Here is a 72,089-nt window from a genome sequence, read left to right as displayed (position 1 = left end):
TCTTATTCTAGCCTCTCTCTTTCTTTCTTTTTTTTTTTTTTTAATTTATTTATGATAGTCACACAGAGAGAGAGAGAGAGGCAGAGACATAGGCAGAGGGAGAAGCAGGCTCCATGCACCGGGAGCTCGACATGGGATTCGATCCCGGGTCTCCAGGATCGTGCCCTGGGCCAAAGACAGGTGCTAAACCGCTGTGCCACCCAGGGATCCCCTCCAGCCTCTCTTGATTTCTTTCTTTCTTTCTTTTTTGGTATTCCCCGATGAATTACAACCCCCTCACTCCTCACTCCCAAATAGGATTATCTCTCATTTAGAGATGTCAAAAGAGGAACAAGACAAACCACTACATGGGAAAAAATATTTTCAAAACCATGGGTGCCCAACAGGAAGGGCACAGAGTGGCTTCTGGAGACGGTAATATTCTATTTCTTGGCCTGGGGAGTGGGCATATGAGTGTTTATTTTATTATTGCTTTTTAAATTGTACTAGTGTTTTGTATACATACTTGTATATAAGATAGACTTTATAATTTTAACAGAAGGCACCTCTTGGGTAGGGCAGTAATTTCCCTCATATTTTAAGTCAGTTTAACTTGATCTTGATGCCATTAATTTGCTCTTTATGTTTCAGACCCTCCTTTTCCACTCTGCCAGCTCCAGGTTTATGCTCTTTTAGCATTTTGTATTCCACTGTCTCCTTGACTCCCTACTACTTTGCTGTCAATGCACCAGCCAGTGAACCTTGCCTAGTAATGTCCCTCCTTGGTCCTGGCGAGCAGTAAAATGCTATACTCCTTTTTTTTTTTTTAAGATTTTATTTATTTATTTGACAGAGAAAGAGCACAAGCAGGAGGAGCAACAGAAGAAGGAGGGAGAAGCAGATTCCTCGCTGAGCAGGGAGCCCAATGTGGGCCTGGATCCCAGGACCCCGGGATCATAGCCTGAGCCAAGGGCAGTCACCCAACCAACTGAGCCACCCAGGTGCCCCAGTAAAACACTATATTCTATGAACAAAGAAATGGTTCATACCTAGGCAAGAATGGAATTATAAATTAATTAATTACCTAAACTCACCTTTATTAAAGACCTGCTGTATGCCAAGCTGCCTGCTAAGTTTTGGGATAGTAGGGAACCTGCTGCCTAGTGCAGTCTGAGCAACAGACGGTGGAGGCCGCCGGCAGGGCTACGTGGGAGAGATTTCTCTGCGTTAGGGGAAGAGGTGGAATTGGTGTAATTAAAAGGTGAAAATGACAAGTGTGTCTTCTACAAATGCTATCTGAATATATCAACATGTATATGTGTGTTAAAAATAAAATACATTAACATCACATAAAAAAGAGAAATTTTGCTCTCCTGTGAGCTTCTCTGGTGTCCATTCCTACTTATTTGGCATTAGGCCTGAACTTCCCCCTTTTGTCTTTGGGGTCTATTTCGTCTGTTCAACTCAACTATTAGCTCTGTAAGGAACAGAGAACTGGCATCTATATCCGCATGGAAATGAACAGATACTCTTGCATCTTATACAGCTAAATAAGTATTGACTGATTTGCCTAACATGGTTTTGGCACCAGGACTGAACCAAATATTTGGTACTATTTAGATAAAACCACTCATAGTGATCCAAATTTACCTTGGGAGTTTATTTCTCTGAGGGGAGTGGCTTATATTTTTGAAAAGGAAACAGCCTCAGACCTTGAAATTGTAATTTGTAAACTAAGGATAAATTTAATAGCGTGAGTGAGACAAGAAATGCTTCTTATCTGAATTGCTTCTTCTTCTTTTTTTTTTTTTTAAAGCCTTTTTTAAAAATTCAAAATAATGTAACATTGTACATTGTGCAATGTGCATTGTACAAAAAGAAAAACATTCTTTTTATAGCATCCCACCTACGTAGTATAATTTAAGAGAAGTGTTTTATAGCATATTCCAAATACAGGCTGTCATCGTAAGTATATATCTTGCATTTTGTTGGAGAAGCTGTTAGGTGTTTGTGTGCTATAAAACAAACATCATAATAATATCCCTCTTCTGTTTCTATTCTATTTCATACATTCCTTTGGATGGTAGTATGTAAACAGGTGTTGATAAGAACCTGCCTTAGAGAAAGCATTTCAGTTTAACATAATTATTTTCTTTAATAAGTAGCATAATTACTTCAGGCAATGTTTCTGATATTTGACAGAAGATTAGGATGTCGGGAAAGCCATGCATTTTGAAATCAAAAAGGAAATGACAACCTGTAAATAAAACTATGTATTTAGAAACCTGAGCTATTGATAACTTTAACCAAAGGAAACGATGAGTTTTTTCTGTGTTTTAAAACTAAATTTGAGTATAAAAAAGCTGAGTTTATTAAGTACTGGTCTCATTCGGTACATATGTTCTATGGTTTCAGGTCTGTCTGGATTGTTCTCATGCTTTCGGAAAACTTTCCCCACTTGTTGGTTGATACTACAAGCGTCTACAACAGTGGACAGTCCATTCATTGTACTTTTGGATTTAAGGTTTAAAGTGAAGTTGCCATGGGGGAATATGACATGATGATTTAAATTCAAACTAAGGCCTCTGATACTGGTACCAGGTCCTTAATTAAGGATTAAGTTTGGTAGATGGATGAGGAAAGAGACTGTAGGAAAGATCATAGCTGGCATAAGAAATCCAAACCGAAAATGAAGTTGCATATTGTGATTTTTTTTTTCATAAAATTTAAGTGGCAGTTACTTCTCCTTTAAAATGTCAATGTTGTAAGTAAAATTTTTAGTGTGTGTGTGTGTGTGTGTGTGTGTGTGTGTGTGTAATGTATCATAGCTAAAGTATTTAGGAAAAGCAACTTTGTTCCTGATATTGGCTGTGTATCCAAGATTGGAGATGTGAATACAGGGAGTCACCACTTACCTGAGCAGAGTCATGAGTGGATACCAGGGCAGGACCCAAAGCTGGAGAAGGAAAACCAGAAGTGTAACAGGAATTGCTGGGGGTTCAGTGTAGACAAGTCTAGGAGGGAAAAACTCCAGGGGGCCTAGTCGTAGGGGGCCTCCACAATATTATGAGATTTATCTCCAGGAGCTTGACTAGTCTCCCACAGCAAATAGCAGAGGAAAATCTCCTAGTATTTCTACCCGGAAGAGGGGAAAGATGCCATTTTTTAAAAAAGGTTTTATTTATTTATTCATGAGAGACACACACAGACAGAGAGGCAGAGATACAGGCAGAGGGAGAAGCAGGCTCCCTGTGGGCAGCCCGATGCGGGCCTCCATCTCGGGACCCGGCAATCACACCCTGAGCCAAAGGCAGAGGCCCAGCCATTGAGCCTCCCAGGTGCCCCAACTACAACCTAATTTAGTAGGATGTTACCAAAGCCTAATTGACTAAAAGGGAAATAGAGGGAAATAGGCAACTCCAGCCCACTTTAGCCATCTTGTACCATCTAAGAGGGGAGAAAAAAAGTGGAGGAAGTCTTGTGAAGTTCACAGTCCAGATGCACAGGCTCATTAAAAAGACAGACCTAATCATAGGACCATGGAACACTTCCTTCACTCGCACCTCACCAGCACATTGCTAATGACTTATCCCCAGCACTCTCTTTGAACCAATGCATCATATCTAGTTATCAAGAAAAAAATTACAAGGCATACCAAACAGACCTTGGAGCACTGCTGAAGGGCTAAGGAAGGGTCCAGGAAAAAGAGAAGATGTGAAATAGCCATAGCCATGGAAATGGTCAGATGGGACGTCTGCAGCCGCATGCACTATATTTTGTTTCTACAATGAGTGCATCTTTTACTGAGTTAGCTCAAAGAAGAGTCTTAAGATCATCATAGGTGGAGCATTGTCTTTACAATATGCAAAGCCATCATTTGTTATTATTTTTATTTTCATGATGAAGGAGAGAATCAGAACATAGCTCTTTTACAGGGAGAGCATAATTCTGAATGGTTGATTTCTCAAAACAAATTTAAAGCATTCCTGTTTCCCCTGATAATCTCATGTTATTGAGATTAGATACTTTACATAAGTCTGTGAGCTTTTGGATTATTATTATTATTTTTTTTTAGATTTGGCAAGTGAGCAAGAATTTGTGGCTCATTAATCTCCATGGCCACAATCTCAGTTGCATTGCCCCTCAGAAATGTGGCATGAGGCATGGATCACCCCCCTTTCATCTTTGAGACACTCAGCTCAGTGGAGCTCACAGATGGGCCAGTGCTCTGACAGGCTGTTGAACTGCAAGTGTTCCATAGTAGGGAGAATTCTAAGATGTGATCCCCAACCCTTGAGTATGAGAAGGACCTGTAAATATGGTCTGTTATCACTCTCATGATTAAGTTACGCAACATGGCACAGTTGGGTTTTAAAAAGGGAGATTATTCTGGATGACTTAATTAGGTGAGCCCTTAGAAGGAATAGTGCTCTTCCACGGAGCCTGGGTGGCTCAATTGGTTAAGCATCTGACTCTTGGTTTCAGCTCAGGTCATGATCTCAGGGCCGTGGGATAGGGCCCCACCTCAGGCTCAGCACTAAATGGCTAGCCTGCTTGAGATTTTCTCTTCCTCCCCCTACCTGCCCCTCCCCCCTCGCTCACATGCTCTCTCTCTGTCTCAAAAATAAATAAATAAAATCTATTAAAAAAAAGAAAAAGAATACAGTTCTTCCTAGAGAGAGGGATTCAAAGTCTGGGAAAGTTGAAATGTGAGAGGGATTGAACATGAGAAAAATTCTTCATTGTTGGCTTTGAACATTAGGTGATCACATGGCAAGGAGTACAGGCAGCTAGCTTCTAGGACTGAGAACATTTCTTAGCTGATGATTAGCAGGGAAATTTGGACTTCCATACTACAATGTCAAGGATCTGAATTCTGCTACAGCCACCTTAGCTCCAGATGAGAATGTAGCTGGTCAAGACCTTTATCTCAGCCTCATGAAAGCCTGAGCAAGGATGCCTCCTCCATGTTGTGCATAGATTTCCGACCCACAGAGCTGTGAGCACTTAATGCACTCAGGACTTGTTTTAAAGCCACCAAGTTTGTGGTTGTTTTTAAATGGCAGGAGAAAATAAAGCAGTTTCTAACCTGAGTTTAAGAAAAGTCAATAAATCATGTTCCCACAACTATAACCAAATAATTATCTTGGAGATGAAAAGGAAGAGGACTATTTCCTCACTGTATTGCTGCCACTGAGGAATGATGTGACTTCTCTGGGTGTCAGCTTCCTTAGCCCTAAACAAAGCCATGAGTTAAGATCTTATCTGGCTTCTCTAGTTCAAACATTCTATAATTCCCTCCTGGCCACTTCTACCTATAACTGACAAAATGAAAGTCATTGCTAAAAGAGTAATCCATTATCCACCTGCAGTACTGTAGGGGAAGGAGGAAGTGCAATTTCTGGAAATAATGCCATAGTGCTTACTAAAGATATGGTTTTATCTTTCTATTCCTATTTCTGGGCTTCCTGACCTGTGCTACACTCTTGAGGCACACATGGAAACCTTTGGGTTCAGCGTTCTGAATAAACATTAAAACTCTTAAGGATAGTTTGGCCCTAGTTGAGGAATTTATTAATATAAGTCTTTTAAAAGTTAAGAGTTTTGTGTTTTAAGTCTATCGTCTCAGCAGAATCATCCTCACATTATTTTATTTAAAACAAAATAAACAAGGCCAAACTAGGCAAAACAAGAAAACAAAAACAGATCAGTTGATTCATACAAGACACATTGTCTCTGCTGCATGGCAGACTGAATATACAATTTATTTCCTGTGTAAAGCTCTTCGGCCACTGCTATAGGCACAAAGACATGTGAGATGCTCTTCATACCAATTCAGTGCCAAGAAAGAATAATGACGCCATGGTTATTGTATTGCTTTGGAAGCCAGGCTTCCTGATTTACAATAAACTGGTTTTGTGCTACAACTTAATGGATACTAATCATTCATTGCACTCAATGATTCCAGTTTTCCTATAAATGAATAAAATTTCCTAAATAAAATCCTAAATTATAATATCTCTATGCCTGTCACACTGTGATTTGGGGCTTCTAGTAACATAACAATCTTAAGAAGAGTCTTAGTATTTGTTTCATGTACTCCCCTTCTTAGTTTTGAAGACTAAGAGGAAATTTTTTCTTTTATAAATTGTAGAATTAATTCAGGTTTATTGTGGGTTTATTAATAATACAAACAAACATGGAACTAGAGGGTACTATGCTAAGCAAAAGGAGTCTGAGAAAGCCAAATACCACATGATTTCACTCAAATGTGGAATTTAAGAAACAGAACAGATGAGCATAGGGGAAGGGAAAGAAAAGTAAAATATGATAAAAACAGAGAGGGAGGCAAATCATAAAAGACTCTTACCTCTAGGGAACAAGTTGAGGGTTGCTAGAGGGTGGTGGAGGGGAATGGGGTACCTGGGTGATATAATAAGCACTGGATGCTACATGCAACTGATAAATCACTAAATTCTACTCCTGAAACTAATAATACACTGTTAATTAAAGTGAATTTAAATTAAAAAAATGTAAAAATAATAATACAAACAAAAAAGATATATATATTCCATAGCCCAATTTGCACATTCATTCAAGTGTAATTATCTCTGATAGTACCTCCTTAAATTTTCCGTGCTGAGCATTTCACTCACCTCCCCTAGGTCTGATACTACTGAAGCATGTGTATTCTGTGTCACAAAGAAAAATCTCTGTGGGTCAAGAATGTTTAGAAAACGCTGTCGTAGATCATTCAAATTTCAATGTGTACGAGTCACCTGTGTATCTTGTTAAAACTACAGGTTCCAAATGAGCCTTAGATTCTGCATTCTACCAATGCTGCTGACTCTCAGACTACTGAGGAAATTAATAAGCCCTTTAAAGGATTGTGATATATGCTATCATTTCAGAATCACTGTAGTTCTGTTTAAACATTGATGCTGGCCTCTACTCCCAGAGTTACTGATTGAGTAAGTTTAGGAAAGGGCTTAGGAATTTGCCTTCCTAACATGTTCCCATGTGATGCTGCTGCTGGTCTGGGGACTACGCTTTGAGAACCAGTAGGGTGCTCTGGGCCATTGGGCTGGAAACTTATTTCCCAGGCTGGAGTTTCTACTTTCTTACCAGCATCACAAGATTTATCTTAATTTAAAAGCATATTTTACAATATTTTCCCCTGAAAAATGTTTTCAGATGGTTTGAAGCCAGATGATTTGGGGCTCTCCAATTGACCAAAACTCTTATTTCTTTCACTTCACTGTTTGTCTCAACTCAGTTCATTTTACTGAGGAGCAGTAGGGTTCCTTTTTAATTTTTCTTGGTTAGGAAGCTAAGTTAAAATATTATAGTTATATGTCGAATATCTTCTCTTCCGTTAATTTCAGTAGGTTTTGGGGAGAGGAAGAACATACTATACATGCAAACTGCCATCTTTACCAAAGCTTATGGCTTCGTTCCTGATCCATCTTCTTAAAACCTACGATTTTCTTTTCATCCTCTTTATCATACACACAGAGTTCAGTATATGCATATTAAGTAAAATAGGGAAGATGTTCAGTAATCTTAAAAATTGCAGTGAATTTTGAGTTAAGATAAAGAACACTTAATAACTTGTCATTTGTAGGAGTCTAACATAAAACAGCAATTCAACATTCATGGACATTCAGTAAATCCATCAGTAAGAGACAGACTCCTCATTTGTCTCAATAAGAGGCCGGTGCCCATCAAGGAGCCTCTTTACTTTAAGCTCTTAATTGAATTGCTGGTAACTCAGAAGTTCCAATGGATGGATTGTTAGTATTTCAGTTCCATTGAGCTTTTTAGAAACACATTACAAATTCTCGCACGCTGTTGGTCAGAATGCAAGATGGTGTAGCACTATCAAAAAAAAGTATGGAGTTTCCTCAAAAAATTAAAAATAGAGCTACCATATGGTTCAGCAATCCCATTTCTGGGTATTTATCCAAAAGAATTGAAATCAGGATCTCAAAGAGGTATTAGCACTTTTAGGTTCATTACAGAACTATTCTCAGGAGCCAAGATGTGGAAACAACTTACATGTCTATCAACAGATAAATGGGTAAAGAAAATGTGGTATATTCACACAGTTGATTACTAGCAAGCTTTACAAAAGAAGGAAATTCTGTAATATGCGACAACATGGATGAATCTTAAGGATAAGTATAGAAAGCGAAATAAGCCAGTCACAGAAACATAAATACTGTGTGATTTCACTTATAGGAGGTATTTAAAATAGTCAAATTTAGGGGCGCCCGGGGTGGCTCAGTTGGTTAAGCATCTGACTATTGATGTCCACACAGGTCCTGACCTCAGGGTCATGAGATGGAGCCCTGCTGTGTGGAGTCTGCTTGAGGTTCTCTCTCAACATCTACCTCTGCCCTTACCCCACCCACTGTCTCTCTCGAGATAATAAAATCTTAAAAAAAAACCCTCAAATTTATAGAATCAAAGAGTGGAATGGTGGTGGTTGCCAGGAGCTGTAGGGAGGGAGAAATGGGGAGTTGCTAATCAATGAGCATATAAAGTTTTAGTTAAGCAGGAAGAATAATAAGCCCTAGAGATCTGCCATATAACATACCTATAATCAACAAAAATGTATTTCACACTTCGAGTTTTGATAAGAGGGTAGATCTTTTTTTAAAAAAATATTTTGTTTATTCATGAGAGACACACAGAGAGAGGCAGAGATGTAGGCAGAGGAAGAAGCAGGCTTCCTGCCAGGAGCCCAATGTGGAACTCATCCCAGGACCCTGGAATCACAACCTGAGCCAAAGGCAGATGCTCAATCACTGAGCCACCCAAGTGTCCCAATAAGAGGGTAGGTAGATCTTATGTTAATAAGATAATATTCTTATGATGATATGATAATAAAATAAAATTCTCAGGATAATAAAATAAAATTTAAAAACCAAATTGTGATGGAAAAAAAAATCATTGCTCTGTTGCTGAAAATAAAAATATGCCATTACCTTATAGTAGGTAGTTGAAGATTTTTTTTTTGAAGATTTTTTTAAAATAAGTAGTGTAACCTTGTAACCAGTCTTCTTTTCACTTTATATGCTTTGTCATCATGTAGAAGAAATATTCTGTAATTGTGGTTTCTCTTTAAGATATTCAAGAATCACCTTACTGAATGATCTATTTGTACACTTAAGTGGAGGAAATATCAGGACTCCCGAATATCAAAACCACAATTAAAGGATAAACACGTAACCATTGTGGCTGTTAAAAAGAGCTGATGCAGATTATGGTGGCAACTGAATGATATTGAATAATGTCAATATCGTGGAACTGAGTGCATAAGCCTCAGAGTGACTCTTTTGAAAAGACAGCACTCATTTGATGGACCACGGTTCAGCAAATTTTCCCTAGTTTTTGGAGCCTCATTTGTCCTTATGTTCATGGGTGACTTTTCACGTGGTTGTGATAGGACGGTGTGGAAAGGGAGATTTGGAGCCACACGGAGGCTCTAACTATCATCTGGGAAAGAACTGATGTAGAGCAATCAGAAGAAGACTCACAAGGGTGATCTTGGTTCTTGAAATCTGCCTTTTAAAATCTTCCCATAACCAGACCTTTCTATCACCGAAGCTGATGTTCCTTGCCTGCCACCTCCTCTTTCATTCATTCCTTCCTCTCCTCCCCCATTTCTGAATATGGGCGCTTACTCAGCAGTATGAGCCAGCACTGTCCCAGGTGCAAGGCCTTAGCACAGAGCCAAAGGGAACCCGCGTCTGCCGTCCCATGCTAACCATACTTTATCTGTATTTCTCTCATGCAATTGCTATACTTTAGTCATTTGGGCTTATCTCAACCTCCTATAAAATAGCGAGTGCTTTGATGTCCGTGCCTTTGTCTAATTCACTTATCGCAAGGTTTTACAACTAAAAGACAACTGACATGTGATGAATGAATGAAAGAAAAAGTGGCTGAATAAATGAGCAAGTGAATGAATCAAACTTTTGGACCTATTATGCCCAAGTAATGCAACTTAATTTTTATCTTTCTGAAATGTTGGAACACAAACCCAACCTCCATCATGATGTATGGGAGTCACATAAAATAGTTGGATGCCAATGGAGCCATTAGAGTGGAATTTTTAAAAAACCATCAGAAGATATTTCTGTGGAGTTATAGAACACATGTTTTATAGCCTAACAGAATTGAATCAGGATCCCGTTGGAGGGGGCTGGGTGCTGCAAATGCAGGATGATGTCTTTACCTAACAGACTTAACAGCTGCTTGGAAGAGGCCACTAATGTGTATTATGAAGGAATATTGTTTTAGGAATAGCAGTAGAGGAAGTTTTTATTTTTTCTTAAGATTTTATTTATCTATTTATTTATTTATTTGAGAGCGAGGGACGACGAGAGCATGTGTGTCAAACACACAGGTGCTGGGAGCAGGGGGGTGGGGTGTGGAGGCAGGTGGGGAAGGAGAGGGACATGCAGACTGCCTGTTGAGCACGGAGCCCTAGGGGGGACTCAATCCCCCCACCCTGAGATCTTGACCTGAGCTGAAATCAAGAGTCGGAGGTTTAACTGACTGAGCCACCCAGGCACCCCTTCTTTGTTAACTTTTCATCAAATGTAACCACTAAGATACTTGAGAAAAGGTCTGAGTAAGATAAATTTTTTTTTTTTTGGAATGTTTGAAAATATCTTTAGTCTACCATTAAATGTAAATTATAGTATAGCTAATGTTTCAGTCTGGGTTCTTTTGAAAACAGAAAACACAGTATGATACCACCACAGCTTTGCTCCACAGGTACAAACCCCTCAGAGTAGTCAGACTCGAATGTGTGCGAAAGTGCTGATATTTTGGTACTGAGATACAATCAGGCAGTAGCGTTAAAAAAGCTATAGAGACGGCCACCCTTAGGTCCCAAAGCAGAGGCCAAGTTTCTGCCTAGGCCCACAGTGAAAGGCAAACCAGCTCCTACTGTGAGAATCTCCAAAGTGCTTTTTCTTTTCTGCTTCATGAGCAGAAAATGCTTTCTTTCTCTTTCTATGTTTAATTCTTCTTTGTTGTTCTAGAAAGATTGTCAATGAAATGCCCATTCTTCAGAGAGCAATTCGGGAGAGGGAGTTGAGGGGGAAATCTTCTATCCCAACCCAAAGGTTTCATGGCTCAGAAAAGCACATCAGGCAACCATATGTCCTCCCAAGCCTGACTTGTTTTGTAAATAATACTACACGTGGGAGAACAATCCCGTTTGCAGTATGTCGAAAACAGGCCAGTTCCTCTTCATAGTCTTTGCTCTCCAATGGTATTTTCTAGGCATAGGGCTACCAGAATTGTGGAGAAATTCTAGGGAAAAAAATGCTAACCTTGAAAGGAAATAGTTCTGCTGAAGGTGTGTTTAATTTGCCTCATTAGAACATAACTTCTTAGTATGAAACGTCTAAGTGCAGCTTAATGGTGACTTCGTAGCCGTGGTATGTAAGTATATACACTCTGCTTAAGAAACAGGGGAAAAAAGGGAGGGATGAGGGAGAGAGGAAAGGAAGTCAGTTTCTTGTTATTAAAGTGTTAGCGGCTGTACTTAAAGGCTAAATGTCTATCTATCTATCTATCTATCTATTACCAAACCTACTGTTTTCATGCTTCTGATTACCTAGAAAAAGACGAAGCCCAATCTTGTTATACTATACCCATAAAGTCACTTTATTTATTATTTTGAATGTTTCAAAACATCATTTAGGTAGATTACCAAAATTATTAAAATAATGCTTATCATACAAATTATTCATGGCTCAACTATTGCAACAGCAGATGTAAATATTCATTGGCGTGCTTGTGAAGTTTTCTCAAGGATGCATTGTGTCCAAAGTCCACAAAAACTTCAATTCATGTTATATCTATGGTCTACACCATAGATATAGATATCTATGATATCTATAGATATAGATATATCTATATCTATATGATATAGATAGAGCTAAGCTGCTGAAGTAGTATTTCTTAATACAGCAGCTCCTGATATTTCCCTCACAAAACTCAGTCTAAGAAGCTTTTCCTTTGATACCACTATTCTTTCACATGACTTTGACCAAGGTCATTGCTGCCTTAATAGTTCTATGATAAACAACCCATTTTGGTTTTATTTATAAAACAAAGCAAATTTTCTCCCAAGTTACATTGAGCTTTTCGTCTTTAGAAAGAGAAATCTAAAAAAAAAAAAAAAATAAATAAATAAAAAAATAAAAAAAGAAAGAAAGAGAAATCTACTTGTAATTTTTTTTTTTTCCTTTTCCGGCACCCGCACCTGGGCAGGCTCCTGGGAGAGCAGAAGGGCAGCCTGGAGATGCAGTGATACCCAGGGGGCCCACATGCCCCCGACCGCGTGCCACCGTCCTTTATTTAGAGAGCTTCAGCAACATTTTTCCACCCCTGAAAATAATTAAAAAACCAACCAGATACTCCATTGGTGTTGATACGGAAGCAAGAAAGACCCTGTATGGTCTCATCTGAGCCTGTCTCTCCAGACTCGTCTCTTCGTACTTGCTCTGTGCCATGATCAGACTCAAATATTTGCACTCCTTAGAGCACATCCTCATCCTACTGTGGTGTGGTTTGGAGTGGTGGGGTTCGGAGCTGACAGCCAAGAAAGAACTCTTGAGATGTCTTTGGTGCAAAAAGGTGGGTTTATGGGATCCCTGGGTGGCTCTGCGGTTTGGCCCTGCCTTCAGCCCAGGGCATGATCCTGGAGTCCTGTGATTGAGTCCCACATGGGGCTCCCTGGATGGGGCCTGCTTCTCCCTCTGCCTGTGTTTCTGCCTCTCCCCGCCCCCCTCTCTCTGTCTCTCATGAATAAATAAATAAAATCTTAAAAAAAAAAGTGGGTTTATTAAAAGCAGGGGACAGACCTGTGGACAGGAAGAGCTGCTCTGGGGTTGTGACCGGTGATTTGATTATATACTTTCCCATTGGGAGGAGGCTAGGGGTCGTGGTGGTCCCTAAGGAAGTTCAGAAGCAAGGTTTCCAGGACCTTGAGGGGGCTAGCTGTTACTAGGAAAAGGTCCTTTATTACTGTCTAGTAAAACCATAGTCATGAGACCCTTCAGATGTATATTGGTGGGCCATATGCTTGGGGGATGATTGCTAACATACATGTTGCGGGGGGTGGGGTGAGGGGGCTAGAAATAAAGGAAGTTTCCAGACGAATATTTATATGTTAAAGCAGACTCACAGGATCCTGGGGGGTGGGGATAACATTTTGCTAAGATGCCTTTTGCCCTTAGCAAAGTTATTAACATCGAGGCAGCTGAGTTCCTAGAGGAATGTCACTGCCTGTTTCAAGGACTTGTCAATGGACTGTAATTTGTAAGGAAATTTAATTTTTTCTTTTGCCTTTGTCTCTGTTCACATTTATTCCTTGCTTCCAAGTGCTTTTCCTTCCTGATTCTTCTGGCAAACTTCCTGTTTTTCAAGATTCCCCTCTCTCATACCTCTCAAATGATACCCTTTCTGCATTCCTAGGATACTTCTTACTTCTCACTGGTATTGCCTTCTTGCATTTTAATCATTTTTCCACCTGTGTATCCCCCCCCCCACTTGCTGTGAGCCTCTTGAGGTTGAGGACTGTGATTCATACATTGTTTAACCATAACTGAATGCAATGATAACATCTAAATATTAACAACAATTCTTTATTGTCATCAAATATCCATTATTCAAACTTCTGGGATGGTCTCATAATTTTTAATTTTTTTTTTTTTTTATTTATGATAGTTACAGAGAGAGAGAGAGGCAGAGACACAGGCAGAGGGAGAAGCAGGCTCCATGCACCGGGAGCCCGATGTGGGATTCGATCACGGGTCTCCAGGATCGCGCCCTGGGCCAAAGGCAGACGCCAAACCGCTGCGCCACCCAGGGATCCCTGTCTCATAATTTTTTAAAGTTTATTTGTTTAATATAAAACAACTGATTGATGTATCTTTAAGTCTCTTTTCATCTATAAATACCTCTAAGTTTTTTTTTTTTTTTTTTTTTTTTTTAATCTTTAAACATATCTGTTGAGCTGAGTGCTGTTCTTTAGAGACTTCAACACTCTGGATATTTGTGATTATCTCCATTGTCACGGTCTATTCAGGCTGCCATAATAGAATTCCACAGATTGGCTTAAACAACCAAATTTTATGGCTCACAGTTCTGGAGGTTGGGAAGTCCAAGACCACAGTGCCAGCTGATTTGGTGTCTGGTGTCTGATACATGAATAATATTCCATTATTTATGTACATACTTCATTTTCTTCATTCTTCTGTAAGCAAACACTTAGCTTGTTTCTGTATCTTGGCTGCCATGAATAATGCTTCAATGAACATGGGAGTGCAGATATCTCTTTGAGATCCTGATTTCATTTCCTTTAGGTATAGACTCAGGAGTGGGATTGCTGGATCATATGATAGTTCACTTTTTAATATTTTGAGGAACTTCCAGCAGCTTTCTATAGTGGCTGCACCAATTTACATTTCTACCAATGGTACGCAAGTGTTTCCTTTTCTTTATATCTTTGCCACTACTTGTTATCTCCTGTCTTTTTGATGATAGCCGTTCTAATAGGTGTGCGGTGGTATCTCACTGTGGTTTTGCTTTGAATTTCCCTGACAGTGATGTTGAACATCTTTTCATGTCCCGATTGGCCATTTGCATGCCTTGTTTGATAAAATGTCTATTTAGGTCCTCCGCTCATTTTTAAATCAGTTTTTTTCTATTTATCTGTATGAATTCCTTCTAGATTTTGAATATTAACCCCTTATGGAATGTATGACTTGCAAACATTTTCTCCCATTCTGTAAGCTGCTTTTCATTTTACTGCTTATCTCTTTTGCTGTGCAGACAGTTTTTAGTTTGATGTAGTTCCACTTGTTGATTTTTGCTTTTTGCTTTTGTTGCTTGAGCTTTTGGTGCCAGATGCAAAAAAAATCATTGTCAAGACCAACGTCAAGGAGGCTTTTCCCTGTTTTCTTCTAGAATTTTTCTAATTTGGGGTATTGTATTTAAATCTTTAATGCATTACAAAAAATTTTTGTGAGCTATGTATGTAAGATAGGGATCCAATTTTATTCTTTTGCATGTGAATATCCAATTTTCCCAGGACGATTTATTGAAGGAACTCATGTTCCCTTGTTAAATATTGTTAGCTTCTTTGTCAAATATGAGTTGACTATATATGTGTGGATTTATTTCTGGGGTCTTGATTCAGTTCCATTGGTCTATGTGTTTGTTTTTGTCTCAATATCATACTGTTTTGATTACTATTACTTTGTAACATAGTTATAGAATTAGGCCGTATGATGCCTCCAGCTTTGTTTTTCTCTCTCTAGATGGTTTTGGCTCTTTTGTAGTTTCAAACAAATTTTAGGATTGCTTTTCTATTTCTGTAAAGAATACCATTAAAATGTTGATAGGAATTGCCTTGAATCTATAGATCACCTTGGGTAGTATGGATATTTTAACAATATTAATTTTTCCAATTCATGAGCATGGACTATCTTTCCATTTATTTATGTCTTCTTCAATTTCTTTCTTTGATGTCTTACTAATTTTTCATGTATAGGTTGTTCACCTACTTGGTCAAATTTCTTCCTAAGTATTTTATTGTTTTTGATGCTATTATAAATAGGATTATTTCTAAAATTTCTTGTTCAGATACCTCATTGTTAGGATATACATACATAACTGATTTGAGTATGTTGATTTTGTATCCTGCAACTTTACTGAACTCATTTGTTAGTTCTAACAGTTTGAGTCTTTAGAGTTAGGTTGGTATTATTGAATGAGTTAGGTAGTTTTTTTCAGATGTTAGATCAAACTTGTTAATAGTATTGGATCATTAATCTGCCCTGTTTTCCCAGTCTTGAAACTGTCTGTAAAAGATGAAAAATTTCACTCCTTTATTCCTGTAATTTTAGTTAATATTCTACTTAGTTGATATTTAGTTGATGCACTACAGTCTTTTGAGTATCAGTGTCTGTGTGGGTGGGGGGGTAGTTAATGAGTTCAGCTATAAATTCTTCCAGCTATAGATAAATTATTTTAACTAATTTCAATATTTATAACTTGTAATGTCCAAAAATATCCTTTCACTGATATTTTTGCATTCATTGGTACAGAATTTTATACAATACTATCTTTAAAAATTTCAAACTCCTTCGTACCTATAGCTATTTTCCTGTCAATGTCAAGTTTTACCTTCTGTTTCTTTTTTTCTTATAGATTTCCCAAGTTTTATCTTAAAATTTTTTTCCTTTTTGAAGAACTAGGATTTATGTTATTGATCAAGCTTTTTCTTTTGTGTTTGTTCTTATAATCTTTGTCTTATTAACATCTGGCTGAAACTTAATCCCTTCATTCTGCTTTTATTGGATGTATTTTGTTGTTCTTTTCAGTGTCTTTTGGTGAAATCTTTTTCATTAAATTTCAGCCCCTTTTATTTTGAGGGAAATTCACCTATGGCTATAAATTTCTTCCTGAGAATTTCTCTGGTTCCATACCCAGGTTTTGATACAGAAGCCATATGTATTTTGCCAAAGCTAGTTCACAAAGCAGGTCTGAGAATGTTAGGTTTGAAAAGGGCTGCTTGCGAACTTGGCCCTTGGCTGGTATCTGGCAACTTGATCGGTAAACTCATTCTTTCACTGATTTAAAAACTTGTCCTCTACGATAACTGTAGCTCACTGTGCCTAAACTGTTTGTACAAATAAAGTGCTTTATGCTAAACATTTGCTTTCTTTCTGGGAGCCTGGAATTTTGGAATGTGCTAGGTAGAGGGTGCCTATATGACCAGACCCCAGTAAAAACCTTGGATGCTCTCAGTCTTTAATGGGCCTCCCTGAGCAGAAACATCCCACACTTATTGCTGCATTTTTGTTACTGGGAGAAGCATGCACTCTCTGTGACCTCCCTTGGGAGAGAGAGGGCATAAGGAAACCTACACATAGATTCCGCCTTTTTCACTTATTATTATTTGTTTTTACCTTTTTCACTTATGACCCACTGTGTATCTTTACTAGATTGCTGTAGTAAATCTTAGCCATGGGCGCAACTATCTGCTGAATCCCATGAGTCCTTCTAGCAAACCTCCAAATGTGGGGATAGTCTTGGAAACCCATGTCTCACATGGTTATTCAGTTTAAAGTATTTTGTAAGCTGTCTCTTTATTTTTTCCTTTATCCCAAGAATTACTTGAGAATCTGTCCCAAACTTGACTGCCATATGGATTTTCTGGCAACATGTTGGTTTTTTATTCTATTGCAATGTCATATGTGTTTATGGCTTATATGAAATGGGTACTTTAGAATGTTTTGAGTTCAATTGTGTCATGTTGCTCAATTTTCTGAACATTCCATATTTTTTTTAAAAAGTATATCTATTTTATGAAGATTCTTAATTGTGTGTGTCTACTTGTCTTAATTCTCTGTATGCTTATTTGAGGAAGATTGCTAATTATGCTATTCAGTTTTTCTTACCCTTCTTAACTTCTTGACCACTCTGTTGGTGACCAAAAGAATGTGATGTCTGTCATGATTATTAAAGATGTGTACATTTTTAATCCTCTTAAATATTTGTTGGTTTTGCTTTATATGAACATACTTCATATTCATAAAGGTTCACTACTGTTAAAGCTTTTTAGTGGATTACTCCTTTTATCATTGTTAAGTATCCTTCTTGATCCCCTGGAAATTTTCACCTTGAATTCTGTTTTGTCTCGTGGTATTATAAAATCATTGTATTAGCACTTTGGCAGGTAATTTTTAGAATCTCTTTACTTTCAACAATTCTACTTTTAGATTATTTTTCTCAGGGTTGGTTCTGGTAAATAATTATAGCTGGATTTCCTTTTTTTTTTTTTACCAACTTGATAGTCTTTGTCATTTAATAGGTCTGATAAAACTGCTCACATTTATCATAAATATGAATTTTGATTTATTCTTACCATAGTTTTTTGTTTTATTATATGTTAAATTAAAAAAAAATTCAAAGACTTATTCACCCATTCTAGAAAGTGAGCAAGTGAACATGTGCATGAGTGGGGGCAGGGCAGAGGGAGAGAAAGAATCCTCAAGCAGAATCCATGCTGCAGGGAGCGTGATGTGGGGCTTGATCCCAGGACCCCAGTCCACAACCTGAGCTGAAACTGAGAGTCAGTTTCTTAACTGACTGAGCCACCCAGGCACCCAGCCTAAAAAAAAGAAAAAAAAATTAAGGCTTTCTTGCCTCTTTTGGTTAGATTTTGTTTTGCAACATTTCTCCTCTTCTGTTTTGATAGTTGTACATTCATCCATTGTTTTTGTTCAGCTTGTGCATTTTTAGCTTATATAAGTAACTTACATTTTCTTTTTCAAAAGTCTGGAGTCAAATGCATCTAAATTCTACTCTATTTCAACAAAACAAGAAATTTAACATGTATTTATTCCCTTTTACACTCTCCTTCTTCCTCCATGGACTCTCATGTTGACATCTTAGGGAGTTTTATTTCCAAATGGTTTAACACACATACTGATTTCAATTCAGCAATGTTGTTTCAAATGATTACTTTGTTGCAATGTTTCTTACTCATTACTCTCTCCCAGATTTATTTTTCTTCTTGCTGAAATAATATCATATAGCAATTCTTTCAAAGAATGTGGATGGTAAACTTTCTGAGGTCCTCTGTGTTTGAAAATGTCCTTGATTCATGAAAGAAGCCAAATGCTGAATTTAGCTCTAGCACTGACTCTAGAAAGATCTGGTTCTCTCCTCTTCCTCCTCACCACTCCTACTAAATCCAAACTGCCTGAGAGCTATAAATACTTTAGTTCTACTCTTGCAGTCCCCAAATCCTGTCCCCTGACTAATGCAGCCTAAATTCCCCATACCTTCTGAGACTAATTCTCAGAATATAGACAAAATTTGTACCTTCATAAATTTAATATAAAAATTCCTCAGGCTCTCCAGTAGAATAGCTATCTTGAATTGTCCTGTTGTGATGATTTTATTTTATTAATTTTTAAAAAGACTTATTTATTTATTCATTCATTCAAATAAATTTATTTATTTATTTATTTATTTATTTATTTATTTATTTATTCATTCATTCATTCATGAAAGAGGGAGAAGCAGGCTCCATGCAGGGAGCCTGATGTGGGACTCCATCTCGGGTCTCCAGGATCACATCCTGGGCTGAAGGCAGGCACTAAACTGCTGAGACACCCAGGCATCCCTGTTGTGATGATTTTAATAAAGGCTTAAGTTAACAGGGTTTAGCTGGTTTTTCTTCTTTTGCACATTCATTCTTATTGTTAAAGGATAGTTTGGCTAAATATTTTTTTTCCCCTTAAGAATTTTTAGATTTTGTTCGCTTACCGCATAGCACCCAGTGATGCTGATGAGAAGTCTGTGTTTTGCAGCAGTCCATTTCCTACTCGGGTTGGCACCTTTCTCTGCAGCCTCCGTGATTCCCTGACAGGGCCATGGCTTACCACAGTGGCTCCCTGTGTGCTTTCTTTCATAAGGATCTGCACAATTTCTGGTCTACCGAAAGTCCTGATGCTGTTTTTCACAAATCCCAATGTCCTTATTAATTTCTTTCAAAATATAACTTAAAAAGTCAAAATGACTTTGTATTAAAACAGGAGATTTTAGCATGTGCTCAAATTAAAATGTTATTTTTATCTGTTTGGATGGGTCCATATGAAACTATATTCCAAGAGAATAGAACTGGCTGTCCAGAGGAAGATTCATTTTTACTTTATAATTTTCTCTATTTGAATTTCAGCATATTAGTCTTGCTTTTGGATTCAAAATGATGGTATACATAATCCATTGGACATCTTCTTTTTCTTCATTTACAAAAAAGATTTTTATTTATTTGAGAGAGAGAGAGCAGAGCAAGAGAGAGCATGAGCGGGGGGGGGGGGGGGGGGGCAGGGGGAGAGGAAGAAGCAGGCTCCCCGCTGAGCAGGGACTCATCCGAGGACACAAGATCATGATCTGAGCTGAAGACATTTGCTTAACCGAGTCACCCAGGCACCTCAGATATCTTCCTTTTCTAAGTTCAAATGCACCCATCAGCTTTTCACGCCTGCTCTGATACCCTGGCTATGCTGCTTACCGGTGTGGACAGCATCAAGGGCTCCAAGCCCTCTGTTTCCAGTTGGGTTTGTCCAGCAGAAGTTAGGTAATATTGGAATATTTATTCCCTGGCTTTTCCAATTCCACCCCTCCCCACGCCCACCGACATACCTGACCACCCTGTGTTGGTTTTATCCTCCTATTGAAGACAACAGCTGCCAGGTGGTCCTCTGCACACTGAGACCCTCAATTCCTCATCTTGATCCTTCACGCCTAGGGCTAGAAATGGCTCCCAAGGGTGCCAGCCTAGAGACCCACCTTCCATTGCTGGCTTCTCTACAATCTGTCTACTCAGCTTGAGTGTAATTTGTTTTTGCCATCATCCTTAACCCAGAGAAAGCAAAACCAGAAAATAGACAAAAAACCCAAAGCAATAAAGTACTTAGGTAACTTAATTATGTAGATTCATCTTTTTGCTGTTTCATACCAGAATAAAATATTTAAGAAAAAATGAAGGTGAAGAAAACTTATTTTTGTTAAAGGAATTGTGCAACAGAGGGGAAATAATAGTAAATATTTCATGAGTACACACGTCAAGAAGTTCCTCTCCTTTTCCTTATTGACGCTGTTGCTGGCTTTCTGGGCCTGGAGGGGAAGTAGGCATGAATGAAGTCTCGCTGATACAGGTCTTTATGCAGCACTGTGAGATCATGCTGCAGAGATTTATAGAATCTCAGAGACAGAAGGGGCCAAGGGAACTATCTGGTGCAGCAGTGAACAGCACAGAGCACAGCAGTTTGTGATACAACCCTGGATTTAATCTGTGTAGCAGCTATATAAAAACGACCCCATGCTGTTGCTGCTTCAGTGTGCCTATTAAAAAATATTTCAGTTGCTAAAAAACTGCTAATTTTCTCACTGGCATTTGGGAGAGTAGCTAGCAATGGCAATAGGTAACATTCACTGAATACTTGCTGTGTGCTGGAGACTGTGTTCCAAGCTTTACAGGTATCATGTTCCACAATCCCCAGCCCAGCTCCATAGTGGATACTATCCACTGTGCAGAGTAGTGTTTAACGGTGGTGGATCCTATGATTAATCCAATTTTACTGATGAGGATAATAAGGCAGAAAGAAATTAAGTGACTTCCCCTTCATCACATCCCATTCAAGTGAAGTAGCCAGAATTCCAACCCATGCAGTTTGACTCTGAACCCCACACGCATCCATTACATTGTTTCTTCTTGATATAACATCTATGCAGAAATATATATGTATATATACTGCAGGAATATTGCTTTGTGCCTAAAAATATACCATATATGTTGTTCTATGTCACTAAACACGTCATTTTATTTTTAAAAAAGATTTTATTTATTCATGAGAATATACACAGAGAGAGAGAGAGAGAGAGAGAGAGAGTCAGAGACACAGGCAGAGGGAGAAGCAGGCTCCATGCAGGGAGCCTGACGTGGGACTCGATCCCGGGTCTCCAAGATCATGCCCTGGGCTGAAGGCGGCGCTACACTGCTGAGCCACTTGGGCTGCCCAAACACGTCATTTTAAATGATGGCATAATATTCAATTGTATCAATCTGCCAGTTTGCTTAATCAATCTCATTGTCAGATATTAATTTGTTCTATTTCCCCCTAATAATCTCTAATACTGACTCCTCTCACATTCTCACATTAGAATCTCTTATTAATTTGTATAATTATTAATTACATAATTTATATAATTATTAATTTATATAATTTATATATTGCACTTATTTTTTTTTTGCACTTATTCTTAAATAGGGCATTAAACATTACTATTTGGGAGTGGAGCTCTAGATGACTCTGATCTCCATTTTGCTTGTCATTTATAATTTGTAATATTTCAATGTACTGTGTAACAAGGAAATGAGATTAAGGATTTTCTTTTTAAGTTTATTTATTTTTTTTTAATTTTTTTTTTTTTATGATAGTCACACACAAATAGAGAGAGAGAGGCAGAGACACAGGCAGAGGGAGAAGCAGGCTCCATGCACTGGGAGCCCGACGTGGGATTCGATCCCAGGTCTCCAGGATCGCGCCCTGTGCCAAATGCAGGCGCCAAACCGCTGCGCCACCCAGGGATCCCTGTTTATTTATTTAAGTAATCTCTGTACCCAATGTGGGGCTCAAACTTACAACCCCAAGACCGAGAATCACTTACTCTTCCAACTGAGGCAGTCAGGCACCCCTGTTAGAGTTTCTTTAAAACAAATTATTTATTTAAAAATATAAAGGTTTTATATGCTTTAGTTCTTCTGTCCCAGAATGGCTTTAACCATTGATCAGCAATATTGATCAAACTCTTGGTCAACAATAGTCACCAATCCAGGCTAAATTCATGGAGTTTTAGTTCACCAACAATGCTTGTCCTGAGTCTTTGTACTACTTGTCAATATTCCACATCCTCTGTGCAATCTGAAAACAGTTTCAAGGATACTTATCAATCCTTCCCCTTAAACAAATACACAAGAGCTTCCCCCTGATTGTTCTGTGTTTATTCCTGATGCACATGCTTCAGCTGGAGAGAATAATGGGCCTTAGCAATTCACAGGCCTCCTTAGAAATGCTAGAAAGGTGCTCTTGTCTTTGTTATGGGGGAGTGATGCGCTATTATCAGTCAGACTCCATCTGTCTATATCATCTTTTAGGTGAGTTTGGTGTCTTAATTCTAGTGTGAATCACACTCTGGTGAATTTATACCTGGGCTCCAAGCAGGGCTTAAATGGTAGTGGGCTAATGTTTTATCCCACAAGGAAATAACCAGTGGAATGCATCTTTAGGACATATCATTTTCCTATTTGTAAAAGGAAATCATGGGCATGCATCAACAGGACTTATCCACTGCTCTTTGGACTCCAAAGTGTAATTGTTTTCCTCATGAATGATCTCATGCCAAATGACTGAGCCTTACCCCCCTAACCCCCCAAAAAAGTGTATTTGTGTGTATGAGAGAGAGAGAGAGGAACTGGGATTATATTGTTGTCATTTACTTCAAGAAAGAGAAATTTAGAAGCTTTATGTTTCACTACTGAGCAGCCAAAATGGCTTTGAATATATTTCACCTACTAAAAGAAAGTGTGCTGGTTCGACAGAAATATTAATGAAAGAATAAAACGCAATTCTCAAGATATTTTTTCTTTTATTTAAAATGTTAACTATCACAACACATTATACAATGAAGTGAAGATCTTAGAATCACATTAAAATTTTTAAAACATCTCTATATAAGTCATAACACATGAAACATGCTGCAGGGATACAGTCTGATATCAAATCTTAGTACATTTCCACCATGAAAACAGATGAAGCACAAGCCTATCTGTGTTCCCTCTCCTTCAGCAGTGGCTGATGTGACTGCTTCCAAGAAACGAAGATGATTTCTTTCTTTGAAGAATATATTTCAGTTTCACTGAACACTGTGCTTTGTTGAGAAATGACCACTGATTTCTACGTCTGAGGGAGTCATATTAGAATTATAACAGACTTTCACAGCACGTATTGGCACAATATGAAAAATAAACAGTTTTTTGAGTTTTCCACTCAAAACAATTATTATTAAATAAATAATTATTCCTCATGGTGCATGTCTCATTTTACCTTTCATTGGCCAGTGACACACACGAAGCTCAATAAATTACACACGAGGTGGTTTATTTGCGTCTTCTTTCATAATTCTGCATTGCGCTCCTTTCATAAGCCACTGAGAACAAAGAGAAGGCAGAGGGTTTTTTAAGATGATTCACTGAGAGAGCTAAATAAACTTCAAGACACACAGTAATGTATTAAAAACTCATGAATGACTTTTTCCCCTTTCATTGAAGTATTTCTAAGAGTTTTCTTTGCACATCCTCCAACCTTGCCTCAGTCTCTGTCCTGATTGGAAGTGATCTAACGACAGAATGCTTGGTTACTCATGCCATCTGCCATATGCTTGGTGCCCCCACAGCACAGCTCCAATCTTAATTCTCCACAACATTCTCGAGCAGTGGCAGACACCCCCATGGAGATTTATAGAAAGGATGATAGGAATAGGAATAGTAGTAGGATGAAAGCAAAATATGAGACTCTGATTCTAGGACAGAGTCAACAAACTACAGGCCAAATGGTTGCTACAGAGACTGCACGGCTCACAAAATCCAAAATGTTTGCTATCTGGCTCTTCATAGAAATCTGATGATTCCTGTTATGGGAGTACATACTGGTGTCTTGTGGATATATTCCAATGACGGACTGTCTTTGAAACTAAAAACAACTTCATTGACAGTAGGGCAATTCTGCTATCCACATACAACAGTGTAACTTACCTCCCAGCACTCTAATGGCCTGTGAAAAGATTAACCACTGCCTCCCAAAGTATTTAACATATAGCTAGCAAGTAATTTAAGTACTTTGACTAGCTAGGCTAGAAAAAAGGCACAGTATTAATATATTATATTATATTATATTATATTATATTATATTATATTATATTATATTCAATTTCAAAGACGTCTGTAACCATGAAAGGATAAGGCTCAGACTGCTGTGATCAGAATACTTGAGTCTATTATTCATCATTTTAGTTAACTTATACACTTAGATTGACATTTTAGTGAAACTATGCTGCTTTTTAAAATTCAGTATGTCCTGTGTAAAATACTGAATTTAAACAAAAACTGTAGAAAGAACAGTGGAGGATCTGTAGGGATCCTAGCTCAGTGTGAAAGATCCGTTGAAAGAGGAGGTAGGTGAGGGCTGTAGGGTGACCTCTCCGTTTTCTCCACTGCGCAGCCGCCCTTGTTGGCATCCAGCACTGGGTTCACAATAAGCTGAATGCTTCATGCCAATCACCTTTGCGCTTCCAGGGTAAAACAGTTTGAGCCCCAAACTGGGAAGTTCTCAAGGAAGGAAACAGTCTATTTCTCATCCTGATTTGTTTGTATTAGGAGGATACCTAGCACAAGTTCAGTTCCTGACAAACTTTAGGTTACATGTTCTACTCCTCAGAGAAGTGAGGTGAATGGTGATGTAAAGTAACCAGAGATTGGTGAGTGTTAGCTGGAACAAAACATCCTCTTCACAGGAAGGAGAGTATTGTATTTGGTCCTTGAACCCTCTGAAACCATATGCAAATTTTTGTGTTTAAAAGCTAATGGGGGTTTCTCTACAAAGCAGGTTTCTAGATTTCTCAGACCATCAAAGAGGTCTGTGACCACAAAATGGTAAGAATCAGATAGCTGTAGAACACAATGGTAACCTTGCCTCAGCTGATCAAGTGAAAAGATCTGATTGAGTGTATATTAATTTTTTGCTCATTTTTCCTTTCATATTTTCTTAAAATGGAGGAGTGAAGATTTAGTCATAAATGGATTCTAATTCATTATAGTAATTCTATTTATCTATAATTACATTTTTACCTTGCACACATTTAAGAGCATTTAGTCTGTATAAATTGCACATTATCTATATTATTTGTAAAGTTAGCCATGTTCTGAGACCTGTATCAATTCTGGAAATAAAAAGCTGATGACTAATATGATTATCAAGAAGAGTTATATAAGGACTAGTGTACATTTCTACCACAAACCAGTGTGGTTTAAATTTACATTCCTTTTTCAAAAAGTAGAGGATAATATTATGTTAATAAAATAATTGAAAGTTTTTCATGAGGCACACTGGTAACATCTTTAAAATTCAAATTTGAAAAAAAAATTAAACTTGAACAGCCCCCAAATTACTGAAAAAGAAATACAAACGTAGTGTCTAAATTTGGAAGGTAGGGAACCAATGGTAAAATATATCATTTTTGCATGAATTTTCCAGATAATTAAGCTAACATTTCTTAGTTACAGATTTTCTAGAAACTTGAAATATTCTGAATGGCTAAGGCAACTGGTTACTTTCTAATTAATTGCTTGAATAATACTATAATTCTGTTTTCACTTAAGGTAAAATAAGGAGAGTCTGAATAGCTCTGGTTCCTAAGGAATCTAACTAATCACTATAAAGGCCTGAATGTGCTTTACAAAAGAATCAGTCTCTGAAAATGATAAAGTGTTTATTTAACCTTGAAAATGGTGTGATGAATGGGTTTTCAGATATATGTATGTGGCATTTACACAGAAGATAGGAACTGCAGAGAGGAAAGGAAATATGCTTTATGTCAAGGGAAAGACTTGTTCAGGATTAAGATGGGTTATGAGGATTGTGGCATCCCTTCTCTGTGAGGGTTTTACAGCCAGAACAGATTATAATCCCCAAGGTGACTTCATTGTGCTCCTTTTTGAAAGCACTAGAGTGGACTGTGTTACTCTCATACTCTCAAACATCCATCAGGATGTTTCGAGCTTGAGCTTCTATAATTTCATAAAGTATAAATACATTTGCTAGTTTTGTTTGTTTACTTTTGTGCGGGAAGACTGCCAGACATAATGTCTTATAAGCCTTTTGAATTACCTTGGTATTAAGTGAAATTGGTCTTATTTCCCATATACCCTTCCCCACTTAGTTCAGGAACGTTAAGTGTGGCTTATGTAACAAATGTATGGGGAAGAATATTAGACTAGCCTAAGGATTCAGGTGAGGTAATGATTAAACATGGCAGACTGTGATAAGGCTGGTACTTTGAGAAAATAAGATGCATCCTGGGTGAGATTAGCTTAGTCAGCTATAAATCCATTCTTGGATTTATTTATTGCAATTAGATTTTTTTTTTTTTACCATAAGTACTCATTTTAAATTTATCATTCCTTTTTAGTACTTTGAAAACTATGTCTTAGAAAGAAAATAATAGATTTCAGATACTGTCTATTTTCAGTCATGGTTTTATACATACCAGAATTTAAAGCTCTTTTGCCCATTAGTCCAACAAAGGAATCTGTTTTATGCCCTGGAAAAATACATTTAGGGGTATTTTAATATGTATATCTTCGAGGAAATAAACTGTTATAACTAGTACTGAAGAAAAGCAAGCTTTCAAATATATGCCTATATAATAAATATATAACCATTTCAAGTTTTGGTGAGCCTGAAGAAATGAAGATTTCTAGTAAGTCTTACAAATGACATAAAACAATACAATGAAAGCACTTTCCGTCATTCTATATCTACATATTAGCAAGTATACTTTGTGCACATTACATTTTATCTGTTTGTATATATAATGTTTTAAATATTGTGGCTTTTTAAGTTAGTTTTGGGTTTAGGGGGTCAATTTCACATGTGTGACAGAAATATCCAAGTGTATGTCCTCATGTTACTATGTTGTATTGCTCAGGAACTAAACCTTAGTTAAGTCAGATCCCTGCACCTGATGATTATAAACTTCTAGAAGGTCACTATTTTTTATTACACTGGATTTTAAAAAATACTTCTGGAAAAGTGTGTTAATTTTGACATTAAAGGAGTGCATTTATTTTCATTACATAGAATTTTGCTATATATAATTCCCTTGAAATTCAAATCTTTAGAATGTAAATATGAATTAGATTTATCTTCAAAGGTGAAGCCTTTGAGGAAAGTTACTATTTCAATTCTTGTGGGGAAAGGTCTCTTGGTTTATACTGTATTACTTGAGAAAAAGACTGTTGTCCCAATGTGACCTCCTCTGCCAACCAGTGAACCAAAAGTGGAGTTGGGGGAGGACACTGGGGTAAATGTGTATGATTGAGATGGACCCATGGGACTTCCTGTCAATTCCAGTTCCATTAACTGGGAAACAGATCTAATAAACATCAAGTGCCATAACTCTGTCATCTCTACTGCCCTAAGGAATATTTCCTTGTGCTTTGATAGATTGAGGGTCCCCATTCAATTATGGAATCAAAAAACTGCATTTCAAAAAAAAAAAAAAAAAAACAAAAAAAAAACTGCATTTCTATTTATCTTTAACCCTTACTATGGATTCTCTACTCATTCACTCAATCCTCTTAATCGGCTGCTGGGTTACCCTAATACATGATATCATCATGAGATTTGGCATACTGAAATGTGAAGAGATGCCTATAAATGCTTAGTTTTTGTTTTGTTTTGTTTTTGTTTTTGCAGAAGTGGTGGGAGGTAGGAGATGGTGAGGGGTGAAAAGGGAGAGGAATCTGTGGTGGATTTTTATCCCTGGACTGAAATTCTTATCTAAAAGAGGTAATTTATAGGAGTTAAAAGATTTCTTCTGGCTCTCTCTTTTTTTTTAGCAGCTCAAAATGACAACAAATATTTATTATCTCACACTTTTTGTGGGTCAGGAATTCAGCAACAGTTTAGCAAGGAATTAAAGGATTTTTAACATAATGCATCCCTTTAAAACAGAGCTTTAAAAAAATCATGCTCTGGATGTAATTAATAGAAGTTTCCTCCATTCTTACACTGTCTTAATTGAAAATATTAAGTCCTAAATTATAACAGAAGATAAGCTATAAAATGAAATTCGATCTAATTTACATTTGCATTTGGTAAATGTCAAAATAATTTGAAACTTACTTTTATGAGAGATCTGGCCATGTCCTAGAAGAAAGAAAGGGAAAGTTAGCAAAGGCAGTAGATTTGTTTTAAAAATGCTACATTATATTTTTAGAAGAGAATTATAAAATAAGTTGATTTTTAAAACATGTAATATTTCCCATTCATGTACTATCCTGAGGAATATAGCAGAATATACCATAAATGCTAACCAAATTATTAATGATAAAAACAAAATAGCAACCAAAAGGAATATTTTTAAGTGCCTTCTATGGGCCACAGATTCAAACCCAGGACTATGAGACCCCCGAGGCCTAACAATAATAACTGTTAGGCCACAACACCTGTTTTCTCATTTAAAAACAAAACAAAACAAAACAAAACAAAAAAAGAAACACATCTCCAAGCTGGACCACCATTTGACACTCAGGAAAGAGGGATACAAATCTATACCTTTACTAAACAGGCATTATCAAGAATCTGTATTTGAGCCCATAAAAGACTTTCTTTACGTTTCCTATATGTACATTCACAATAGTAAAATAAAGATTTATAGAAATGTTTACCATAAAGAGCTTTTAACAGGGCCACTTGTTTTTCAATTGAGGAATCTGACAAAAGATGAATCGACAGTAACTATTTACACATTCCACCGATGGTGTGATAAATTCAAGGAAATTGACTATTTCTATCAGGAGACATTAGGGAGCTCCATCTGATCGAAATCTAATCTAACCCCAAAGGTCTCCAACCGGTTTCCACTGGCACTTGGACCATTCTGACTACTACCCCTGGAGGCCCCGCGCCTCCCCTCCGGCAGCTGGGTCTTCTGTCAAGGGGGCCCTCAGCTAAGGCTGCTTCCTGTTCTTGATCTGGGTCACTCTCAGGACCTCTCCCTGCGTCCGAGGGCCTGTGCGTGTGTTAGCAGGGTGAGGGCCAGAGGCGCTCCCCGGGGATGTATCCATTTTAGCGTGGAAATTTCTCCTCAAAGGGCAGGAGAGACTGGGCGCGCTAGGACGCTCTAGGAGCCAGGAGCCCGGGAGGGTGGCTCAGAGACACGGAGGGGGTTGGCCGCCCATCTCACCAGCATCCCGTTTGCCCATTAATCCGAAGAACTGCTGAGGCTTGGGTCTCCGGGCGATTCTCTGCAGGAGATGCTCAAAGGGCTCGGGCAGCTCCTCCTGCGGGACAGACGCACAGACAAACGCGGGTGTCGGCAGCCAGCGCGCGGCCCCGGGGCGACCCCGAGTCGTTGCAGCGGTGCGCGCCAGCCCGGGGCGAAGCTCGGAGGCGGGCGGTGGCGCCGCAGGAGGCCGGGCTTCCCCAGGCGGGGGTCGGTGGGGTCCCAGCGCGGGAGCTCCCTTCCTCGCCCCCCCCGCGGAACTCGGGTCCCGCGCCGCCCCTCCCCCGAGCCCCGCCCCCGCGGTGAGCAGCCCGCGCCCCGCTCCTGGCAGAGCCCGGAGCCCCCCACTCCGCTGCCGCGCGGCCACCTGCCGTTCTCCCGATTCTGGCGCCGGCTCTGGGGACGCCTGGCCGCCCTGAGTGCACACACGTGTGTGTCGGCGGCGGGGAAGGGATGACAACGCTTTGCCGGCGACCTGCACCGCGCGACTCTGTTCCCTCGGGGCGCTCCCTTGCACCAACAGCCCGCGAGCCCAATGAAGGAGAACTTGCAGCTCCGTCCTCGAGTCGGTAATAAAAGTCCAAGCAGGAAGTCAGCTCCCACCCGCCTCGCCGCTCGAAGCCCCCAGCAGCTCGCCCTTTGCCCCTGCGTCTCCCGGGGTCCGGCGCGCCCCCTTCTGCCCCTGCCCTGCGTTTCCAAATGCCCGGGTCGAAATAAATCCCCGTTACCCCGGGATGCAGCCTCGGGAGGTTTCCAGTCCTGGGGGGACCCCGGGCTCACCAAGGAGGGCATCGTTCCTCCAGGAGTTCCCGAGACCCGACGGTGCAGTCCCCGGGAGGAAACTTGGATCGCGCGCACGGAGCTCGTGCGGGGACCCAGGGCGCGGCGCTCCTTCACACTCCGTCCCGCTCCCCGCGCTCCTCCCCGCGCTCCTCCCCGCCTGCGGTCGCGGTCGCGGTCTCGGTCGCGGTCGCCCGGCCTGCCAGGCTCACTGGAGCGCTATCGCGGGGGCGGTGACAGCTCCCGAGGCCGGGAAGAGCGGCGCGGGCCGGCTAGGGGCAGGGTCTCACCTTGATCTGGTCGCTGTCGGACCAGTCGGACCAGTAATTCAGATCATCGTTGGCTCCGATTTCTTCTGCAAACAGCTGAGTGGACACGAGAAAAAAGACGGCCAAGGCCACGAGGATTTTCATGTTGGATTCCTGGGAGGACTGGGGAAGAAGAGGCCGGGGGAGAAATATTGGAGAAGGCGCTCCAAGAGTTGCGGTATGATTTTTGGTCCCACAACGCAAGTCGGGGCCGGCTGAACCAAGATAAAAAGCCTAACGGGGCGGGGTGGGGTGGGGGACCCTACAGCACCCCGTGTACCGTTTAGGAAAGAGAATCACGCCCCAGCGTTTCTCAAATCCCCTTCTCCCTCGGTCCCAACTCCCTCAGTCCCCGACCCTCCGATCCGCACCTCCAGGCCGGGAGGCTCTCCCTGCAGGTGGAAAACAGAGGGACGCTGGCGTTTGGGGCACCCGCGTCCCCGCTGTGCCCCCCGCCCCGGGGGCCCCTCCAGCGCCGCCAGCCGCCACCTGGGAGCGCAGCGCGGCGCGGCGCGGCGCGGGCACTTACTGCGGCGGGCGGGCCGGCGGGGTTCCTCGGGCTGCTCGGGGCGCACGCGGGGCGCTCGGCCCTTAGGCTGCCGCGGCGGGGGAGGCGGTGGCGGCGGCAGCGGCTGCGCGCTCCTTCGGCGGCTCCGTGCCGCGCGGTATTTATCCGACGCTCGACGAGCCTCGGGGACCACGTGACTCGCTCCCCACGCGACTTTCTGCTCAATATTTAATTACCCGCCTCTTCTCCTTTGCTTGCGTCTGATCGAGAGTTTCCGAGACGGTAACCCGTCGGTGCCCGAAACATCTGGACCCAATCGGGTTCGAAATGACGCAATTTTAGGAAAAGCCAAGCTCTCGCCATCCAATCCCGAGCGGCCAGTCTTCTTCCGTCTGCAGATCTGACGCCCCCTCCCCTCTCCTTCGGAGCGAGGTTCCATGACACCTGAAATTACTCATCAAAATTGAGCGAAGTGACTCATTCCTCGGACTTCCGCAACTTTTTCGTCCCTTGAGACGTCAGGAGAAGTTGCACTTTTAAGGACGGCCAGATAACTGAAGGTATTAGGATACTGTCGTCGGAGATCCTACTAAGAGGAGCATTTCAAGGGGGGTGGGGGGAGGCTTTCCCCCCTCCTCTTTCACCTGCAGAGTGCCCTAGTGTTTCTGAGATCTGGCATCTCCTGTGAGCAGAGCATCCTTCTCCCAAATCAGCTACGACACGGGCGTTTCTCCGGCGTTACAGAAGGATTATCAGTCCCATAGCATTTCAGACGATGGAAGCAGATTTATTTCACATTTTGGAGAAAGGAGAATTTAAACGTGGCGACACACGTAGAACTTTCCTATCGGTGCCATTCTAGGATATCTTTTATTCCAAGCTAGCAAAACCCTCTTCCTTCGCACATCCAGGAGCAGGGGTTGGAAGAGGACGTATTTGCTTCTCTCCTACCCTTTCTCGCTGAAGACTAAGAAACCGGCGAGGCAGTGTACAGAAGCCTGCCTGGGTGTCACCGAAGGACTCTACAGATCATTCATAGATTTCTCCCGTAAATGGAAATCAGTGTAGTGAAGATGCTAATCGGATGGTCATTGGCAATACGAAAACTATTAGACAAATAGCATCTGTACAGAAATCTCAGCTTTCCATGAGCCCACGGTTTCACCTTGCAGACACATTTCTTTCATCTCTCAATGAATTAAATGAGGTGTCTTGAGGGAGGCAGTTGTTTTCTCCTCCTTGTTAAGTAAGTATTATATTTTTCAATTAACCCTGATTTTTTTAGTATACTGCATATAAAAAATAACTTTTTTCAATTCACTTAAACCAGTAATTTTTTCCTCTAGCATTTGCTGTTGTTTCTTAAATAATCCTGAGTTTTGAAATTCCCACATCCCTCATTTCTTTAGGCCCAGCCTTACAAAGTGAGGCTTTCTATTTTTGTTTTTATGACTTCTTTATGTGGAAAATTATATACAAAAGTAGAGAGGATCATTCATTCGGAACGATTTGCAAGTTTTACCTACAAACTGTTCTTGTTAGCCCTCCTCTTATATTATTTTGAAGCAAATCCCAGATACCATTTCAACTGTAAATATTTCAATTGTCTATATAAATGGTAAAGGTTTAAAAAAATAAAAAGAGAACCATGCATTATTCTACCTAAAAACAACATAAAGTGAGTCCTTACAATATTAACTATCTGGTTAATGTTCAAATGTTCCTCATTGTTTCAATAAACCCCTCCACTTTTTTTTTTTATTTTTTTATTTTTTTTATTTATGATAGTCACAGAAAGAGAGAGAGAGAGAGAGGCAGAGACATAGGCAGAGGGAGAAGCAGGCTCCATGCACCGGGAGCCTGATGTGGGATTCAATCCCGGGTCTCCAGGATCGCGCCCTGGGCCAAAGGCAGGCGCCAAACCGCTGCGCCACCCAGGGATCCCCAACCCCTCCACTTCTTAAGTTGCAATAAGAATACTAATGAAGTCCACTGGTTCATAAATATATTTTTAAGATTTTATTTATTTATTTATTTATTTATTTTGAGAGAGAGAGAGAGAATGAGAGAGTGAGCTGGTGGGAGGGGGAATGAGAACCTGAAGCCAGTTCTACACTGAGCGCAGAACCTCACCACTGCTCCATCTCACAACCCCAGGATCATGACCTGAGCGGGAACCAAGAGTCCAATGCTTAACAACTGAGCCACTCAGGTACCCCTGGTTCATCTATATCTTAAGTGACCCCTAATCTATAGTTATCCCGTCTCTCTCCCCACTACTCCCTTGCAATTCATGAATAAAACTGGCCAGTAACTTGAACTACATTCTAGAGTTTATGGATTGCCTCTATGGTTTCTTTTACCTTGTTCCTCTGTCCTGTTTCCTGTTACTTGGTAGTTGTACCTAGAAGCTTGATCCCATGTAGGTTTGGTTTTTCTGACAAGACCATGTATTGTCATGAAGTGCATGATACCTGGTTGTTTCTCCCTTTGAGATGTTAGCAGATACTGATGATCATTTTTTATTAAAAAAAAATTTTTTTTAATTTATTTATGATAGTCACAGAGAGAGAGAGAGAGGCAGAGACATAGACAGAGGGAGAAGCAGGCTCCATGCACCGGGAGCCGGACGTGGGATTCGATCCTGGGTCTCCAGGATCGCGCCCTGGGCCAAAGGCAGGCGCCAAACTGCTGCGCCACCCAGGGATCCCTGATGATCATTTTCTATATTCACTAATTCATTAGTACTTTCAAATTGTGTTATTCTGATTTTATCATTGATTATTTATTAGCTAGACTATTTCTTCCAATAAAGGGAAACTTTTTTCACAACAGCTGTTTAGTTACTACAAGACATAGTCAATATAGGAAAGATGGGATAAATGCTTGATTAAACTTCTCTTTACCAATTTTTAAAATAATGATTTAGTAAGTTAGTATATTCAAATATGGCCTCCTCTCCCCCAAATTTAGGATTATTATGACCTCATGGGTTTAAACACATTTGAAGTATTTCACTCTTTCAGAGAAGGATAAATGGAAGCCTCCCGATTGATGCTCAATTTTCTCAACTGACTTCAAATTGGTTCCTGAGACTTTTGATATGCCTTAGATGGGCTTTAATGACTTTCTTGATTTTTGTCAGACAAGGTATTTCAGGTTTAAGTTGTATGTCTCCTGTCTCAGACCTGCAATTTACATTTAAAGGGATCATGTTTCTTTTGAATTAGAAATGATAATTAGAGGTTATAATCTGGGCATTATGGGTGCATATTGCCACTGAGTTCCTCATCGTTTCAAGACCTTTTCAATGAATAGAGCTGAAAATGTATATGAGTGTATGGGTGTGTTTAAAATTGTGAAAGAATGTATACTGATACTTTCTATTCAAATCAGGACATCATATGGTCTTCCTCTGCACCTTTTCTTCTGTTTTGCACCTTTTCTTCCAGACAAAAAAAATCTGAGTTCCCAGTGACATCAACATGATTACTCATTTGCTTTATCTCAATACACAATGTCAACATAATTCACAATACTGTTATTAGAAACAGATTAACAGTTTTTATTTGCAAATTTTTGTCTTTAGAATATGCCACATTATGTCTATTCGGTTAATTTACTGTTTTAAAGTCACTTAAATTTTTTTTATCTGTATGGTTATGCTACCAACTATTATACACATGGTTCATTTGCTCAGTTTGCTCTTGAGTTTTAGGGATTGCTTTTTACATTTAATTTAACTTTAACATTATGATAAATACATAGTTCCAAATGCAAACATTCAAAACATAATGCATTCAAAGGAATGTAGCTTCACTCCCTGTCCCTCTACTTTCTTCCCTCTAGTCACTATGGCTTTTTAGGTTCTTAGTTGATATTTCTATTATTATTGTTATTGTTGTTATTTTAATATAAGCCAATAATGTATTTATATCCCTCTCTAACTTGTAAAATTCTGTACCTAAAGCGGGGCATTTTAATATCAATTTTATGTTCCTTTCTTGGTTGTTGATGTTGTGTATGAGTAACAATAAAGACATCTATTTCACAATTTATTCCCTGTTGGCTCTTTCATAGGATTTAGTAACAAACAATAATGACATAAAAAATTGGTCAAAGAATTCATTTCCCATTTTTTGCATGTCTTCATTAATTGCTAGTTTAGTGTTCCTCATGAAATCATACATACTGACACACTTTCTCCTGGAACATTGCAGGATTTCAGATATTTGTATTCTTTATTTGTTTTATTTTGGGATGTTCATGCTCTTTATTTGTTTTATTTCCCAGAACATCAAATTTGTGAAAAATATACATATTAATAAGATATATATATATGAGAAGTAGAATGGTGAAAAAGTAAGTAGTTAATAAATCCTTATTTGTGTTTGTAAATTAAAAACTTGCAGAAAAGTACAAAGAAAAAATTACAATCATCCATTTTATCACAACCCAGAATGAACCATTGTTAACATCTTAATATACTGCTCACAATTTTTTTTAAAGATTTTATTTATTTATTCATAGACACAGAGAGAGGGAGGCAGAGGGAGAAGCAGGCTCCATGCAGGGAGCCTGACGTGGGACTCGATTCCTGGTCTCCAGGATCACACCCCAGGCTGCAGGCGGCGCCAAAACCGGTGCACCACCGGGGCTGCCCTACTGCTCACAATTTTTAAAGGGAAAAAAGTTATTTGGTTGTTGTTATAAAATAAGACATACTCTTTATAATAAAGCAATGCAGAAAAGTTCAATCATTTATATTTTGAAAAATTACTCCATACTAAAAATTGTCACTCTAAGCATTAGAAGAACATTGAATATCTTCTATGCACATTATGTTGTTAGAAGAACAGGGCAATAGATAAATAAAAGTTATGAAAACAAGATGAGACTTTCAGAAGTATTTTTAATGAAAGTTAGTTGTATTTTATTTGACTTTCATAGACATAAACAAAGTGAAAAATGTGTTTCTTCAGCCCAAGATATTTTTTCTATAAAATAATTTATTAATGTTAAAAAAAGTTTTAGGAGTTAAGGCTAGCATATAACATTTAAAACAACAGGAATTTAGATAATATTTATTCTCTGTTTTGAAAGATGAGTGTATTAAACTTCCTCCCATCTCCCCCTTCCCCACCACCTCCCAATTTTTTTTGTCATACAATTATTTGTACACTATTGAGGTTTGTTACATTCACATTTAGTTTTACTACAATACTTTCATTAGTTATCTACTGTTCATTCTATATTTAAACAAATTCATTGTTCACCACCAGCCTTTTAACCTAACTTTGCCATTCTCGAGTTTATTTTTAATCATCTTTTATTTGACTGGATATCACTGTCAAGCACGTTTTTTTCCTCAAGAAGAAATCAAACATATTACATTCCCTGAGTTATTCCATGCTAGTAAATGTCTGTCAGGGGCTTCTAAGCTTAAACGACATCTTGATTAGTTATATTTTAAAATTACATTTCCCCAGGACTTTGTGGACATTGCTTCACTGTCTTGTGGAATTTGGTGTTATGGAGAGTTCTGAGGTAGGACAGTTTTTCTCCCTCGTTTGTATATATTTTGCTCTTTTGCTTGAATATCTGAGGAATTCTTTCTTTATACTTGATGTTCAATAGTTCAATTAGGATATGTCTTGGTGATTATCTTACATCTAATTTTCTTGAGAGTGTCATGAACTGCTTTTGTTCTGCAGATTATTCTCTTTCTTCATTTTAGAGAAATTATATTGTATTATGTCTCTGAATATATTGTTGAAGTGGAAATTCCACTTTAAGAATATTATATTTTTTTCTTTGATCCTAATATATATTTATGTAATATTGTAATATAATAATATTTCATGTCTCTAATATTCCTCCAAATTGCTTTAATTCTTTGTCTTTTTCATCTACATTCACTTAGATTATCTTAACCTTTTCTTCCTGGTGTCACTAGTTCACTTTTGTCTATTCTGTACTTGCTGTTTCTAACTTATTATTTCCATAATCACGTTGCATAGTCTCTAATTTCTTCTCTGGGATTAGTAATTTCCTTTATCATCTCATGTTATTGCTTTATTATTTTTTTGGCATGCTCTTATTTTATTGTATCATATTCTTTTCAAGATGTTCTTAGTATGAAGTAATTGAGGGAATATCCTTCTGTTTCCTGAATTCAGTGGTAGAATGCATGAGTTTTGAACAAGTGTTACCAATTTTAACATTGAATTTAACACCAAGCCACTTGCTAGCCATGTGGCCTTGGACAAGTTACTTAAGGACACTCTGCCTCAATTTTCTAATCTGTCAAAAGGGATAATAACTACTACTTTACCTCATAAAGTTGCTGTGAGAATTAAATGAGTAAATACATGTGAGCTGTAAAGACCAGTGTCTAGCCCATGCAATGAATGTTAACAATTACAATTATTCTAGGTGGCTCTGTGTGTGTGTGTGTGTGTGTGTGTGTGTGTTTACTAATGGTTGATTTTATATGTCAACTTTCTAGGCTGTGTTGACCAGTTGTTTGGTCAAACATCACTCCAAGTGTTGCCATGAAGGTATTTTTAGATGTGACTAATGGTTAAATCTGTAGGCTTTGGGTAAAACCATTATAGTCTTCATTATATGGGTAGGCTGCATCCAAGCAGTTGAGTTTTATTGTTTTAATTTTTTAAAAAGACTTATTTATTTTTTCATGAGAGACACAGAGAGAGAGAGAGAGAGAGAGAGACAGAGACAGAAACAGAGACAGAGAGACAGAGACACAGGCAGAGGGAGAAGCAGGCTCTTCGCAGGGAGCCGGATGTAGGACTCGATCCCGGATCCCGGATCACACCCTGAGCCGAAGTCGACACTTAACTGCTGAGCCATCCAGGTGTCCCCAAGTAGTTGAGTTTTAAAAGAAAAAGGCTGGGGATCCCTGGGTGGCTCAGTGGTTTAGCGCCACCTTCAGCCCAGGGCGTGATCCTGGAGCCCTGGGGTTGAAACCCACATCGGGCTCCCTGCATGGAGCCTGCTTCTCCCTCTGCCTGTGTCTCTGCCTCTTTCTCTCTGTGTGTCTCATGAATGAATAAATAAATAAAATCTTAAAAAAAAATAAATAAAAGAAAAAGGCTGAGGCCCCCAAGGAAGAAGGAATTCTTGCCTCCAGATTGCCTTGGACTCAAGACATCAATTTCTTGTATTTCTGGCCTGCCAGGTTAGCCTGTGGATTTCAGATTTGCCAGTCTCCACAATTATGTTAGCTAATTCCTTAAAATACTTAATTGATTATTTAAAATCTCTCTCTCTCCCCCTCCTCTTCTCCTCTCCTCTCCTCCACACAAGCACAACCCTCACCCCCACCTCCATGCCTCCTATTGGTTTAGTTTCTCCAGAGAATCCTAATATAGTATATAATATATTTGCAGTTCCTGGGCCATTCTCTCCATCTTGATGTTGCTTGTGTGGCTCAGGGCAGACAGAGTGAAAGTGGAGTGACTACTTAGCTCTGTTCCTATACTACTGGAGATATTTTTTCTACTGAGGACTAGGAATTTTGTGTTCTGCTCACTTTTCTTAGCCTGGGGGAATGACAAAGGGTAGAGAACTTGGGTAAGGGAGAGTGCAATCTGAATACTTAGACTGCTCTTTTCCCTGAGATTTTGTGCAGTGTCTTAGTCCATGTCAGTTCTCTGGTTGGAAGGTCTGTTCCTCTCTTTTGAGGGACCCTCGTGGACTGTGATCTTTGTGTGACCTGAGAGGCTCCCTGCACACCTCTTGAAGAGTCGGCTCTGTTCTCTTTCTTGGCTTTACCAGTTTCTCTCAGCCACCTGTATTCCTTGTATTTTGGAGGAAAATAATGACCTGCTTACCCAGTTTTCTTTTCTCCACACATAACATCATTGAGAATTCTCAGAATTTTGTCAGTTTACCAATCTTTGGAAGGTGTTGATGAGGTAAGGAGGACAGGGGCTCTGTGGCTCTGATTTGCTCCAGAATTTTCTGTTTCTTTCACTGGCTATGGATTCTTGAAGGTATTGCAATAATTAGATTGTGACTCTTGGTTTGTTTGATTGCTGGATTGTGGATTTTTATTTCTTTTCTTGATGTTAACAATTGTTACTTTATTTTGTAGGTGTTAGAGCAAGTCTAGAATAGTACCATGTTCATATATCTAACTAGTGTCTGTAGAATTGTTGGATATCGTCTATGCCCAGTGGATGTGCCAGTTCTTTACTGTTTTGTTGCCCCAGACTCCAGTACTTTGGAAAATCCTCGGAAACATAGCTGTTGTTGTGGTGTTACATTGGAAGAATATGTTGTCTTCGGGTCCCTTCCCTCCTCCCTGACACAGTCGCTTACCTTTTACATGTTATTTACCTGGGAAATCTTGCTGTTGTGATCACTTCTCTTTTCTTATTGCCTCATGGGAATTCTAACTTGCTATATTAATCTCAGACATATTTTTTTTATTTGAGCACACTTATGCCAATCACTCTTTAGAATCTTTCCAGTCTATAGTTACCAGGCCTTGAGTTATGGCCACTGAATGAGGAGAGACACCACTATAAAGGCAAAGGTAGGGATACAGGGTTCTGCACCATCTGAGGTAGGATAGAAGGGATTTTAAACAGTGCTACTCCAGACAGCTAATACAATCATGGTATCATCAGGGAACCCTAATCCTCTGTGTCTAAATCTATTACTGCCTTCTGTGTTTCATGATGCTCCTTTAAGAGTTTAGTCCTTGTGTTGCTATCCCTTTGTCCAGAAATCCACTCCTTATGGAAAACTAATTTTAGTTTCTGGTATAGTAAAGTCAAAAGTACGCATGTTACCAGAAAAAGGACACATCATTTCAACCCTCCAATGTTCTTTACATGTCATTAGGAGAATCAACTCAATAAACATTTATTTAATGTTTGCTATTAACCAAACAAATATGGTACTGGGAATTTAGAGATGAATGAGTCACAATTTTTGCCCCAGCAAGGCCTAAAAAAGGAAGGAAGGGCATTTAATAGATGCTGTAACAGAGGAGTGAGCACTGTATTATGAGACATGGAGTGGAATTTTCTTAAATTGGAGATGATGAGTAGAGAAGGCCTTGTCTAGAAAGAAACTGTAACCAAAGGCAGAGAATTAACAATATGCATTGGATATCCATAGAGAAGCCAGAATCACAGTAGCAAATGTTGGAAGGGGGCAGGGATTGGAAGGGGTAAAAAGGATAAAGTCAACTGTCATAAATTCTTTGTTCAGACTAAATATCAGCGATTTTACTGGCAAGCAAAAATAACTTGCTGTGGAAGAAGTGCAGAAGTCACAGATATTGTTTTTTTCACCTAATAAACTCCTAGTCACCGGTGGTTCTAGAATCAAAAGGTTAGAAGTTGGTGGTTTTTTGAACTACTGATGTATAATCAAGATATCAGTCTTTAAAAATATTTAATAAATGTGTTTTCCTTCCATTGCTTCTGGGTGCAATTAAGAAATTCACATCCAATGTACTTGCCAAAAGACTGAAGATAATCTCCTTATTGAACATGACTCTGCATTCTTAAAATAACGAGCCAGACTAAGAAGTCTACTGAAAATACTCCTAATCAAATACCAGTTTGACTCAACTGGATCTGTAAAGGTCAAAAATTCAATTAAAATTAGGTGCAACCAGCTCAATTGTCTTAGCAGAATGGTAAGTTTCTAGCACATCCATAGAAACACTAGTTCAAAATCGAGAAATAAATTGTTTTGGATTAGATTCATAATGAAAATATTCACATTTAGATTCATCAGATCCCCTGAAACAGGGAAGTATATTTTGCAAAGTCAAACTCTGAAATCCAGTTGAGAAGCCATACCTTATTCATTTCTTACTCTAGGCAGTAGTTTAATAGTTAATGTAGCAGACAATTGACTTTGAACTCTCTTGCCAGCCAAAAGTACAATCTATACTGGAACTTTTCCAGTCCTGCAAACACCTTGCCATTTGGTATCAATAGTCACTCTAATAACACTGCTTCCATTAATGTCTCTGCTAAATGGGTTTTGAACTCAGGCTGTCTGGTTCCAGAGTCCATGCCATTAGCTCTTACTCATCATGTTGTCTGTACTGCTGTAGAGTTGATGTCACTACGGTATTTCATGTTTGAGTGGGGGATGTCTGAGGGAACCACTGATCATCTGTTACTATTTCCCAAGGTTTACTTCTGAATCAGATCAAGTCACCATAAAACTCATTATTTGGATTCCATTGCTCTTACTTTCTGTAAAAAGTACCATCACAGGTGTACAGTATAATGTCCTCAATTGAATTAGGTATTTGGATGTAAGATATAAGTTTTTGTTAGGAAAAATTATGAGGAATATATATATTTTATTAAGTAGCTGTTTTGGCACAGCTTATGTCAGTCTTTAATTGTTCTTTACATAAAAGACTGGGAGATCTATTTTATAATTCTGGGTATGATTTTTATACACAGTATATATTCATTCAGTGTATCTTCCCCAAGAAACTGATGTCTCCTTATGTCAGTTGGAAACTACATAATCCAACATTTTCACCTCTTTCCATTTGTTTTTATTGTACTTAAAATACAATGTGTTGTATTTTACAGTGTGAGAGAACTCAGAGCTAATTTGGGGACTCAGTTTTACTAACTTCCCGTCTGGCCTAATTACTCAACATTTCCCTTAAAGATGTGGCTCTTATTTTTATGTTTTCATGTTTAAAAATATTTTTTATTGTTTATATTATTTATTTCTTGTAAATAGTATCAAATGATATATTTTATATATAGGCCATATTTATTTAAATATAAATAGATGTGTGTGTGTGTGTGTGTGACTTATTTGGTTTGTATTTCCTATCATTTCTTTTTTTTTAAAGATTTTATTTATTTATTTATTTATTTATTTATTTATTTATTTATTCATGAGAGACAGAGAAAGAGATATAGGCAGAGGGAGAAGCAGGCTCCTCGTAGAGAGCCCAATGTGGGCCTAAATCCCGGAACTCTGGGATCATGCCCTGGGCCAAACACCAGATGCTCAACTGCTGAGCCACCAAGGCATCCCTCTTTCTTACCATTTCTAACACTTATTAAGCCTGGACTGGCTCTTTGTTATCTCTTTCAATAAGATTTCAAACATTTGTTAACAATTTTCCCCACCTCCTGACATACCCATCCCTCTACCTTGCCCACAGCAACATAGTTCATAGCAAATCTCTAGTTAAGCTGTTCTGCTCTTCAAAATTCTTCAGTAACTTTCTATTTTTTACTAAGACAAATGCAATCTCCATAGCTCATTACTTAAGATATTCCCTAATATAGTTTAAACTTAACTTGCCACACTTTTGTCTCTCTAGCCTTCCTTTTTGAAATTTTTTAGCTCAGCTTGAGTGCCTATAGTCAATCCAATGGCTCTAGCCAGAAACCTGAGCATCACACTTAGTTTTCCCCTCTCTTTCATCATCATGTCCCCACCCCAATACAATCCATCAACTAGGATCCTCACTTTTAAGTGTTTCTTGAGTATATTCACTTCTTCCCATTTTCATTGCCATCATGTGAATCCAGGCCATGATGGCATCTCCAGAACCACTTCTTCAATAGTCTTCTAGTCCATTCTCCACATAAGAATTATAATGAGCTTTTAAAACACAAAAGGCACCTTGTTATCACCATGCTTAAAACTATAAGTTGCTTAAATAAAATCCAGTCTTTACCCTGGCCTCCAAAGCCATGAATAACCTGAGTCCTGCTTATCTCTTTAAGCTCATTTCATGCTCCCTCCCTTCCACTTTTCTATGTTAGCCATACTGGTATCCTATCAGTTCCTTGAATACAGCAATACCTCCCCAGTCTTTGCCCAGATCATGTGTGACTAGAGTAGAAGTTGACAAATTATAGCCCGTTGACCAAATGTGGCCCACAGCCTGCTTTTGTCAATAAAGTTTTACTGGAGCACAACCATGCCCATTTGTTTATGTACTGTCAATGGCAGTGGTGAGTAGTTGCAACAGAGAACAAATGGCTCCCAAAACATGAAATAGTCTTTGTCCCATTACCAAATGTTTGTTGACCTCCAGGCTAAAGTATTCCTCCCCCTGCACTTTTCATAGCTGCTCTTTTCTCATTGTACAGTTCTCAAATTAAGTATCAGGCTATCCTGATCACCGCATCTAAGGAGGCTATATCCTGAATTTTCTATCATTGTACCAAGTTTATGATTCCATTACCTTCACTGCAAGTTGTGTTTATATATTGTTTGCCTGTAACTGTATCTTTAATTGGAATATACATTTCTTAAGGGCAGAGAACACATAGATTTTGTTCTTCACTTTATAATCTGTTCTAAAATAATACCTGATCATAGTAGGTAATAAATGTTAACTGAACAAATGAATGAACATGTCCTATTTCCCACTTCCATTTTTAAAAATCATTTTCCTTTTGCATAGTGACTTTTTTGGAGATATTTTAAGCAATGTCTCCTAATTTATCTTTTCCTGAAAATACCCTTCCTATATAACCACCCTGTAGGCCCTATCTGTGATTTAATATAGTCTCATGGATGAGAGCAGACAACAGTCCTTAAGTCTTCATTTTGTCTTCAGTTGTTGAGAAAATGCATTTACCTGAGTAGAATAAAGTAGAAGTTCAGAAAACCACTTCCCTTATTGAACAGTTATATCAAAATTAAAGTAACTAATAGAAGAAGAAAATCCATAAAGAATTTGTAGTCAAAACTGTACAAACCACATATGCTTAGAGATGATTTTCTTATTTAAAGAGTACAGAAACATCCAATCTTTAAAGCAAAAAGAAATACATGTGTAAACATCCTAATGTGTATTATCCATATTGTGTTATAGATAAAATGCATTACGTATTATTATATATTACACATTTACATATATACTTAAATTCCCTAACAGAGCATGCCTTTAGTAATAGAATTTCATGATCAGTACAGTTTCTTGGGAAGACTCCAGAGATGTTTAATTGTTCTAAAGTCATATGTCCCTATTTACACTGAGAATTTTGATGTTTGAGAACCATTTATAAGCCTAATTAGTTGTGAAATCTTTGAATTCCTTTGATGTTTTAGTAGATTTGTCTGAAAGGAACCAGGAGCAAGGAATACATGAAGGACAGTATTCCAAGATACCTTAGTAAAGTGGTGAAGACTTCAGGGAAAAGGAGGATCAAAAGACAAGGAGGCGGGATCCCCGGGTGGCTCAGCAGTTTGGCTCCAGCCTTCAGCCCAGGGCGTGATCCTGCAGTGCCTCCCTGCATGGAGCCTGCTTCTCCCTCTGCCTGTGTCTCTGCCAATCTCTCTCTCTCTCTCTCTCTCTCTCTCTCTCTCTCTGTGTGTCTCTCGTGAGTGAATGAGTAAAGTCTTAAAAAAAAAAAAAAAAAAAAAAAAGACAAGGAGGCATTCAAATTATTAGTGGGAAGGAGTTTTGCCCAAGACCTTGGATGTTAGGGGATCTGGTTCACAATCTGGAAGAAAGCATGAGAGACTTCCCTAAACTTGGAAAATGGTTTTAACAGTCTTTAACAGGACTTAAAGGAAATCATAAGCTCCTGTTGTGGGAAGTATTTAGCACTATATGATTGTGATCATCTTCGAAGTTTAAGGGAAACCTGAAACCACTGATGCAGCGGCCATAGAGAAGTTTGATATTTCAGCCTCAATGCTCATTCTATAAACAGAAAGTAAAAAGGCCTGCAGTCTGCACTCTGCTTGGTTTATATCAGCCATGAATCATTGTTAGTGACACATAAAAATCAGTCATAAAGCCATCCCAGTAATGGAGTTATCCTGGATGCAATTACCTGGATTAACAATTGTATATAAAATAATAATTTATTATTCTACATCTTTATTAGCCACAAGAATCAATAGAATCATGGGCAAATGAATTTTTAATTATAAGGAAGTAATTTAAGCAGAGGTCTAATAATTTCCCTTCCTCTCTTCTTAGCCAACTGAATTCAAGAGATTTGGAATTGATTCTTCCAAAATTAGCAAATAGCATTACCAGTAACGAGGAATTCAGAGAAACCTTTAAAAGCTATTATTCGTCCTTTTTCCACTTACTTCCTTGTGGATTCCCCTCTCATCTTTCCAGGGTACGTTATGAAGTAGCAGAAGATTTCATGGAGGGGAAGGGAGTCCAGGAGTTTTTTATTTTTAAAATTTGTTACAGTGGCAGATTCAGTTTAACCTTGCTCTACCAATGTTTCCTAAGTATGTACTAAATCTACAAAGAAAAATCATTTAAATCACCCCATCCATTCTAATGTCATGGGCTTTTATTACTTTAAGACCCACAATGCATAGCTATTTTAAAATTTTGAGATTCAGAGGTGACTAATACACACATACTTAGAATCAATTAGAGTTTATAAGAACATAGATAATGAAATGAAACACAGATATTATAGTCAGATGGATCTGCCTTATGGTCTGGTTTTTATCATATACTAGCTGTTTGACTTTGGGTGTATAATTTAACACGTGATTGTCGGTGTGTGCGTGTGCATGTGCGCACGTGTGTGTGTGTGTGTGTGTGCATGTGTGTAATATGTCTACATCTTAAGGTTTGGAAAACACATAGTATAGTGCCTGGGGAATTGTAGACAGTAAATTACAAATAAGATTATATAAGTATTGTTCACTCTAAATATAGTATTCAGGTTTTTTAAGGGAAACAACACTTTGCCCAGAGATGTGTCTTGTTATGAAGAATATTTCCAGGGAGCAGATAGCTCTGTCCATGTAAATGAAATTAGTGTACTCAACATTCACTTTCTTTAAATGCACCCAGTGTATCTTTTCTTTTCTTATTTTGTATCTAAGCCTGCACTGGTCTATATTTTATGAACACAGGCTTCATGAGTTAAGATAACATAATTAAGGCATCGCTCACTTTAAGCACGTCTGGGATTTAAAGGCGACAGTAGCCACCGCCCAGAGAGGCTGGGCCACATAAGAATATAAAGAATAGTGGGAATAATGATAGTTATTTTTTACTGAGTGCTTACCAAATGCCAGATTTGTGCTAAGTGCTTTATTTCATTTAATTATTGCAGTATCCCTATGACATGAATACTGTAATTATCTCTGTCTTGTTGACAAGGCAACTGAGGCTTTGAGAGATTAATTTGACCTAAGCTCACAAAGACAGTGGATGAGGGAGACAGGGTCCATTTAGGATCATTTTATGCATTTATAAGGCACCACTTTCCCAAACTCTGGAACCACAGCCATACCTGTACTGTAATCCTGTCAATAATGGTTTATCTTTGCATCAATATCAAGTCTTTGAGGAATGCTAAAGTGTGAAGTAGTGATGCACAGATGTGAAGCCAGGTTGTCTGACTTTTTTTCTTTATGTCTTAAACCTTTTTAAAAAGATTTTATTTGTTTATTTGAGAGAGAGAGAGCAGAGCATGAGAGCATGAGCAAGGGGAGGGGCAGAGAGACAAGCAAACTCAGAGCTGAGTAGAGGACCCCAGCTCTATCTCAGGACCCTGAGATGCTGACCTGAACCCAAGTCAGATGCTTAATTGACTGAGCCACCCTGATGCCTGTTCATGTTTTAAACTTCTATTCATGTTTTATTTGCACACTTAAAAAACTGAGCATTTCAATAATTAAAATCATTTGAACAACAACAACAACAACAAAGGGTAGTCTGGTTGAATTGCACTTTACAGGCTGTAGGACACCTTGGACTAGCTTGGTTTCTACTTGAAATTCACTGCGGTGCCACCCAGTTGCTGCTTTACCCACATTCAAGGACCTTCCTACCCTGCCAGCCAGACCTGCCTGGAGGAGACAGGTCTTCCTTGTCCATGGTTTTTGATTCTTTGATATGAAAAGGATCAGCACTGTCATTAAAAATCTGACCCAATCTCTTTGCATCTGAACAAAGTTAAATGGCTAAAAGGAGTAAAATAAGAAGGCAATGCTTGTGGAAAGTTCATTGTCTATTGGTAACATGTGTCGCTAGGATTCCTGTGTTCGCTTTTCCAGTTCAACTGTTTCTTTGCAGAACAGTGGGTTTGTCTCTTCCATCTCTGCCTTCAATTTTGGCTTATTGAATTTCTCAATCTCAGCCAGATTGGGTTTGTCAGATGTGGTTTCAGAGGAAGTAGAGAAGACAGTTAAGGTAAGCAGAGTCCAGAGTCCAGTTTGTGATTCTTATTTGACTTTTAAGCTCTTGCCATCCAGCTGGAAAATGGGAGAGAATAGATATAAGCAATCTTTGGCAGTTTAAGACGATGAGCTCTATTTACTGCCTTCCTTGCTATTAAGTACTGACTCTGTACATGGTCAGGCAGGTATATGTTGTCGTGTAATGATCACAGTTTGTTTTCTTTTTCTTAACACTTGCACATCTCTTCATCTTCACATTGATAGTTGGGATTTTAGCCCAAATGACCCTCTTCAGTCACAAAGTCCAGAACATGTGTTCTTGTTCTCATCCTGGAGCATGACTAATAGAGACACAGTTAGTAGGTCTTCCGAATACGGCCCAGTGTCAGCGGTCCCTTCCATTTGTTCCTGGTTGGATGAGCAGAAGACAGAGAGGAAGGTGGCATTGAATTCTAACCTCCTGGGCTTTGGTGATTAAAAAGCAACCCTCAAAAAGCAGGCCTTATGTTGTACATGTTAAAGTTATATAGTGCTAAGTATATATCTCAATAAAACTGAAAGGGAAAAAAACCAAACCAAACAAACAAAAACAACATTCTTTGCCAAAGCTTTGCAAAGTTAGTAACTGTAAAAAAACAAAATAAACCTGCGAATCATCTTTCCTATGAAAGAAAAAAATCCTCAAGGGCAATGAGAATCTTACATGACAAATGAAGATATTTTTATTTCCTTTTTAAAAAAAGATTATTTATTTATTTATTTATTTATTTATTTATTTATTTATTTATGAGAGACAGATAGCAAGCGAGAGAGGGAGCATGAGTAGGGGCAGGGGGCAGGGGAAGAGGGAGATCACCTGAGTTAAAGGCAGTTGCTTAACCGAAGATTTTGTACCTTTTCTAGAACAATGTATTGACAGAACACAGAAGACCAGATGATGGTTACAGAGCAGCATCCATGCTATCAATTTTCTCATACACAGTTAAGCTAAGGATGACAGAAGAAGGTGAAGATGGCAGAGAAGGGCGGATGGTGGGGGAGGGGTAGCTGAGAGACCAGAAAGCCAACAGTTTAACATACTAAATGGCAAGCAAATGCTTGTGTTTGACTACAGCAGCTTCAAAGAGTTATTAATGTGCTATCTGACTTGCCACCAAGGACAAAAATTTCCAGGTATGTAGGCTACTACTACAAACTCCTTGATAGAACAAGGAGTCCGGGTAGTATCAGCAGGCAATAAAGACAAAAGAAAAGCTTACAGACTGGGACAATGAGAGAAGATGGCGGGGGGGGCGGGGGTGCAGTACTGTGGGGGGGATGTTAATAGTGAAGTTCATGTGTAGTATAGGGAATTGATAAAGAGCTCCTGGAGCATCTTGCCTGGAGAGCTCTCTGGAGCTCCAGGAGCGACAGGTAGGGGCTGAGTCTGGGGGCAGAGGGGATGGTCCTGGGGACTGCTGCTTGCAATTGGCATGATTATACAGGTATGACTGATAAACAGATATTAAAAGTTAGTATTGAAAAACAAATGTTGCAGAAAATATTTTCTCATTATATTCCTTTAAGTCCCCCTGACACCTATTTTTTGGTTGTTTTGTTTTGTTAGTGGTAGTTTTGGTATAAAGGCACAGTGGGTGTTTCAGCTTTCTACGTTATTTATATATATGGGCTCGGTAAGATAGTGTACATCTGAGTATGCATAAGAAGAGCAAGGCTGTCACTTTTTTGTTATGATGATACAAAAATGACCAGGACAATGCCACTCTGCCTACAGACAGCCAGGAGAAACTAGCCACAACCCTGAGGGCCACCATATCTGGAGGCCTCTGAGTGGGAGTGCAGACAGCTCAGCGTGGGCCAGCATGGCGGGCAGCTGGAACTGGATGCAGATGAGTTAAGTTATTCCTCCCATGGTGCCAGAGGGGGCTGGTGACAAGTGCTGGCACCCCTCCCCAACCTCCCCCGGCACAGATGCAGTGCTAGGAAGCAGCTGTTTTCTGATGGGGGAGGTAGAGAGCCCTGAATTGATTGAGAAAACCTGGAATTGGTTAGATAACTTCTGAATCAGGTGGAGTGAGGCCTTGACACAGATTAAGTTGAATTAAAGAACATGGTGTTCCTTATACCACTCACGGAAAGATTCATACATACCCATGATGCTGGTTGGTCAGGGAGGCCAGGAGTGTGGCTCCAGAGCACTGCCTATGACCATACACTGCACTGCTATCCAAGAGAGGACAGGAGGCTGATGTGCTTAAAGAATCATGAAAATATGTGGCAGAAGGAGCTAAGTACCTGAAGGCAGAGGGAGAAGTATTTTGGAAATTTCAAGAAAGGTACTGTGGATTACTTAGGGCTGTGGGAATGGGAAAGTTTACCTAGAATGATGCTGGTTGAGCTTGGCCTTAAAGAAAGGGTGCAATTTAATCCTATTCTAGTTTTTTATTTTTATTTATTTTTATTTTTTTTCTTTTTCCTATTCTAGTTTTATTTATTTTACACACACACACATGTAAAATGTATATGTAAATGTATGTATATATATGTATATGTATGTAAATATAAATATATATGTATATAAATATAAATATATATATATGTATATATATATATAAAATGACATAAGATGGAAGCCCAGTTGACGCGTGCATTTTAATATTAGGATTAAAAGGAGAAAAATTTAAATTTAGGTAGAAGAATTCTTAGTCGTGTTATTAGATAATACGTGTTTCTTTCAAAGAAATTACTAAGATTACTCTTACCAGAAATAATTAAAATTGGAAAATTGTAAATGTTTGTAGCCTACATACCCCGGAAGCTTTTGTTCTTGGTGGCAAATCAGACGGCACATTAATAATTCTTTGAAGCTTATGTAGTCAAAACAACAAACTAGAAGTTTGTTTTGGCCTCAGAGTTCTTAAAATTCATGTTCTGTGTTCCTGTTTGTATCTGTTGTAAAATTTGTGTGCATCAGGAAACTGAATTTTTGAGACAAGAAATTACTATTTCCTTTTATTTTGGGTAGGAGAATGGCTTTTATTTCACTGTTGAGACAAGAAAAGATAAAAATGCTCCATCTACATTCCATTTGGTACACTATCTTCTAATTCACAAAAGAGACAAAGGAGAAAGTTAATGGAGGCTGGAGAGTATGGGAGTTTTCTGTACTTTTTCTGGGCTGCTTCTGCTTGAAGTCTGGGTAATTTTAACTAATTTAGCAAAATTATAGGCTAATAAAGGCTTTTTATTGTTAGCTCTCGATCTTAGCCTCTTGTCTTATGTAGTATATCTAAATTGATGACTTCTCTGAGGGTGAAAAGCAGCTGGGCCTATCTGTAGCTAAAATTACCAAATTAAGAAGTGGCAACACTAACCAAACTAAGTGGCATTACTAACCAAACTAATATGTCCTTATCTTTCTGGACTTATTGGTTATTTGGATAACTAATTTAAGTTTTGAAGATCTACTCAACAGATTTGGGTAGGTAGATGCAGCTACCTACATGGCTTTGCATGGTTAGTGATTTCTCTTTCAGTGTTTCTTTTCACTCAAGGGATTATTTTGAGAACCTATAATGTGCCAGGCACTAGGGCTATTGCCAGTAGGCACATGGACATTGCCATTACCTTGATGGGCCTTATATTTTAGTGAGGAAACAATATAAACACAGATAGATAAAGAAAAAAATATTTATAGATTATGATAAGGATTTTTTTTCCTTTGGAAATAAAAAGTGTTGGGATGATTTAGTGCTTAAGGAAAGTTTCCTTGAGGGTATTTTGGCTGGCCCGTGAAAGATTAAAAGGAAACTGTATGGAGAATGTTCTAGAAGGAATGGTAGCAGGTGCAAAGGCCCTGTGGTCAGTGAGTTGCTAGTTCACAGTAAGCAGGGGAGAAGTGATACAAGATGTGGCTTGAACAGTTAACAGAGGCTAGATTATTTGGAGTCTGAGGCCATGACATGGACTTGGGCCATGATTTAGGCATTATGAGTAACATGGAAGGACCACTGTAGCACACATGTTAGTGCTCTCCCTCTACTCCAAAGGCTTCCTATCCTGTGGTATCCTTTCCCCACTAAGCCCTAACTGTTGTCAGGTTACTGGAGCAACTTCTTTGCCCTTATGCACAGAGAGCCGGAAGGAAGGGCTTCAGAATGTCCACCTTGTCCATCTCCCAGCCCCTGACCAATGACTGTCAAGGGCCGCTGAGCTCAGCTCCTTGCTTTGGGTCTGATTAGGACTCCTCTGAGTTGAGGTGTGACACTTACTCCAGAGGCCCTTAGTGGGATCAGGAAGAAATTATACTCTCCAGGACTACCTGAGGCCTCTTGACTCCCTCCTCTTCCTTGCCTGTGTCCCCACTCTCTTATAGGCTCCTCCTGGGAATATTTCCCTAACATGCCTCTTGTAGTAAATCTTGGTGTGTGAGTCTGCCCCTGAGGAATTCAGCCTTAGACACTCTGCTGTTATTTAGTGGTTGGATTATGCAAAGTTGGTTTAAATCCCACTTACCAGCTGTGCGTCCTTACATAAATTTCTCAACTTCCTGTACCTCACTTTCTTCCATACAAAATTATTCATTGAATATTTACTGAATGTCTACTACATTACAGACACTCTTCTAACACTAGGAATTCAAGGGAACAAAACACAAAAACCCTGATCTTGTGGAGCTTATATTCCAGAGTGAAGGGGATAAAACAATAAATAAAACCCAATAAAGAAAGAAGCCCACAAACAAAAAATATAATATCTAAATGTTAGAACTGTTAGGGGAAAAAATAAAATAGAATTAAGGGTACAGGGAATACTGTGGGGATGGAAATGGATATTGCAATTTCAAAAGCATGGTCTCTTTGGGAAGATGCCATTGGAGCCTATGAAGTAGAGCAAGGAGAGTTGCCTGCAGTGTTGGAAGATGGGCAAAAAAGACCCAGATGGTTGGCATGGAGAAGGGAAGCAAAAAGTAGTAGGAAGTGGAGTCAGAGAGAGAAGGGAGGGCCAGATCCTGGAGGATCTCAAAGGCCATTATAAACGTTTTGCCTTTTACTAGCCAAGAGAGTAGGTGCTACTAAGGATTTTGAACAGAGCAGTAGCATAATCTGACTTTGGGTATTAAAAAGTCACTGTGGTTGCTGTGTTGTGAATATATTGGGATGGTGTGGGGCAAAGGTTCATAGGCATTAAAAGTATGATCTGCATTAAAGGGCCAAGAAGATTAAATGAGCTATCATATGCAAAGGTCTAAATAATCTTAGCTGTTATTATTCCATAATGCTACCTTCAATAGGAAATAGAGTGGTTTCGTTGGAAGCTCTGCCTAAGGTTACTGCAGTGTAGATGTGAATGTTTACTATGTTTACTCACTGTTTTCCAGAAAAAAAAAATTTGCTAACTAACTTGGGACCTGGCAAAGAGAAGGGGATCTCTCCTGATTCTTGGCTCAAGACTACATTCAAGAGAGTGATTTAGTTTACCTAATCTTTACAATAGATATTTGTTCTACTTTGAGATCACCAGGAAGAAAAAGTAACTCAAAGTTCAGGTTAAAAAGGAAAGGTGAGATGTACTGCAGGCAAATTCTGCTTATTTTACCATTTCCTAGGGCAAGTTTAGTTTGAATAATTCAATAATTAAGTTCAATCATACTTGGAACAAGGAAAAATGACCTTGAACAAGGGAGGACAGAGGGTCCTTCACCTTTTAGTTTCTATATTTCCTGTAGTGTTTTAACAGGTTGAGGACTCATTTTCCTTCTAAAACTTAGGCGTGTGTTGGATGAAGTGTTTCTGTGCTATAACATTTTAGTAACTGATTAAGACACTTCCTCACCTTCAAAGAACAGCGGCTGTCAATATCTGGCCAGCCATCAAAATGTGGAGTACAAACAAAAATGCTACAGGGGCATCTGGGTAGCTGAGTCTGTTAAGTGTTTGCCTTTGGCTTGGGTCATGATCCCAGGATCCTGGGATTGAGCCCCACACCAGACTTCCTGCTCAGTGGAGAGTCAGCTTCTCCTTCTTCCTTTCCCCATTGTTCACGTTCGTGCTCTCTCTTGTTCTCTCTCACTCATTCTATCTCAAATAAACAAAATTATTTAAAAATACTACAGGAATTCAAAGATTATGGAGGAACCATTGTTAACCTGACCAGGCCTGAGACCTTGGGTCCACAGGGAGAAGTGTTTGAGTTAGATCTTTTTTTTTGTTTTGTTTTGTTTTGTTTTGTTTTGTTTTGAGTTAGATCTTGAAGGAAGAGGTGGCATTGAATGTGTAGAGAGGGAGCTTCAAATGCTGGGAGGAACATGGGAAAAGATGGAGACGTCGAGATAGGGGAAACCTATGTAAGGGATGACTAAGCACCATGTTAGGGCTATGAAAAGTATGGTTGGATAGATGACTGGAAACCAATTAAAGCTAGAAGCGAGAGTGTTTATACAAATAGCACGTTTGTCTTCACTCCTAGAATTTCTGATTACACAAACATCAATGAGGACTATCTAGCCTGAGGTTTTAAGCTTCCTTAGTAGACAGACATGATCTAGAGGTTAAGTTCATTGAATTTATGGCAATAAACTCTCAGTAACACTAAAAGAAGTATACGAGATTTAAAATCAGTTCAAGAGGGAGCGTGACTGGGAAGCAGTAGGTGAAGGGTGTCATGACAACCTGAATGTTTGTAAAGAATGTTCTTGTTTTTGCTTATTTCTGATTTTTAAGAGACTTCCTAAGGTTTTCACCTATTTTGAAATCTAACATTTAGAATGTAAAATCCTTACAGAGAACAAAGTTCGGTAATTCTTTGTCACCATTGACATTTGTGTGAATGATTTGCCTGAGACTGAATAGGAGATGAATCTCCTTTATATATCTTTCAGTTTAAGAAATTTTGTTTTCTAAAATTCTATTCCTTTTTTCCCCTTTTCTACTAAAGAATGGTTTCTGAAATATTTATGAGCGAGGCAAGTTATAATTAATGGCAGTACACTCTATTACATCAATTTATCACATTCCTAGTGGCACAGAGTCCAATTAACATCCCTGAGGGGTTCATCAAGTGTCTGCTATATTCAACTATTTAATGACAGGACCAAAATATATTATTTCTCCATAATCTCTCTTGGAGCAAAAGCAAAACCCTATTATGTGATGAAAAATATATACCCTGTCGACTGTGTTTGCTTTGCTCAGTACAGCATTTCCAGGACTTGGCCTGTAGAGGGCTTTCCCATAAATACTTGCTGAATGAATAGAAGGATACATGGATTAACGGATGAGTGAATCAAAGGACGGATAAATGGATTCCTTGAGAATTGGCTCTCTCCTCACCTCTAGATAGATTGTTTATTTAGAACATCAAATTGTATTCACTGCCTTTCAAATACAGAGCTTTCCTAAGATCTTTTTTATGTCTCCTATTTCCAAGTTTTCTGGAATGCTAGACCTCTCTGGACAGAGTAGTCTACTTTCAGTCCTCCTTGATGCACTTAGCAGCCAACTAGGAAGGCATAACTCCTTTTCAGCTTTTCTGAAGTTCCTTCATCACAGGTATGGGTAATATTTTAAAAGTTTGTAGACTTTTTCAGAGAGAGTTCAGCCAGTTCAAAATAATTATTAATATAACAGACATGTCGCTGAAACATAGGCATTCTTGCTCCTAGAAATATTTTATTTTTTATAAAGATTTTATTTATTTTTTCATAAGAGAGAGAGAGAGAGAGAAAGAGAGAGGCAGAGAGAGAAGCAGGCTCCTCTCAGGGAACCTGATATGGGATTTGGTCTCGGGACTCCAGGATCATGCCCTGGGCCGAAGGGAGGCACCCAACTGCTGAGCCACCCAGGTGTCCCTCCTAGAAATATTTTAAATGCTTAAAGATACTCTAGGATCTTTCTTTCCTCCTCGTCCTTCTCTCCTCCCCCCACCCCATCGCTCCCTTCTTCTTTGTACAATTAACTACCTATATCTCGTCATAGGGTCTGGTAGCTTTAATTTTAGAACTTGCATATTTCCTCCAAAGACAGATGTCTGGATGGAAATAAGCATATTTCTTGGTAATGGAATTTTTTCAAAAGTAATCCCTTCTATATGGTAACATGATATCATATGCCATGCTATTGGAATCTTGGGATTTTATTTTCTAGAATTAAGTGACCAGCTCTGTGGGAGTAATTTCTTATCACATCACTTTATACAACCAGGAAAACCATGACTCAGTAGCCTCCTGGATATAGTCCTGCTACACAACATGAGTGGTGAGGAATAATCTGACACTTTTTATAGCACTTGTTTTTCTACTTTGTCATTTTCAATAGTTTCTTAGAAGTAAAAAATTTCAGAATATTATCCATCTTCACTCTCTTCTTTTCTCTGGAATCTTTTGTAAAGAACCTTACCTCCTTCTCATTCTCTTCTTCCCTGTCTCCCTTACCGATATCAACCCAACACTGAAGAGCCTGTCTCCTAGATGGAGAAGAGAAGCTTCACTCTTTGTGGAGGAAAGACAGAGGCAGGGAAGTCTAAATATCAGTTCTACCTACTGCCTAATTCCATAATGGGTTTCATGCAAAGCCAGAATAGGAAGCATCCTATACAGTGTGACTTGAGGTACTCTGAAAAACCTGCTTGCTCCATCAGGCTTTATTCATAGAGATGATACAATTCAATGAATCATTGCTGGATGTTTGAGGAGTATAAAATTTGTTGTAGCTGCCCTCCCATATCTTATAAGCTGAGAGTGGAGATTGACATGCTCATAAATTTTATAAAATAAGATTGAAAAATGTTGCATTCAAGTGAGATAATAAAAGTAATCAATGGAGAAACATCACCCAGAGGAATCTGAGAAGACTATATAGAAATTAAGGTATCTCCTTTAGGGATGCAGCTATCCTAGAGAAGCAATTTACCAGAGAATTATTTGTCACTAATAATTGATCTCTCATTAATGTATTAGTTCACCCACTGTTCTAGGAGAGCAGAGAGCAAGGCCCAAAGGGAGCAGTTTGGTTCTAAAGACAGAAAGGGAGGGTACACCTGGGTAGTTCAGTTGATTAAGCGTCTGACTCTTGATTTTGGCTCAGGTCATAATCTCAGGGTCCTGGGATTGAGCCCTATGTGGGGCTCCTCGCTCAGGGGAGTCTGCTTGTCTCCCCCTCCCTCTGCCCCTCCCCCTGGCTACTGCCCTGGTGCTCTCTCTCCCCCAAATAAATAAATACAAAAAAAAACCACAACAAATAAATAAATACAATCTTTAAAAAAAAAAAGATAGAAAGGGAAGAGAAGAGTATTGTTGGAGGAACTGACGAGGGAGCAAGTGTTGCTGGAGGAAATGATGAGGGAGCAAGTCAGGATCCAGGGTGGCACTGGGGAGGAAGGACCTGAGTAGGTCATAGGTATCGTGGGAGATGAAGTTAGGAGAAGGGGAGGCTGGAGATGGAAGAGAGTGGTTAGAAGCAAGATGTGAAAAGAACTCTTGGCACATCCTGGTTCCGCTGAGGTCATGGTTTCCATGCAAGCAGTATGATTAGGAGTGGTAAGTAGCTATGTATAGAGCTGCTCCCCCAGAACAGAAAATAAATGTACCTCTTACTTCTGTAAGTGCTCCCCTGCTTCTCTAGGCTGCTCCCTCATACCTCCTACAGGAAGTCGACCACCATAAGCAGTAATGGAGGTGTTTATAGGCATTCAAGCGTCATTTCTCAAGTCACATGATGCTCTCAGTGACTTGGGAGTTCTGTTTTAGTGTCTTGATAATCCTTTGAGTTTTAAATTAATTAATGATATTAGAATGGATATGAAAACATTTTCCTATAGCTAATGCACTATCTTTTTTTTTTTTGCACTACCTGTTTTTTAATGTAAAATCTATAAAATTCAAGTGCGTCCAGCAAATTTACCATGTCATAGAGGAAACTGCTATTGCTCCTGTAGAGACAGCATACCAAGTGGGTTGAACTTTTGGTCTGATTTAGTAATTTACTTTATGAAGCCTTACAATAAAATATGCATTTTCCCATTTTTGTGTTTTTGGTTTCTCTTTTTCTAGTGTGCATATATTTACTCATAAACACACCTAAACATTTGAGTCCTTCTGTTATTTCTTGTAGAGTGTGAATTTTCCCTAATACTTGAGTCACCAACTGCAAAGATGTGTTGAACCTTATAGTTATTACCTATGTCTAAAAACCTTGACTTGGGGCCTGTTTCTATTAATATGGATTTGAAGAAAGCATGAACATGTGGATAATATCTTGAAATGTAATACACTGCGCCCTGAGAAATAATTTAAACCTAAATTTAGACCAACATTTGCGAATCTGAGAAGTGTGGAGGAGAGGGAATCACTGTGGGAAAGAGAGAGAACCTTTTTTTCTTGTTCAAAAGTATGTGGGTTGATGTATTTTTATATCTTTTTTTTTTTTTTTTTTTTTTTTTTTTTTTTTTTTTTTTTTTAGTCTGTGACAGTGTAGGCTTGATAAATTGGTGAAATTTAATGAAAGAAGTAACACACATATTCCTATGTGTTAGTGAAAATTATGGACAGAAGGCCCATTTTGTGAAGTTAAAGGCCTAAATAAATGTAGATTCATCACGGTAAGATCTAGATACCATATAAGAACACACATTCCCTGCTTAATTTAACTACTGGGAATAATCATTACTGCTAATATTTCATGTGTATCTCTACATATGTGCAAGACATAGTGTTATGTGCTGTATAGAATACATTTGCCTTTCTTTCTGCACACCTGTGCTCTTCTTTTATTTGGTGAATTCTGACTCCAATGAGGCTCCACCTCCCACTATAGAAATAGAAATCTTTCCCCCTTCTTCCATTTCACTAGAGTGCAGGGATTTGACCATTTGATTTAGGCTTTCCCAGTCAGAAGCTGTTAATGAAAGGAAAAGGTACCAAATAAAATCCATTCTGCTTGCATTGCAGTTGATATTACTGCATCTGCAATATCCCAAGGAAGTGCTGGCAGGGCTTTCAGTGGTGACACCTGGTGCCCAGCGTGGCAGTGGCTTTGCTGTTCCTGCTTGATGGGGGCAGACTGTGAAGTGACTTCACATTCCAGGGGCAGCATGATGTGGTGATTAAGTGTTAGACTTTGGAACTAGACGATCACTTGAGATTGGATTGAATCCTAGATTAACACTTACCAGCCATGTTGATCTTTGGCCAATTACTTAACTGTTCTTTGCTCCAGTTGCATCCTCTGTAAGTTGGAAGTAATAAGAGTTGCTACTACTTTGTGTTAAGGAGATTGACTCAGTTAATATTTGTAACATGCTTAGAATGGTGTCTGAATCCTAGTAAACTCTAGTAATAGGGGAACATTTTTCTAGGAAGTAAATTCTAAAGAATCAGTGAGAGAAAATAAGATTGATTTGTGTTCATGCCCCTGAGACTAGCTTAATTTCTATGCTGGTTATCTCTATAGTTCTTAAACTTTGTGCCAAGCACAAGCAGGGGTGTAACAAGATATTTTAAAATTTTGAGGGAAACACAGTGATATTTGACATCTATTAGACATCATGACAACTACTAACTCAGAGTAGCTCAAAGTTTCGTTAGTTTGTTCTATGTTTTTTTTGAGAATGTAATATCTTTGCCAAGCCGAATATTTGGTAGTGCCTATGATAGAAAGCAAGTACCATGTGAAAAATCAATGTGCAAGAGGAAGGGATACCGGCATTTTGTAACTTGATTCCAAGATTTGAGAAGTTGTGCAATGCCCTATATGAATAGATCCCATTAATAAATGCAATGGCTTGTTTATTCAAGAATAAAAGAAAATATTTTTCCTTCAACAAAGTATACTTTTTAAAAAATTTCAGACAGCCACTTATTTTTTAGGACCTAAATATTTATTAAATTGTTTAAGCTTAACTACTTAACCCACAGAACTGTTAGGTGTTTCTTTTGGTCTAAAGACATTGTAAAAATTACTATGCCAACCAGGATGCTGTACACCAAGAAAGTCCAGGAACCTGGAGCAGAGTCACATTTTCAGCACCAAGCATTACTCTCAGTCCGACACAGTGGTTGATGGAGTATGGAGAATGTTAAGGGTCGAGTGGAAATTATTAGAGTTCCCCTTTCCTACAGAAATAGAAGCCTAAAAGAATAGCACATCTCTAAGGAGCACCACTCAGAATATTGTCATTTATCTCTCTTGTCTGGCCAGTACAGGAGGCTGATAGGTCATAAAGAATTATAGTTTGGGTTTGGAGAGAATTTGTGTTTGCTTCTGTCGATTTCTTTGGACATTATTACTTCAAGATTATATTAAATCAGATTTCCAACTATAAGTTTTGTAGGAAAGGAGCGCAAATTTAGGAAAAGATCCATGAGGGCATGGCTTGAGGTTACAATTCTAGTGCCACTGTTGAGACAGTATTGATGCATTGGACTGGTTGTTGTCAGTTTGGCACCTATATCTCCAGTCCCTTCTAACTCCTGAATTGAAGTTTATTGATGAGAATAATGTGGGAAAATTTTGAATGAGGGGATGAGGTGGACAATTATTACTTGAAGGTTGTGAGGTGATGAGAGGCTACAACTTGGTCAGCACACTTGGTTTCCATCGATACCACAGCTGACTCAGAGCTCTGCACAAATCACAGTTTGGGGGAAGGAGTGCCACAGATATCATCTCAAACTCCAACACCTCAGTGGTTGTGGACTTCACAGATCTCTCCATAATTCTTGCCCAGTAAGTCCTTCTGGTCCTAGGCCCCAAGGCTCCTTAGGCTCCTGGCAACCTCATCTTAATTAGGGAAAGTAGGGAGGAAAGGACAGAGAATGGATGTAACCAAGCATCTTCCAAGTACCTTGAAGTACTCCCAAGCGCAGTGCTAAATGTCAACAGATGACTGGGAAGCTTCATTCAGGCAGGACTCAGATCCATCAGGGGGAGTTTAGTGTCCTCTTGTGGGGTGAAGACTGCAACCAGCTGTGTTGCTGGCTCAGGAACAAAAATATGCAATGTACATTGTAGAAGAAAAATCATAAATATCACCTATAGTTTTGTGACTTGAAGAAAAATGGACTGATACGAAAAATATCTGCATTTATGTATACACACTTTCTTCTTTCTTCTTTTAACCCTTTCCTTGTGCCCTGTAAATTTCTATAGTTATGCTAATGGAAATTTCTATAATCAATAGGTTACATCTTATTTAATATGGAACTATAAAGTAAAGGAGAAATAAACTTATCCCAGAGATCCTGACTTAGAGCTGGATACAATAATGGATGTATTTGCTTGAAAGTTTATAGATAAACTTTATAGATAAAGGAGGAGGAGTATATGAGAAAGTTGAAATGCCAAAGGAATAGACTGTGATGGATATTTTCCATTCTTTTTGCCTTCTCTCTCTCTCTCTTTTTTTTTTTTTTTTACAACCTTTTAAAGTTTAGGAGCATTGCAACCCAATGAGTGGGCCTCTCATTAGAGAAACCAGAAACTCATTTCTCTGACTTCATGTAGCTAAGTACAGGTATGTGACTCAAGTCCTGCCAGTGGGATACATTCCTACAGTCTTTGAAGGTAACTGTGCTAGAAGAAGAGAGCCTACAAAATATATTCTGGTTTGGATGATAGAAGATACACCCAGTTTCTCAGAAGTAGCAGTGACAGAGGTTCTAATGACAGCATCCTGAGCCCAGCGATTTTGAGGTTGGTGGTGCAAACCATAGTGTCCCTGTCCAGTGGGGATGGCGGTGCTGTCTCTAGCTGCTCTACAGCCTGATGGAAAGCCCTGGCTCTGGCTAAATAGCCTCAGTTTTGTTCTGACTCTCTTATAGTTCGTGTAGTTACTTAAAAACATTTAACAATTTTTTTTCTGCTTAAATTAGCTAGAGTTGACTTCTGTTTTTGTTTTTGTTTTGTTTTCTTACAACTAAGAAGCTTATAATGCAATTACTTTTCATGCATTGTCTTTGTTTTACAGGTGAGAAGACAGAAATTAAATAACTTGCTCCATATCACAATGCTTGTTAATAAGACTAAGGATATGAACTTATATTTAGTTTCTGTAACTTATGTTTATTAATTTTTACTTATAATCGATTATATAAATACAATTTTTCAGTTATATATAGTGATGATATCAATGTCTTGGTTTTTCTGGTTATTTTTACTTATTCTACTTCTGTCTAGTTATGAGTCATGAAAGATAATGAATTTTTTTCCATTATATTTAATGTCCTTTGTTCTCTAGGGCTTGAAATGTACTTAAAACTCTCAGTAGTATCCTTGTAAAAATATTTAATTGAGCAATATCATTGTGCCTTCACTTTTTTTCAAACCAGGATTCCATTTTACCTATGTTTTACTTGCATCTTTTTTTTTTAATTTATTTATTCATGAAAGACAGAGAGAGAGAGAGAGAGAGAGAGAGAGGCAGAGGCACAGGCAGAGGGAGAAGCAGGCTCCATGCTGGAGCCTGACACAGGACTCCATCCCGGGACCCCAGGATCGCACCCTGGCCAAAGGCAGGCACCAAACCGCTGAGCCACCCAGGGATCCCTGCATCTTTTTTTTTCTTAGATGAAATCACAATGTAACTGTGAAGTTGAGCTGCCTTTGTATAGCAGGAGGCAATAGAGAAGCATTAAAAATAATGTAAAATCAAATGGAAAGACAAAACAAGCCCACAAATGTGCTCGTACGAAATCAGAAGCTGGCAACTTCATTCACAATCAGTTGGTTAGGGTATAGAAATGTTTTCAAAATTTAAAATTCTTGGGGTGTCTGGGTGGCTCAGTTGGTTAAGCATCTCCCTTTGGCTCAGGTCATGATCTCAGAGTCCTGGGATCTAGCTCCACATCAGACTCTCTGGGAGTCTTCTTCTCTCTTTCTCTAATCATGCTTTCTTTGTCTCTCTCAAATAAATAAATAAAATCTTTAAAAAAAATAAAATTCTACTTTGTGGTTTCAGTAGTGATGGTAGTCATTTAAAGAGGCATAATGATAGTACTGAATATATCCTCAGAAGGGAAGATAACTTTTAATCAGTAAAATTGCTTCTGTATTACTTGATTAATATTTCTATTCACATATCCAATGTTGTCATGAATATTTCACACACAGATATACAATGTGACATATTGTGCAGAGATACATTTCTGATGAGAGTTTAAGAGACTTAGAATGTTCTTTTTAAAGGCTAATATAGCAGAATTATAATTATTTACTTGAACAACCTTTCTTAGGTCAAGCTATCAAATATTCAAGTGGTATGGAAAAAAGATTGTGTTATGTATAAAAGACCTCTTCCCAACACATTCTATCACTGCTGTTTGTCTTATGTTAAAGTAGTGTTTGAGGATCAAACTATGAAAATAATTTAAACTATGATCATATTTACCATTCAAATGCACTTTTAAAATTCATGAGATGACTACAAAGACCAGATATGCTTTAGATTCGTCATTCTTTTAGCATCTTCCGTACATGAGGCACTAAGTCACCATCACTTAGTAAATCAGGCAGCATGCAAATGATTCACTGCAGCACAAATGGCAGGAATCTGGACCCTAGTTAAGCAAGAGGGCTAACAACTTCCTCTAGTTGTACTCTCACATGGACATGGCCGCTCTCAGCCAAAGTCCATGAAATGGGTTTAGCTTTTATTTCTGACAGATATTGGGTTGAAGAAATTTAGCAATGTGTTATGATCCATCCTAAGGCAGGCACCGATGACATGTTTTTTCATGTTTTGATAGGATTTGCACTGACCCGAATGTGAGCCACCAGCTGATGTATCCTTTGGTCCCATGAACCAGCACAGCCGTTGGTATATTCTTTTCTAGAAGCTGAGTGAAAGGAATGCTTTTCTCCTCTCAGAGTTTCAGTGTCTACCCCCAGGTAGATGCCTACTAGGCTTATATTTTTACCTTTGGTCTCTCTCCAGAGTTTCTTATACATACTTCCAACAGGTAGAGCAGAAATCTCTTTGTTGAGCCATGTCTTCCTTCTTCAGGAAGTGCACTAGTAGTCAGAGGAGCGGAATTTCAATGTCTGCCCAGAGGGTAGGTGGCAATGGGAGGAGAGATTTACCCCTTTGCCTTTTAACTATTAACTTTCTCTCTTCTTTAGCACTATTCAGGTACTCGGTGAGCAGTATGTGTTAGAACAGATTGAATGGTTTGGTGACAAATATGGGACAAAGGCATTCCCTTATTATGAACAAACTTGTGAATTAGAGATGTCGCCTCCATGGCTATGGTTTAAAGGCCTGCAATCCTCCACTGTGAGGTGGAATGTGACAGAGGATGAGAAGTTTCAAAAAGCTTGAAGGAGGAGTCCAAGTGCTGTTGCACAATGATGAGTGACTATTCCCAAGTTGGGCACATCAGCTCTTTATTCTGTTTTTTCCCCCTTTCCTTCTTGTTAGGTGCTGTACAATACTGTGTGTTTGCGTTGCCCACTGTATAAACATTTAATGGAATAGGATAACACTGCTGGGATGTGGAAAGCACAGTAGTCCTCACCACGGGGTGTTCCTCCCATAGGAAGGTTCTCAGTTGATCATAACGGATAAGGTCTCTCAGAGCAGAAGGGGCTTTGACTCTTAAATGCACAAGGAGGGGACCACTCATCAAATATTCTCAAGATTTTTCAGCTACTGTGACCAAAATGAGCATAAGTTATGCCTTTATTGAATAATATGAATTTAAGTGTGGTGTCTCTTATAAAACGTATTTATTAATCATGAGAACATTTTATTACATGGCTATAGCGTGCTATGCTGTTTCTGTCCAGTGCCCATGTGTAGGTATTTGCAAATGGTTGTCTCTAGGAAACCACTGAAAGTTAATTCCAAAAAACCTAGCTGCCTTGGCTTCTGGCTTAATTTGCAGGAAATTTAGAGCATCAAACACATTTTAGAACAGCAGTCTTATATGTCAGAAGGTCTGAAAGTCAAAACACTAGTATAAATAGCTTTGTTATTCACATACTGCATATGGAAACTTTTAGGCATAATATATTCGGTAGCCAAAGAACTCTGTTTTCTCCCAATAATTTGAAACAAAAGAGTGAAGAACACAAAATGCACCTTGAGGGAAGAAAGAATGATACTTTGTTGCTACTGAATTCACAAATGTATTAGGAAAATTCGTTTTAATCTTTAGGTTTAATATGTCCTTTTTATCATTGGTGAAACTTTTCTGTTTCTACAGTAGAAAAATGACACCAATTTAGTTCTGTACTTTGCCAACCCCTGCCTGTCACATTTTTTCAAATGATCACAATTGTCCATCAATTGTGTTACAGCGGAATAGAAGATTGGGCTGTGGGTTGGGTCCTGTTAAGGATATATACAGATTTCCAAACAACATTAATAAGGATGATAACCTTTCTGTAGGATGATAACTTTTTTGTTTGCTTTGTTTCGTTGTTCTTTAACTTTTAGAACAATGTGAACAGTTTTCTAGTCACCAAGACTTTGAGAACATTCTTACTTTCAGAGCCTTTGTGATCTTGGAATGAGGCACTGTTCCTCCCACAGTTCAGTTTGTATTCTTTAAACCAAGCTAATTGTCTGAGGTCACAGGACTCTATTGATGGTTTTGCATGTACGAGTAGGTATTGTGAATCTGCCTGGAGAAATGGATCGAAATAGGCAGTTAATTCAAGGTTTGAAAAATTAATGTAATCTGCAATTTTAATGGTGCAAGGAAATTTAAAGGTCTCTTAGTTCAACACATTTATTTTGCAGATGAGAAAACAAAGGTCCAGAGAGGCCTTAGGTTTTGCCAAGGGTCACTTAGCCAGTTGATGGCAGAGCTGGTTTATCAGAAAAAAGGATTTTTACCTCATAATTCAAAGCTCTCTCTTTTAAATTATGAAATGTTAAGTCACAGTGAAAATCCCAGAGAATAATATGACAAAATACCCACCACCCAGTTTTGTCAAATCTTATCATTTTTGTTAGCTATACTTCCTTTTAAAAGATTTTTTGAAGAGACAACCAGATTCAGTAAAGCCCCTCGTAAAATTTTACTATAATATTTCTCATACTGACTTCTAAATTTGCTATTATGTGAAGATGCATGAATAGTATCTATCTATATATGGCTGTTTTACATGGGTGAGAACAGTATCTAAGTAGAATCATATTTTTTATATTCTTCTGAAGCTTGCTTTTTATTGCCTACCATTGTTTTTGAGATTTTTCTTAATGCTGAAGTGTATAGCTATGGTTTATTCATTTTTACTGCTTTCCATACTGTGAACATATTCTAATTTATTATAAATTAGAATATATAATTAATAAATAAATAAATTCTAATTAATATATAATTAATAAATAAATTCTAATTTATTCATTTTCCAGTTGTGAATATTTAGATTTTTAAAAAGGCATTAAAAGCAATGCTTTAATAATAGTCATTTTTTGTATATGTCTCCTTGTGCACAAATACATAGATTTCTTGACTATATATTTAGAAGTTATAATGCTTCAACATGACACAGTATTGTCAAATTACTCTCTACAGTGTTGTGCCTCAGCGTTATGCAATGCTAAGCTGATGGATAGGACATGGTTCATCACTGTGGTTTCATTTGTATTTCCCGTATTAACTGTAAAGTTGATCATCTTTATATATATGTATCAATTGGCTATTGCTGAAACATTGTTGGGCAATCAACCACCCTAAAACTTAGAGGCAATCATTTATTTTTGTGGGTCTGCAGGCCAGTGGAATGGCTCTGCTTCAGGACTCAGGTCTGTGGATCCATATCTCTTCCCTGTGTCTCTTAACCTCCTTGGGCCAGAGAGCTATCTAGTGATTGTCTTATTGCACCAAAGTCAGGAGCACAAGGGTGTAAACCCCATTAGTCAAGGACATTTCAAGTTTTGCTTGTGACATTCTGCTTATGTCCCATTGACCAAAGCAAGGCACTTAACTGAATCTTATATCCATAAAGTGGGGAATACTCTACCCCTTATGAAATTATGGCATAGGCATAAAACTACTACAGAGAAGGAAAGAATTGTCACCAACACATTTATTAGTCATTTGGTTTCATCTTCTTTGAATTTCTGGGATTGCTTGCATTTTACTTATTGTTTTGTAGATATTCTTTATATAAGGTGGATTCTGATTTTTATCAATTATTAGATGATGAAAATCTTTTACTATGTGGCTTATCTCTTCGCTTTTGATATTTTTCTGGTAAAGAAGTTTAAAATTTCACTTCAGTCTAAATACTTATCAATATTTCCCTTTATGGTTTGCATTCATTGTGCTTTGTTCTAGAAAATTATCTCTATTCTGAGGACATTAATGTATTCTCCAGTGTTTTCTTCTAAAATTGTTAAAGTTTAAATTTTACACCTAGGTCCATGATTTGCTTGGAACTTTAAAATTTTTTCTAATACATTTTCCTATAAATTATCTTACCTATTCAACATAAATATTCATATTATTTATGACTAATAAAATTTGGGTTCTTTTTTTCTAATTCTTGAATATTTTATTTCTTTTTCTTATGATACTGAACCAAAAAAATGTTGAATAGAAGTTGTGCAGCAGGTATCCTCTTCCCTCACTGATTTTAAAGGAAATATTTATTTTTATTTTTTAAGTTTTTATTTAAACTCCAGTTAGTTAACATACAGTGTAATATTAGTTTCAGGTGTATAAAATAATGATTCAGCACTTCTGTACAACACCTGGTGCTCATCGCAACAAATGCACTCCTTAATCCCCATTACTCATTTAACCCACCCCCCATCTCCTTCCCCTCTCATAACCATCAGTTTGTTCTTTATAGTTAAGAGACTGTTTCTTGGTCAGCTTCTCTCTCTTTTTCCCCTTTGCTCATTTGTTTTGTTTCTTAAATTCCACATATGAGTGAAATCAATGTGGTATTTGTTTTTCCCTGACTTACTTCACTTGGCATTATACTCTCTAGCTCCATCCATGTCATTGCAAATGGCAAGATTTCATTCCTTTTTATGGATGAATAATATTTCATTGTATATATGTACCATATCTTTATGCATTCATCTATCGATAGATACTTGGACAGCTTCCATAATTTGGCTATTGTAAATAATGCTGTTATAAAATAGAGGTGCATGTATTCCTTCAGATTAGAGTTTTTGTATTCCTTGGCTAACTACTTAGTATCTAGTTTCTGGCTCATAGGGTAGTTCTATTTTTAACTTTTTGAGGAATACTGGATACTGTTTTCCAGAGTGACTGTACCAGTTTGCATTCCAACCAACAGTGCACAACAATTCCTCTTTCTTCACATTCTTGTCAACACCAGTCATTTTTTGTGTTGATTTTAGCCATTCTGACAGGTGTGAGGTGATGTCTCATTGTAGTTTTGATTTGCATTCCCCAATGGCCAGTGATGATGAACATCTTTTCATGTGTCTGTTGGCCATCTGGATGTCTTCTTTGTAGAAAAGTCCATTCATGTCTTCTGTCCATTTTTTAATTGTATTATTTGTCTTTAGGGTGTTGAGTTTTATAAGTTCTTTATAGATTTTAGATACTATCCCTTTATCATATATGTCATTTGCAAATATCTTCCCCCATTCAGTAGGTTGCCTTTAAGTTTTGTTGATTGTTTCCCTCACTGTGCACTGTTTTCACTGACATTTATCAAGTTGACTTTCTACTTCAAGTAACCACAGGTAGGCTTGTTTCTTCCTGGCTATGGCTGTAAGGAACACAGGGGGATAATAGACTCTAATGCTATGACTGTGGTCAGACTGATTGAGAGCCTTCCATGATTATAAAATCCTTTTAATAGAAAGGACACCGTTACAAAAGGGAAATGTTGCGGGCACCTGGGTGGCTCAGTGGTTGAGCGTCTGCCTTTGACTTAGGTCATGATCCTGGGGTCCTGGGATCAAGTCCCATATCAGGCTCCCTGCAGGGAGCCTGCTTATCCCACTGCCGATGTCTCTGCCTCTCTCTCTCTCTCTTATGAATAAATAAATAAAATCTTAAAGAAAAGGGAAATGTTGAGAGCAAAAGAAATAAAACTAAGAAAGATGTTGAATATCTTAGTCTCCTTTCCTTCTTTACTCCTTAGATAGTTCAAATCTCAAACTGAAATCATCCTCCTCTCAATGAAACCACACATAACGGTTATAAATCTCATTATTGTCTTTATTCTCACCTAGTTCTTAGTTTTATACAAAATGTATTCTTATCCAGGATTTATTAGATGTATGTGTGATGTAACAGCCTAGTTAGAGTGCTATCTCCTTGAGGGAAGAGAGCATCTATTTTATTTCTTCTTTCTTTCAAAGTACTTGATACAAATAGTACCCAAATAGGGTACTCACCAGTCCTTGAATAATTACCTAGTGGCTTACTGATAAATTAACTGGTTGCATTACTGGTGACTGGAGTTATATATTTCAGTGCTAATATAGTGATGGAAAGAACTGGAGATGGGAAAAACAGTAATGGGGGTGGGAAAGAAGAGAGAAATGGGGAGAGAAAATGAATGAACGAATATAGATATATCCTGGAAAGTGCTTTCCTCTGTGAAATGAAGCTTACAAGACTGAATCTCTTCCCTAACAAAAATATAGTCAACATTTACTAGACATCTCACAGTTCCTTGACTTCCTCACCTCAATGATGTTTCCTTCCAGTCTTCTTTAGTTTCCCAAACTCACAGAAACATTCTGAAACTGGTCAATACCAACCTTTCTCTATTTCAACAATCTTTAACTCCAAGCATAACACTCTGTAGTCATCCTCCATCCTGCGGTACACTCACACCTGTGTTCCCACCTCACCTTTGTTAACTTCAGGGTGTCTTCTAGCCCTTTCATTCTTCAATCTCCTTCCAATCAATCACCTGCCCTTACCAATCGAGTCAGATCCAAGCCCAATATTCAATACTTAATCTACCAACCACTCACCACCTCAAAAAAACATTGCAGCTCCCTTACCTTACTCTCTTTCTATTATCTGATCTAATAGACCATAAACCTGGATCTATCCTTTTATTTACCGTCACAGCTCCCAAATCTAGGGAAGTGAATCAGCTGCTGGTAAAAATAATGCAGCAATGCAGATTCAAGTTGCAAAAAATTTGAATCTCTGAACCCCCTTCTTTTGTTTCTTCTGCATGCTTTTATATTTTAATTTAATTTAATTTTTGAATTTGAGTATAGTTAACACATAATGCTACATTAATTTCTGGTGTATGGCTTAGTGATTTAGCTTCTCTGTATATTATGCTGTGCTTACCACAAGTTTAGCTGCCATCTGTCACTGCACAACACTATTACAGTATCATTGACTGTATTTTCCAATGGGTCTTCTTACCTCTAGTCTAACTCCCTTTAAATGCATGTGTAGCTTCAGAAGGATGTTGAATGCCCAGCACAATCTGACACAGTGTGTACTAAAGACATGTGATAATAGATGGAAATCGTCCACATTGCTATGATAATAATTTCTCTAAACAAGTACCTCTAAACAAATATTTTGCTCTTCTGCTTTGAAAAAATAAAAATAATGGTTCTAAGTAAGAATTGAATCCCTTAGTCTACCATGCAAGACCCTCTGTACTTATTTCAGTCTCTTCTCCTTTGACTTCCAACCCTTAAAACATGCTTATGGAAAACTGAGCACCCCAGAACCCTTCTCTCTCTGTCCTGTTTCACAGATGAGGTACTGATGGGGTTTTGTCACAATAGATTCCATTTCAAAGTCTGGCTAAATGACTGTAAATAGGTCCCTTTATTTCTTTGAATTTCAGAGTTTGGTTCTTAACTTGAAGTGCAGTTGCATTAGAAAAAGTGTATATAGACTGATGAGAACACACTGTATATATGTTCCTTCATATCTTTCTCACTTTACTTAAAAGTGATATTTTCATGTGTAGCACATAGTGGGTTCCAGTAATTATCAACATAATTTCATGTATTTTTTCTACTGCTCAGAATGACCTTTGAAACTTTTCTTTCCTGGTTGACTTTTAATCTTCCTTCAAGATTTTATTTAATGTTTGTCTAATACAGAGAGCCTTCTTTTAATGGCAGACCAGGCCAAATGTCTCTTCTATATTGTTTTAAGGCACTCAGACAACTCATACACCGCCTTTTTCACATTATATTAAAATAATCCTTTCCCCTTTATTCCCTTTTTAACTGTTGTGAACCTCTGTAAATTCTTAATAAAAAATGTATTTTCCTCTAAAAAAATAAAATAAAATAATCCAAGATGTATATCTGCCTTTCTTACTTGCCTATAAGTTTCTGCAGCCTAGTTTGTCTACCACTGACCTCACATCTGACATACAGCACATACTCAAGACACTTGCTGGACTGCTATGTAAAAGTAGAAAGCAAACAGTGTTTGTTTTATTAAAACATTTAAGGGTATGAACTGTAACGTGTTGGGAGAAAAAAAAGGAAGGTAGAAACACAACTATATAAAGGTTGTAGTATTCAAATAACCACTGATAAATTGTTTTAAAAGAATTAGGTTTATTTTTATTTTTATTTTTTTTTTTATTTATTCATGATAGGCACACAGTGAGAGAGAGAGAGGCAGAGACACAGGCAGAGGGAGAAGCAGGCTCCATGCACCGGGAGCCCGACGTGGGATCCGATCCCGGGTCTCCAGGATCACGCCCTGGGCCAAAGGCAGGCGCCAAACCGCTGCGCCACCCAGGGATCCCAAGAATTAGGTTTAATATGGTGTGATGACAGGGAGATAAAAAGCTTAACTTAAAATAGCCTATCCTTCCTTCATCTCAAGTTGACTTTTCAACATCAGAAGAAAGTCCACTGGCTCTTATATAGTAACTAAATAGCTGAGTAGAGCCAGAAATGTGCAGGAGCTTGTATTTTTTTTTTTTTAATTTCATTTTGGGGGTATTGGGGCTAAATAGAACAGAAACAAAAATATTTTTTGGTTACTCATGGTATTTCATTATTTGGAACAGACCAATTCTTTTTTTGGCCATGTTCTTGCCTAGGAACTCCTGTTGTGTGTCTTTTTTTATGTGGGACTCTGTGGTGTGATTTTATTTTATTTTTAAACTAATAATTACTCAAGCTCCTGCACATTCCTGGCTCTACTCAGCTATTCAGTTACTAGATAAGAGCCAGTGGACTTTCTTCTGATGTCTCTGTTATGTACTACTTCTAGCACTGCAATGTACATGGAACTTAATGATTGCCGAGTTATAATAGAATGTGCCTGGTTTATTAGGTTATAGGATTATTTCTGCATCATCTTCAAAAGAGCAACTGGACTGTTTACTTTTTGGTTTCCTAGTTGATAACCAATTATATTAACTGGAATAGTATTTAAACTCTTTTTTTTCTTTAGAACATGAGAGACGTAATGATGGAGGAGGATCCCATCCTTGAGGAATATTCTATCTCCTTCAATGTTTCCATTATGGTATTATACACAATGACTAAATCTCACCATGATTGTGTTATTATGTAAACCTTACTGGGAACTTTCCTTCCTGTTTCTTATAAGTATTCTTGCCAAAAGTCAAGAGTATAATTCATTCAAAGTGGTCAATCTATACATCTCATTTGAAGGTATAAGTTAATCCAAGTATATATCTTAAAAAGAGTGTAATACCAAAATGACTTAGCCAAGTATTTTTAGTTAGCAGACAAAAATTTATGATGATAGAATTGATAAATATTTA

General features: G+C 38.4%; 2 protein-coding genes across 8 annotated transcripts; both read right to left on the bottom strand.

Moving 5' to 3' along the window:
* Window positions 1-23,215: 23,215 nt before the first annotated feature.
* TAC1 (tachykinin precursor 1) lies at window positions 23,216-31,629 on the bottom strand. 7 transcript variants are annotated; one of them, XM_049093609.1, is made up of 7 exons: window positions 31,270-31,615; window positions 30,723-30,854; window positions 29,614-29,710; window positions 29,096-29,140; window positions 28,551-28,574; window positions 26,911-26,964; window positions 23,216-23,796 (listed from the first exon to the last, which is right to left on the bottom strand). In XM_049093609.1, exons 2-7 carry the CDS (start codon window positions 30,843-30,845, stop codon window positions 23,747-23,749), a joined length of 393 nt encoding a protein of 130 aa, XP_048949566.1. In that variant the 5' UTR covers window positions 30,846-30,854; window positions 31,270-31,615; the 3' UTR covers window positions 23,216-23,746. The 7 variants fall into 7 exon arrangements, with proteins under 7 accessions (XP_048949566.1, XP_025327062.1, XP_048949567.1 ...); XM_025471277.3 differs by having other exon boundaries at window positions 30,723-30,863; window positions 31,270-31,603; XM_049093610.1 differs by lacking the exon at window positions 31,270-31,615 and adding an exon at window positions 31,112-31,221 and having other exon boundaries at window positions 30,723-30,863.
* Window positions 31,630-47,256: 15,627 nt separating this feature from the next.
* LOC125752430 (thymosin beta-4-like) lies at window positions 47,257-69,166 on the bottom strand. The gene is made up of 2 exons (XM_049093399.1): window positions 69,109-69,166; window positions 47,257-47,450 (listed from the first exon to the last, which is right to left on the bottom strand). The coding sequence occupies exons 1-2, from the start codon at window positions 69,164-69,166 to the stop codon at window positions 47,257-47,259; spliced, it is 252 nt and encodes an 83-aa protein (XP_048949356.1).
* Between the last annotated feature and the right edge of the window lie 2,923 nt (window positions 69,167-72,089).

This window comes from Canis lupus, chromosome 14, assembly GCF_003254725.2.
Source record: "Canis lupus dingo isolate Sandy chromosome 14, ASM325472v2, whole genome shotgun sequence".
NCBI lineage: Eukaryota > Metazoa > Chordata > Mammalia > Carnivora > Canidae > Canis > Canis lupus.
This window is presented reverse-complemented; position numbering and strand designations above follow the sequence as displayed.

What these genes read in the sequence shown, in the direction of transcription:
- LOC125752430 (XM_049093399.1), bottom strand. Translation starts at nt 69,166, where the DNA reads ATGGAGGATGACTACAGAGTGTTATGCTTGGAGTTAAAGATTGTTGAA. An exon ending in GATTGTTGAAATAGAGAAAG is followed by an intron (nt 47,451 to 69,108) that starts GTTGGTATTGAC and finishes AAGTCAAATAAG; the next exon opens with AATCACAAACTGGACTCTGG.
- TAC1 (XM_049093609.1), bottom strand. Translation starts at nt 30,845, where the DNA reads ATGAAAATCCTCGTGGCCTTGGCCGTCTTTTTTCTCGTGTCCACTCAG. An exon ending in CCTGTTAAAAGCTCTTTATG is followed by an intron (nt 28,575 to 29,095) that starts GTAAACATTTCT and finishes TCTTTCTTCTAG; the next exon opens with GACATGGCCAGATCTCTCAT. An exon ending in TGGCCAGATCTCTCATAAAA is followed by an intron (nt 26,965 to 28,550) that starts GTAAGTTTCAAA and finishes GTATTTTTCCAG; the next exon opens with GGCATAAAACAGATTCCTTT.